General features: G+C 40.5%; 4 protein-coding genes and 1 long non-coding RNA gene across 5 annotated transcripts in view; 1 reads left to right on the top strand and 4 right to left on the bottom strand.

The window, feature by feature from the left end:
- The window catches only part of trmt13 (tRNA methyltransferase 13 homolog), a 6,747-nt gene extending 3,289 nt beyond the window's left edge, over nt 1–3,458 (bottom strand). The window contains exons 1-8 of the mRNA XM_079689913.1: nt 3,146–3,458; nt 2,353–2,399; nt 2,209–2,275; nt 1,653–1,712; nt 1,493–1,562; nt 1,308–1,414; nt 658–870; nt 1–17 (exon numbers count right to left, since the gene is read on the bottom strand). The exon at nt 1–17 is cut by the window's left edge and continues 56 nt beyond it. Coding sequence (XP_079546039.1) covers nt 1–17; nt 658–870; nt 1,308–1,414; nt 1,493–1,562; nt 1,653–1,712; nt 2,209–2,275; nt 2,353–2,399; nt 3,146–3,256 — 692 coding nt within the window. The 5' untranslated portion in view covers nt 3,257–3,458. The remainder of the gene's footprint in view (nt 18–657; nt 871–1,307; nt 1,415–1,492; nt 1,563–1,652; nt 1,713–2,208; nt 2,276–2,352; nt 2,400–3,145) is intronic.
- A 2,605-nt stretch (nt 3,459–6,063) lies between these two features.
- On the bottom strand, nt 6,064–10,635 carry LOC307020037 (uncharacterized protein; the record flags this gene model as incomplete). Its single annotated transcript, XM_079651125.1, has 4 exons — nt 6,064–6,630; nt 6,753–6,829; nt 7,177–7,821; nt 10,604–10,635. 3 exons carry the CDS (start codon nt 10,633–10,635, stop codon nt 6,766–6,768), a joined length of 741 nt encoding a protein of 246 aa, XP_079507251.1. The 3' UTR covers nt 6,064–6,630; nt 6,753–6,765.
- Nucleotides 10,636–39,994: 29,359 nt separating this feature from the next.
- On the bottom strand, nt 39,995–64,130 carry LOC307042814 (uncharacterized protein). Its single transcript, XM_079686957.1, has 6 exons — nt 62,739–64,130; nt 41,976–42,040; nt 41,649–41,821; nt 41,105–41,254; nt 40,681–40,757; nt 39,995–40,558 (listed from the first exon to the last, which is right to left on the bottom strand). The coding sequence occupies exons 1-6, from the start codon at nt 62,754–62,756 to the stop codon at nt 40,490–40,492; spliced, it is 552 nt and encodes a 183-aa protein (XP_079543083.1). The 5' UTR covers nt 62,757–64,130; the 3' UTR covers nt 39,995–40,489.
- Nucleotides 53,350–59,643, bottom strand: LOC307045078 (uncharacterized protein; the record flags this gene model as incomplete). Its single annotated transcript, XM_079690578.1, has 4 exons — nt 53,350–53,913; nt 54,036–54,112; nt 54,460–56,073; nt 59,624–59,643. The coding sequence occupies 3 exons, from the start codon at nt 59,641–59,643 to the stop codon at nt 54,061–54,063; spliced, it is 1,686 nt and encodes a 561-aa protein (XP_079546704.1). The 3' UTR covers nt 53,350–53,913; nt 54,036–54,060.
- Nucleotides 64,131–64,744: 614 nt separating the features above from the next.
- LOC307042901 lies at nt 64,745–67,972 on the top strand. Its single transcript, XR_013809249.1, has 3 exons — nt 64,745–64,837; nt 64,928–64,996; nt 65,156–67,972. It is a non-coding gene; the product is annotated as an uncharacterized lncRNA (long non-coding RNA).
- The last annotated feature ends 3,759 nt before the right edge of the window (nt 67,973–71,731 follow it).

Raw genomic sequence — 71,731 nt, 5'->3', positions numbered from 1 at the left:
TGATGTTTCCCGTCCACCTGATGAGACAAAAACCACTTAAGACATGGCCTCATCTCTCTGAAGGCTCTGTGAGCAGGGTTCGAGTTATAATCTGAGCTTCATGGGGGTCTCTCAAACTAACGCACACACAGCAGCAGCCCTCTACCTGCTACAAACTTAAATATGAAAAGGTTAAACTACGCACACCACATAGCACATCATCTCGGCACAGCACGCTCACAGGCAGAGGCCTTGGAGTTGAAGTGCTGGCATGATGTCATTCAAGAGAGAATACGATGCGTAGTTCTTTGAGCAGATTTACCTCGATAACATAAATACTCATCACATTGACACATGTAGGATTTGTGATTAAAATAATGGTTGTTGGTAATGTATTGGCGACCCCCACAGACGTAGGGTTTCACTGCTTTAGGAGCTCAGACCCTCCTTAGCTCCCATTGGCTCACACATAACTCCAACCCTGTCAGTTACAGCATGTATCTCTAGGGCTGCAGGAAGGAGTAATATTAAGTAACCTGTTCAACACTGACCCCCCCCCCCCTGTTTCTGTTCGTCTCTTTACGTATTCTCTTTGTTTTTGTGTTATTCTCAGTCAGAGCGTCTTTGCGTTTGAAGAAAAGCGCTATATAAGTGTCATGTATTAATAATGTGGTTCACCTTGAACCGCGTGCTGCTGCGCTCCACCAGCAGGAAGTGCAGATCCTTCAGATCCTCGCTGGTCTTCTGTTCCTCACCTGTCTTCAGGGGGTCTCGTCTCCTCAGGGCTTCGTGGATCCAGTGGGAAAGTTTCCCTCGACCAGCTCCGAACTCCACGAAGCTCCGCCCCCTACCCAGCAGCCCCAGTGCCTCCATGTGACCTAACAGAGAGGACTGCACACACCTGACAGGTGAGAGAGGAACAACAAACCCAATCTGAACACATTTCTGTTTTTAAAGAAAGTTGTTTCATTTAATCCCTGTGGCTTTCAGCTCAGGTGAGTCCAGTGTCTGTTTACCTGCTGCTTCAGGTGTTTGTGTTTACCTGCTGCTTCAGGTGTTTGTGTTTACCTGCTGCTTCAGGTGTTTGTGTTTACCTGCTGCTTCAGGTGTTGGTGTTTACCTGCTGCTTCAGGTGTTGGTGTTTACCTGCTGCTTCAGGTGTTGGTGTTTACCTGCTGCTTCAGGTGTTTGTGTTTACCTGCTGCTTCAGGTGTTTGTGTTTACCTGCTGCTTCAGGTGTTTGTGTTTACCTGCTGCTTCAGGTGTTTGTGTTTACCTGCTGCTTCAGGTGTTTGTGTTTACCTGCTGCTTCAGGTGTTTGTGTTTACCTGCTGCTTCAGGTGTTTGTTGGCGGAGTCTCCGTTCTTTGGGTCGTCCAGTTCCTCCTGAACGACCGGATGAGACAGAAAACCGTCCTCAATGTCGCACTGCAGTCCTACAACAACAACATCATCATCATCATCCTCCTCATCATCATCACCCTCATCTAACTCACAGGTGAATGTTGACTCACCTGTGGCGGCTGTCTTCAGTTTGTCCAACAGAGACTGTAGCTGAGTCCGGCTGAGATCACACAGACTCACCTGAGACACAGCAGCTGTTATTAGTAGGTCTAATATCTGTATTATTATGGTTTATAATATTATGATTATAATATTCAGGTGAGATGTTACCTGTTGGAGCGGCTCGTCTCCGTCAGCTGGTCCAGCGTTTATGTTCTCCACATAGTAAACCTGCAGGAAGTCAAAATCACATTTCATTGAGCTTCAAATAAATACAATAATATATATATTAATAATAATACAAATAAAATAATAATAACCTTTTTCAAAAAATCATGTACACGCAGTAAAAAGTTCAGAAGTTAAAAAAATCTAAATCATGTATTTTTTCAGAAAATATCAGAATTATGAGTTTTTTCTGAATATCAAAAAACTATGACTTATTTTGACTTTCTTCAAAAATCACAAAATTCTGATTTTTTCCCCCAAAAATTTCATAATGACTTTTTCCCCAAAAACTTAAAATTCAGACTTTTTCCCAAAAATCTCTAAATTCTGACTTTTTCCCAAAATTCCCCCCAAAATCTCTAAAATCTGTCTTTTTCAGAAATGTCCAAATTCAGATTTTCTTCTGAATAATAATTAAAAAAATAAATAAAAAGAATGATGATAACAATAATCATAATAGAAATGATAATAACAATGATATGTGTAATAGTGGCCTCACAGGCTTGGGCTTCTCTCTGGAGTTACATTTCTTCAGGTGTTTTTCCAGCTTGTCTTCACTCACGGTGCTGAAACAGGAAGTGATTCATCAAACCTCCTGATTATTAATAAAGCTGATTAATATAATTATTATTTAGTGACTCACTGTTTGGGGTCCAGAGGACAAACGATCCTCCTGCAGCTGCCCTCCTCCTGCTCACAGGGAACAGGGATTAAATCAATCATCTAACACTAATTATTCATTTTAGGTTCAGGTTATTGATTAGTTACTAAAGACCACATAGAGAGATCTCTAATGAAAGTACACCCTGCTCCTTCACCTCTAAAAACATTAAAAAGTACAAACATGAGCATTCAAAGTGAATAAATAAATAAATAGGCATCTGTGTGACTCTGCTACCACGTATTCCTCTGTTTTTCATAATATACTATATCATAATAACGCATTCATGTGTTTAGTCATTTATGGTTTCAGCTGGAAACTGGATAATAAAGTGCAAAATGTTCTAAAATATGAACATTTCCCTGGTATACAACAAAGCATGGCCTCATAGTACACGTACATATATCACTGACTCCTGCAGACATAAGCATTATATTTATAAGAACATTTCTGTAGATGGTGTTGACTAGAGACTATCTGAGAACACCATGACTTTAACATGAATCTGAGTTTGTGCATTATAAATCTAAATATATGGACCTCATTACATGTAATTATAAGCTATCAGACTGTTTGAATACACCATGTTGCACACAGTACACACAGTATACAGTATATAGTACACACAGTACACCACACAGTATACAGTACACACAGTACAGGAGTTTAGACTAATGAGGATCCCTCGCTCAGCTGTTATCATGGTCCCTGAACTCACCACTGGTTCCTGAACTCACCACTGGTCCCTGAACTCACCACGAGTCCTTGCACTCACCTGAGTCGCGTGTTCTCCGCAGAACACATTTCCTCGTGCCACGATCATTTTACAGAAGCGTTTCTTTTTCTCCACGAAGAATCCACACCTACCGGGCAGGGGCGCCGCCATGTTGAAAACAGTGACGTGGTGACGCTCCTGCTGCGTTCAAGTGCTCGGCACAACCGTAGGAAATACTGCGGAGATACGAGTTTGAGTTTGTTGGTTTTCTTGTACTTTTTGTACTTGTACTTTTTTTCTTACCTTACTGAACTGTCAAAAATGGTTATTCGGGCAACGGGTGGAGCTTTCGGAAGTAATTTCAAAATAAAAGCTCTTGCAAACTCCATCTGATATTTCTTTAAAAATTTGGGATTTTTTTCCCTCAAAATTCTGAATTTTGACACTCAAATTGATGATTTTTTTCAAAAATTCTCAAAATGATGACTATTTCTGGATATCTCAATACTCTCACTTTTTTCAGAAAACCCCCAAATTATGATTTTTTTTCATAAAATTCGAACATTATGACTTTTTGGAAAAATGCAAACATTTGGAATTTTTCTGAAAATGTCAGAATTCTGATTTTGTTCAAAACAAAAACTTTCAGGGTTGTTTGTTAGTCCAAAAATCAGCTAACGTCTATCCCTATGGTCTATCCCTTGACCTCTGTGTGAAACGTCACGGGGTTAAGGGATAGTGGATAGGGGAATTCAAAAGGAAGAGACTGCGGTACTTTATGGGAGCTGAGCTCCCATAAAGTAAGGTGATCAGACGTCCCCGTTTCCGGGGACAGTCCCCGTTTGTATTGGCCTGTCCCCGGTTGAAACTGTCCCCGGAAATGTCCCCGTTTTTTAATATACGTTAAAAACACATAGCAAGGTGAAATAAAACATTTCATGTCAGGAAACACTAAGTAAACAGACAGTGGTAGAGCCAGCCCCCACTTGAGAAAACACAGTCAAGCCAGCCCGCACATTGTATTGCAGTGCACGAATAAAATAGATAGAGGCCTGTAAAAACTGCCTTCAAAATAAAAGCGTTTACTCGGTCAATAACAAATTTACCTAAAAAACACACCAAACATATTCATATATACGGGAGCTTAAATTAAGAAATATGTACTATATAATGTGATCAATAATAATTTAAAACAAACTGCGTATAACTACCACATTATAACTGAGTGAATGTAAAATATAAGTATACAGTTATGAAGACATATCTGACATTTCCACTGGGTGACTAATTTCAATTGATGTTGACACCATCTCACAACACTCCTCAAATAACATTACTTTCTGAAGCAGAATTTAAAATGTATGCTGTTTAAAATCTCAAATTAGATCTATTGTCCATATATATTTTGATTATTATTTATTTAGTGGAAACCGTCCATAATCAAAGAGTCATTCGAAGTCAATCAAATACTTATTTCACTTCAGGGTGATAGCAGGAGACCCCATCTAGTCAATCAGAGAAAATCAGGACAATCTGATGAAGACTTTCAAAATAAAATACTTTTGAAATCTCATATATGAGCTAACTTCCTTCTGTTTGTATCCAACAGTTCAAATGTTCGAATTACATTAAACCAGAATTGTCCCCCTTTTTTCTTTAACAGTGAAGAAAATTGGATATGTTGATGATATATTGACCGCAAAACTCAATGTCCCCGGTTTTAATTTTGAAAATCTGGTCACCTTACCATAAGGAGGGGTCAGAGCTCCCACGGACGCAGTGAAATCATACCCTGCTCTAATGGGTCCGACTAGAATGACAAATTATTTTAACTTCCGCCTATTCCGTCAGCCAAGAAATCGTTTTAATCATAAACTTTTTTTTTTCATTTTTAGGGGGGCCACAGAGGTGTCCAAAGTCAGTGCTAGGGGGGCACTGGCCCCCCCTGGCCCCCCCTAGAACCGCCCCTGGGTCCAGGGAACCTTAATCATACATAAGGAACATGTAGGAAATCTGATATATTTATATTTCACCCCCGAATGACTCCTGTGAGGATTGCCCACAGTTTTGAGTGTAGAAAAGTCGCCTTAGGTCAAAGTTACTGGTGATGTAATGAACATACTTTCAGCTCTAACGTGTTTGTTACCTACGCTGAACTCTAACGTGTTTGTTACCTACGCTGAACTCTAACGTGTTTGTTACCTACACTGAACTCTAACGTGTTTGTTACCTACACTGAACTCTAACGTGTTTGTTACCTACGCTAAACTCTAACGTGTTTGTTACCTATACTGAACTCTAACGTGTTTGTTACCGATACTGAACTCTAACGTGTTTGCTACCTATACTGAACTCTAACGTGTTTGTTACCTATGCTGAACTCTAACGTGTTTGTTACCTACGCTGAACTCTAACGTGTTTGTTACCTATACTGAACTCTAACGTGTTTGTTACCTACGCTGAACTCTAACGTGTTTGTTACCTACACTGAACTCTAACGTGTTTGTTACCTACGCTGAACTCTAACGTGTTTGTTACCTACGCTGAACTCTAACGTGTTTGTTACCTACGCTGAACTCTAACGTGTTTGTTACCTACGCTGAACTCTTACGTGTTTGTTACCTACGCTGAACTCTAACGTGTTTGTTACCTACGCTGAACTCTTACGTGTTTGTTACCTATGATGAACTCTTACGTGTTTGTTACCTACGCTGAACTCTAACGTGTTTGTTACCTACGCTGAACTCTTACGTGTTTGTTACCTACGCTGAACTCTAACGTGTTTGTTACCTACGCTGAACTCTAACGTGTTTGTTACCTATGATGAACTCTAACGTGTTTGTTACCTACGCTGAACTCTAGCGTGTTTGTTACCTACGCTGAACTCTAACGTGTTTGTTACCTACGCTGAACTCTAACGTGTTTGTTACCTACGTTGAACATATTGTGGGTGCAATAACGAAGCATCCGAGACAGTGGGCTTTCATTTAACGGACACTCCCATTGGAGGCGTTGCTTTATTTATACCCATCATTGAACTTTAACCTGGTTCGCTATTGGCTTCCAGTCATGCACAACAAATCACAAACACAAATTAGTAACACATTTACCCGAATGTTAACAACAAGAATATGTTTTGGTTAAAAGGGAAAATGGTTCTTTTAAAAAAAGTTTTAGTTGGACAAAAAGCTGGGTTGTGAACCTAAAATTTAAGTTTTGCGTTGATTAAAAACACCTTCTCCTGCACCTTAAGAGCAATCCAGATACTTCTGTTGATTTTTAGTTATTGGTTGTAGACCACTTCAACATACTGGAGTATAATGACATACGATGTGTTGTGCCCAACCTGAAAGCAATATACAAATCAAAGACACTTTCCTGATATGATGAAATGGTTTAGAGGGACTGCCCCTTCACCACCAGCCCAACCTGGAATTGCATTTGTCAAAAATCTCCATGACGTTCTATGTGGACACTTGAACCCTTCGTATCTTTTTCACGGTAACTGTGTGAGCTGTTCCATTCGGGAGCCGGTCTCCAAAAAACTAAATGTAGAGAAAGCACAATGAACTCCAATGAATCAAAGTTATATCTCATTTCTATCATTGATTATGTTGTGTGAGGATCCTTCACATAAAAGCTATCTGACATGTTCTGGTTTCCATACCTGTTTAACAAGTTCATTGATGGTTCCATCGCTGACCTCCCCAAAGGTACTTATTCTCACTTGTAGTTGTGCCAGGCCTGTATGTGATTAAAAAACATAAGTAGGACATGTGAAGGCCAATTTTATAATCATACCCTTTCATGAAAATAACATTATTGCTAAATACTCATATATTTAATATACTATTGATCCCCGTAATCATACAAATACATTTGAACTCCATGAAACTGTGGCTTATAGCCATTATAATGTTCTAAAATAAAAAGTGGGAGAGCTACACTTGGGGTCAAAGTGGATTTTATTATGTTTCTTTCTTAGTGTGAGCTTCACTTAATGACTTTGGCCATATTTAAAACATTCTACCATTAATTCCTGCGTAACAGACATGAAATCAAAATGTAAAAATAATAGTTTGAGTCCAAACCTTGGGTTGGTGGTTCTCCAGTAGTTGGTGGGATACGGGGAGTTGGAGGAGCTGAAGTGTTTAGAGCCACTGTTGTAGGTGATGCAGTCGTAGGTGCAGCAGTTGTGGGTGCAGCAGTCGTAGGTGGAGCAGTTGTGGGTGCAGTAGTTGTGGGTGCAGCAGTTGTGGGTGCAGCAGTCGTAGGTGGAGCAGTTGTGGGTGCAGCAGTTGTGGGTGCAGCAGTTGTGGGTGCAGTAGTTGTGGGTGCAGCAGTTGTGGGGGCTGCAGTTGTGGGTGCAGCAGTTGTGGGTGCAGCAGTCGTGGGTGCAGCAGTTGTGGGTGCAGCAGTCGTGGGTGCAGCAGTCGTAGGTGCAGCAGTCGTGGGTGCTGCAGTTGTAGGTGCTGCAGTTGTAGTTGTGGGTGCAGCAGTCGTGGGTGCAGCAGTCGTGGGTGCTGCAGTTGTGGGTGCTGTAGTTGTAGTTGTGGGTGCTGCAGTTGTAGTTGCTGTAGTTGTAGTTGTGGGTGCAGCAGTTGTAGTTGTGGGTGCTGTAGTTGTAGGTGTTGTAGTTGTAGTTGTGGGTGCTGCAGTTGTAGTTGTGGGTGCTGCAGTTGTAGTTGTGGGTGCTGCAGTTGTAGTTGTGGGTGCTGCAGTTGTAGTTGTGGGTGCTGCAGTTGTAGTTGTGGGTGCACTAGTTGTAGTTGTGGGTGCTGCAGTTGTAGTTGTGGGTGCTGCAGTTGTAGTTGTGGGTGCTGCAGTTGTAGTTGTGGGTGCTGCAGTTGTAGTTGCTGTAGTTGTAGTTGTGGGTGCAGCAGTTGTAGTTGTGGGTGCAGCAGTTGTAGTTGTGGGTGCTGCAGTTGTAGTTGTGGGTGCAGCAGTTGTAGTTGTGGGTGCTGCAGTTGTAGTTGTGGGTGCTGCAGTTGTAGTTGTGGGTGCTGCAGTTGTAGTTGTGGGTGCAGCAGTTGTAGTTGTGGGTGCTGCAGTTGTAGTTGTGGGTGCAGCAGTTGTAGTTGTGGGTGCTGCAGTTGTAGTTGTGGGTGCAGCAGTTGTAGTTGTGGGTGCTGCAGTTGTAGTTGTGGGTGCTGCAGTTGTAGTTGTGGGTGCTGCAGTTGTAGTTGTGGGTGCTGCAGTTGTAGTTGTGGGTGCAGCAGTTGTAGTTGTGGGTGCTGCAGTTGTAGTTGTGGGTGCAGCAGTTGTAGTTGTGGGTGCTGCAGTTGTAGTTGTGGGTGCTGCAGTTGTAGTTGTGGGTGCTGCAGTTGTAGTTGTGGGTGCTGCAGTTGTAGTTGTGGGTGCTGCAGTTGTAGTTGTGGGTGCAGCAGTTGTAGTTGTGGGTGCTGCAGTTGTAGTTGTGGGTGCTGCAGTTGTAGTTGTGGGTGCTGCAGTTGTAGTTGTGGGTGCTGCAGTTGTAGTTGTGGGTGCTGCAGTTGTAGTTGTGGGTGCTGCAGTTGTAGTTGTGGGTGCTGCAGTTGTAGTTGTGGGTGCAGCAGTTGTAGTTGTGGGTGCTGCAGTTGTAGTTGTGGGTGCAGCAGTTGTAGTTGTGGGTGCAGCAGTTGTAGTTGTGGGTGCTGCAGTTGTAGTTGTGGGTGCTGCAGTTGTAGTTGCGGGTGCAGCAGTTGCGGGTGCAGCAGTTGTAGGTGTTGTAGTTGTAGTTGTGGGTGCTGCAGTTGTAGTTGTGGGTGCAGCAGTTGTAGGTGTTGTAGTTGTAGTTGTGGGTGCTGCAGTTGTAGTTGTGGGTGCTGCAGTTGTAGTTGCGGGTGCAGCAGTTGCGGGTGCAGCAGTTGTAGGTGTTGTAGTTGTAGTTGTGGGTGCTGCAGTTGTAGTTGCGGGTGCAGCAGTTGCGGGTGCAGCAGTTGTAGGTGCTGTAGTTGTAGTTGTGGGTGCTGCAGTTGTAGTTGTGGGTGCTGCAGTTGTAGTTGTGGGTGCTGCAGTTGTGGGTGCAGCAGTTGTGGGTGCAGCAGTTGTGGGTGCAGCAGTCGTGGGTGCTGCAGTTGTAGGTGCTGCAGTTGTAGTTGTGGGTGCTGCAGTTGTAGTTGTGGGTGCAGCAGTTGTAGTTGTGGGTGCTGCAGTTGTAGTTGTGGGTGCTGCAGTTGTAGGTGTTGTAGTTGTAGTTGTGGGTGCTGCAGTTGTAGTTGCGGGTGCAGCAGTTGCGGGTGCAGCAGTTGTAGGTGCTGTAGTTGTAGTTGTGGGTGCTGCAGTTGTGGGTGCTGCAGTTGTAGGTGCTGCAGTTGTAGTTGCGGGTGCAGCAGTTGTAGGTGCTGCAGTTGTAATTGCGGGTGCAGCAGTTGCGGGTGCAGCAGTTGTAGGTGCTGTAGTTGTAGTTGTGGGTGCTGCAGTTGTGGGTGCTGCAGTTGTAGTTGCGGGTGCAGCAGTTGTAGGTGCTGTAGTTGTAGTTGCGGGTGCAAAAGTTGTAGGTGCAGCAGTTGTGGGTGCAGCAGTTGTGGGTGCTGCAGTTGTGGGTGCAGTAGTTGTGGGTGCTGCAGTTGCGGGTGCTGAAGTTGTAGGTGCTGCAGTTGTGGGTGCTGCAGTTGTAGGTGCTGCAGTTGTAGTTGCGGGTGCAGCAGTTGTAGGTGCTGTAGTTGTAGTTGCGGGTGCAAAAGTTGTAGGTGCAGCAGTTGTGGGTGCAGCAGTTGTGGGTGCAGCAGTTGTGGGTGCTGCAGTTGTGGGTGCAGCAGTTGTGGGTGCTGCAGTTGTAGTTGCGGGTGCAGCAGTTGTAGGTGCTGTAGTTGTAGTTGCGGGTGCAGCAGTTGTGGGTGCAGCAGTTGTGGGTGCAGCAGTTGTGGGTGCTGCAGTTGTGGGTGCAGCAGTTGTGGGTGCTGCAGTCGCGGGTGCTGAAGTTGTAGGTGCTGCAGTTGCGGGTGCTGCAGTTGTAGGTACTGCAGTTGCGGGTGCTGCAGTTGTAGGTGCTGCAGTTGCTGGCGAAGCAGTAGTTGTAGGGGCTGCAGTTGTAGGACTTGTAGTAATGGGAACAGCTGTTGTAGGGGCTACAGTAATGGGGGCTGCAGTTGCGGGTGCTGCAGTTGTGGGTGCAGCAGTTGTGGGTGCTGCAGTTGTGGGTGCAGCAGTTGTGGGTGCTGCAGTTGTGGGTGCAGTTGTTGTGGGTGCTGCAGTTGCGGGTGCAGCAGTTGTAGGTGTTGTAGTTGTAGTTGTGGGTGCTGCAGTTGTGGGTGCTGCAGTTGTGGGTGCTGCAGTTGTAGGTGCTGCAGTTGTAGTTGCGGGTGCAAAAGTTGTAGGTGCAGCAGTTGTGGGTGCAGCAGTTGTGGGTGCTGCAGTTGCTGGCGAAGCAGCAGTTGTAGGGGCTGCAGTTGTAGGACTTGTAGTAATGGGAACAGCTGTTGTAGGGGCTACAGTAATGGGGGCTGCAGTTGCGGGTGCTGCAGCAGTTGTGTTTGCAGCAGTTGTGGGTGCAGCAGTTGTAGGTGCAGCAGTTGTAGGCGCATCAGTTGTAGGTGCAGCAGTTGTGGGTGCATCAGTTGTGGGTGCATCAGTTGTGGGTGCAGCAGTTGTAGGCGCATCAGTTGTAGGTGCAGCAGTTGTGGGTGTTGCAGTTGTGGGTGTAGCAGTTGTAGGTGCAGCAGTTGTGGGTGTAGCAGTTGTGGGTGTAGCAGTTGTGGGTGCAGCAGTTGTGGGTGCTGCAGTTGTGGGTGCTGCAGTTGTGGGTGCAGCAGTTGTGGGTGCAGCAGTTGTGGGTGCAGCAGTTGTGGGTGCAGCAGTTGTGGGTGCTGCAGTTGTGGGTGCAGCAGTTGTGGGTGCTGCAGTTGCGGGTGCTGCAGTTGTAGGTGCAGCAGTTGTGGGTGCAGCAGTTGTAGGTGCAGCAGTTGTGGGTGCAGCAGTTGTGGGTGTTGCAGTTATGGGAACAGCTGTTGTAGGGGCTACAGTAATGGGGGCTGCAGTTGTCGGAACTACAGTAGTTGCTTTTGGAAAACAGAACCAATGAGGAAGTGTTATAAACATCCAAAAAGTGTACATCGTTTGTTCAACTTAGATAAAACACCTCAGGAGCTATTTTCCATGTTTGATTTCTCATGGTCCTCAAAAATTACTAAATGTTTTATTTAGTCCAATTAAGTCAATGTTTTATTTTCCACTTAATTCCTTATGTGTGACCTTTTTATTCTATACCCGTAAACTTAAGACTTGACAACCAGGGTGCCAAAATCAGCAGAGAGCACAAATACAATTTATCTGAGTTATTGTGACATCTGTGCCCAAATCATATCACAGGTGTCCGTGTGATGAACATGTGTCCTAACCAGATTGTACTCCAATAGCAGCACTAGTGCGTCCAGAGGTACTTTGGAGCACTGCACGTGGTAGGTAAGATCATTTAAAAATGTTCATTAAAAAACAGTACCTAATAATAGTACCTAAAAACGATACGATCGTGAACTGCCATTAACTGTCAAGGACAATCAGGAAATGTATAAATAAACAAAGGATTAATAACGCTGTAAACATTGAGGCCCAAAGTTAAACAGAAGCCCATGTTTTTCATTAAATTGATCGATAACCTCATCTAAAACTTACATGCTAACTTAGTTTCCCTACTTGAAATAATAATGTACTGACATTTTTTAAAACATTTAGTTTTTCCAAGGATAGTAACTTGTCCAGTGGTCATATCGCGAACGATATGCATAACAACACAGTTAAATTACAGTAAGTAGAGCGAAGGTACAGTTGAACTGACACAATGTTTTGGGAGGAGATCATTACAAACATATGGTTTAGTTTCCATACACACTGCAGTCCTTTATCTGAGATGTTGTTCCCAGGGATTTCGAGGATTGAGGTGGCTTTGTGCACATTTCAAACCCTGAGCACCTGCATATAGGCGACACCATCAGGAGCTGGAGTTAGTTTAAGGATCAAATACTATGCTGGACTTTTTTTATATGCAATTTTTTGTTTTCTGCGCTTTTGATTTAGAAAATAAAAACTGTTTGGGATTTTAATATTGATCAGAAACACATAAAGCTCTAATGTTTGAAATATGATAGGTTCAATATTTAGCAATTCTATTAAACGCTTTTTATGCTCTTGTTTGACGGGCCTAATGTAAAAAATAACCACAGCAAATGAACCAGCCTTTATTTAACCACATTTTAAATGACAAAATAGCTTTTTATTTTTATATTTTAAGACAAGGCTCATCGTTTTTTATTTATAATGTATATATACATTTACATTTATTGTAATTGACTATTGTCTTTAAAGGTAGGGTAGGTAATTCACTTCAGAAACACTTGTTGTTATATTCCATGGAATGCTCTTAACATCCCGATAGCAATGAATATCTGAAGAGCTTTGACAACAAATACCAACAAAAAGTCATCTGTGGAAGAAGCCGTGGCGCTGTAAAAAGCACGACCAATCATCTGAGCCGGCTAAAGTAACTGGATGGCCTACCTGCCTGTCTGCCTTCCATCTGTGCACAAACTTATCTCGTGCCCTCATTGGTCATGTGCGCGTTCGTGTGTGTTGGAGGAGGGGCTCTGTAAGGAAGTCTGAAGGAAGGGGCAGATTTTTTTCGGCTGCGTACTTTCAGATTCTAGCGCTGGTTTCTCCATTCTTACCCACCCCACCTTTAATGTATAACAATAGGTGGTTATAACAGAAAACAATATATTTGTATTTTGTGAAACACAAAATTAATTACTGAAGACTAACATGTACTCTGCTCTGGTACATTAAGACATATTTCAAAGTAAAATACCAGCAATCATAGCCAAAAAAAACAAACTTGAATAGTTAGGTTGTCCAGAAGCTGCGTTTAAATATCCAAACAAAATTAACCAGCATGGAATTTTTATTTCCATCATGACCTATGTTACTCTTCAAAACTCCTGGTAGGCCTACAGTGAAAAAGTATTGCTTTTAATTTGCGGATTACTCCTCCCTCAGCTATGGAGGGAGTGACAGAGCATTACTGACAGACACTACTTCCATTATTTTACAAGCAAAAGTTATTTACTGAACATTTTTACAGTATTCCTCACAGAAAGTTTAAAAATAATTGAAACATCTTAAACTGTCAAACTAATGTTGTCAACATCCATAGGATTCTGATACACCACTGAGGATGTTCTTGATTTCGGGAAATGAGATGACGATCATCACTGGTGTTTAAATAGTTTAAATAGTTATGTGTCATTTCCAGTTACCCATAACAGGAAACTTGTCAAGGTTGTCAAACTAGGTACAACAAAGGCAAGAATGGAGAAACCAGCTCGAGTGTGCTAGAATTTGAAAGTACACAGCCGAAAAAAATCTGCCTCTTCCTCACAGAGCCCCTCCTCCAACACACACGAACACGCACATGACCAATGAGGGCACGAGATCAGTTTGTTTACAGATGGAAGGCTGACAGGCAGGTAGGCCATCCAGTTAATTTAGCCGGGCCGGCTCAGAGGATTGGTCGTGCTTTTTACAGAACTACGGCTTCCACAGATGATATTTTTTAATGTATTTTTTGTCAAAGCATTTAATTTATTCATTGCTATCGGGATGTTAAGAGCATTCCATGGAATATAAAGTGTTTCTGAAGTGAACTACATACCCCATCTTTAATGGCACAAACCTGATTCAATAGTCTTCCTCCAAATGTAGAGCATGGGGATTGGTTGACGGATGCCTCCTAAGAATGTCTTTAAGGGTTCAGATTGTGGGTTTGAGCTCCCTAATGCACTATGCAATTAAAAAAAGTATTTAAGGAAGAAACATACAAAACATTATAGCCATAAAAAATATAAATTGAATAGTTACTTTGTCCGGAAGCTGCATAAAAATGTCCTAGCAAAAAGATCCAGCAAAGTATTTTAATTTCCATCGTTGCAGATGTTACTTCCAACAACTCTCTGCTAAGAGAAATATTGCAATGATTGCAAGTTGTTTGTGATTCAGTCCTCACTAAGCATTGGAGGGAGGGACTACGTTTTGGCAGAGTTATTTCCATATTTCCATATAACCTGAAAAACCAGGTGACACACGCACACGTTGACAGAATATAGGACACTACAAACGAAACAATAAAACACATCATACAATTGAATAAATCCACATGATGTATTTTTAATAGAGTGATATTTGGTTCAACCCAAAACAATAAACCTGCTAGCTAACTAGCCAAAACTCAGTAACAGAATGTGGGCAACACGTTCTTCTCCACAGCCGCGCGCAACCCTGTCTCCTAAAATTTACGTTCCCACAGAACTAAACTGCATTCTCAATTACATTTAGCAAGAAACGTATTTTCTCCCACGTTACGTTCGTTTTGAACGTATCTCAAATACGTTTATTTTCTACATATCTTCTAGAAACATATTTTCTCCCACGTTACGTTTCTTATGAACGTATCTTAAATACGTTTATTTTCTACATATCTTTGCCATTTAGTGTCTTGTTTATAATAATGATAATAGTCATTTATAAATATTATTTCGGAGCACACATTTGAAATCTACGGAGCCCCTAAAGGGACATGGAAAAAAAATAAATGGAGAGAGAAAAAAAATTAAGTCAGGAAAACGGATTCGTTTCTCGTGCGCACGAGAAACGAATCCGTTTTCCTGACTTAATTTTTTTTGAGAAAGTTACCGATGCACCAAGGAGGAAGTGGAACACACATTAGACAACCATTTCATTGCAGACTGTTATGTTTACGTGGGGAAATGACAGAGCATACATTATTTGAGATAGACTATATTTTGAAGTCAGACTTAATTTTATTGACATTTCGGCCAGGGGTGTAGAGCTATTGGTTTAAGCACAGGATTGACAAAACAGGAGAGTTTGTAAACCAGTCTGCTTTGATCTATGAATTAATGTCCGTGACTTGCAGAGTACCTGCTTCCCCCGCAGCTTTTTTATAGGGAAACAAACACTCAGAACACACACACAGAGCCAGTGGCGGACTTTTTTTTTCATGTCCCTTTGTTTAGGGGCTCCGTAGAAATCAGTAGGCGAGGCTGTAATTTCGCCAGCTGTTACTCTCATGAGCGAGGTAGAAAATAATAGTTTTAACATGCCAAAAAGCTGCTGTGTCGTTTATTGCACCTCAAACATTAAAACAAATCCAGAGTTACGTGTTTCTGTACTTCCTCTAAGAAGAAAGGACAGTAACAGAAGATCTCTGTGGCTTCAGGCTTGATCGCCGTTCAAATAACAGCGTTGGTTTTCCCAAAAGTGGGCGGGGCTGTAAAGTGACGTAGATTTTACTCTCATCTATTATTCAAAACCATTCTATTTATTCTAACGTAAATTACATGCCAGTGTTTTATCTTTTTATTTATTTGTTTTTATTTTAAATCGTTTAATTTCTGACTTTTTTCCCATCTGTGAGGAAAATAAATGGGGCTTAGAGCCTCAAAATACTGAAATCTGTATTTTTTAAAATCTTTTTTTCCTTCTAATTTGTTATTATTTTCTAAATAACACACTGATATTTACTCAAAAATAACACACAATTATCCTTGTTTTTTCGTTTAATTCTATAATCTTGGGCTTTTTAGCATACCTTTTAGCCGTAAGTACGTTTATTTTCAACATATCTTTGCCATTTAGTGTCTTGCTTATAATAATGATAGTAGTCATTTATAAATATCATTTTAGAGCACACATTTCAATCAATCAATCAATGTTTATTTATATAGCCCAATATCACAAATGTTACATTTGTCTCAGTGGACTTCACAGTTTGTACAGAATATCAGTATGACAATACGACACCCTCTGTCCTTAGACCCTCACATCGTACAAGGAAAAACTTCCAGAGAAAACCCAGTTTAAAGGGGAACATGGGAGAAACCTCAGGGAGAGCAACAGAGGAGGGATCCCTCTCCCAGGACGGACAGACGTGCAATAGATGCCGTGTGTAAATTGAAAAGATAATACATTTGCAACATAGGTAGTCCAAATGTTTTGAAATGCATGTGTGTATAATAAGAAGATGAATCCACGAGGATATCCATCCAGGACTTATGATCCAGGACCACAGCCACGACTCAAGATCCAGGACTCGCAATCCATGACACAGGACCGCAGGATCATCCATGACTCCGGATCCCGGCGTATATAGACACCAAAAAGAAAGAAATTTGGGGAAGCTGGGTTAATCGGAACATGAGAGTACACAGGTATAGACAGAGAGAAGGAAGAAGTAAGATGTCCCCCGACAAACTAAGCCTATATCAGCAAAACTAGGGGCTGAATCTAATCAGCCCTAACTATAAGCTTTATCAAAAAGGAAGGTCTTAAGCGCACTCTTAAAAACAGATAGGGTGTCTGCCGTCCGAACACAAACTGGAAGCTGATTCCACAAAAGTGGAGCTTGATAAGAAAAGGCTCTGGCTCCCATTGTACTTTTAGAGACTCTAGGAACAACCAACAACCCTGCATTCTTGGAACGCAATGCCCTAGTAGGACAATAGGGTATAATGAGTTCTTTAAGGTAAGATGGCGCCTGCCCATTAAGGGCTTTGTAGGCGAGAAGAAGAATTTTAAATTCTATCCTGTGTTCTATAGGGAGCCAGTGTAAGGCAGCCAGAACAGGAGTAATGTGGTCCCTTTTCCTAACTCTGGTTAGTACACGAGCTGCAGCATTTTGAATCAGCTGAAGCGACTTGACTGACTTCTTGGTACACCCTGATAATAAGGAGTTACAATAATCCAGCCTTGAAGTAACAAATGCATGGACTAGTTTCTCTGCATCGTTTTGAGGCAAGATATGCCTGATTTTTGCAATGTTACGTAGATGGAAGTAGGCGGTCCTTGAAATTGATTTTATGTGGGTGTTAAAGGATAAATCCTGATCAAATATAACACCAAGATTCCTTACAGTCTCACTGGAGGCCAAATTAATGCCATCCATAGTTAGTATATCTTTAGATAATTTGTTTCGTAGATTCTTCGGGCCAAGTACAATAACTTCAGTTTTGGTCGTGTTTAACATCAAAAAATTTAAGGTCATCCACGTTTTTAAGTCCTTGAGGCAGTCTTGAATTTTATTTAGATGATTAATTTCATCAGGCTTGATTGATAAATATAGTTGAGTATCATCTGCATAACAATGAAAGTTTACAGAATGATTCCTTATAATATTGCCTAACGGAAGCATATATAGGGTGAACAAAATAGGTCCAAGCACTGAGCCCTGTGGCACTCCATGGCTAACTTTGGTTTGCATGGAAGATTCATTGTTGACACGTACAAACTGAGAGCGTTCAGATAGATAAGACCTAAACCAGCCTAAAGCAGTTCCCTGTATGCCAACTAAGTGCTCTAGTCTTTGCAATAGGATATCATGGTCGATAGTATCAAATGCAGCACTAAGATCGAGCAAGACAAGAATAGAGACAAGTCCCTTGTCTGAGGCTATTAGAATGTCATTTGTGACTTTAACCAGAGCTGTCTCTGTGCTATGTTGTGTTCTAAAGCCAGACTGAAAATCTTCAAATAAATCATAGTTTTTTAAGTAATCACACAGCTGTTTTGCGACTGCTTTCTCAAGAATTTTTGAGAGGAACGGAAGATTAGAAATAGGTCTATAGTTGGCTAAAACCTCTGGATCGAGGTTGTGCTTTTTAAGAAGCGGTTTTATCACTGCTACTTTGAATGATTTTGGAACATAGCCTGATAATAAAGACATATTCATAATATTTAATAAAGAAGTGCTAATTAATGGAAAAACTTCTTTTAACAGCTTAGTTGGAATCGGGTCTAAGATACACGTTGATGGTTTAGAAGAGAGAATCATTGAATTTAATTGTTCAAGGTTTATGGCTGAAAAGCATTCTAGTTTACTATCTAGTGTAATATTATTAGAATTTACGTTTCCGGGAGCTGTTGATAACACTATACTGGTCAAAGGCAAGAGGTCATTGATTTTGTTTCTAAGAGTAACAATTTTATCGTTAAAAAAGCACATAAAATCATTCCTACTGAGTGCTATGGGAATAGAAGGCTCAGTCGAGCTGTGGCTCTCTGTCAGCCTGGCTACAGTGCTGAAAAGAAATCTTGCATTATTCTTATTCCCTTCTATTAATGAAGAGTAGTATGATGCTCTCGCTTTACGCAGTGCTTTCTTATATTCATTGAGAGTAATATGCCAAATTAAACAAGATTCTTCAAGTTTAGTGGAACGCCATATCCTTTCAAGTTGTCTCGACTTTTGCTTTATTTTGCGGGTTTGGGCATTATGCCATGGAGCTAATCTATGTTGTTTTATTTTCTTCTTTTTCAAAGGAGCAACAGAGTCTAATTTTATTCGCAGCGCATCTGTAGCACTATCAACAACATGATCAATTTGGGGTGGTGTACATTTTGTATAAGTTTCCTCCCCTACATGCAGACATGCTATCGAGTTAAGTATTGGTGGAATCTCTTCCTTAAATTTGGCTATAGCACTAACAGATAGGTTTCTGCTGCAGGAGCTTTTGGCTAATGCTTTGTTGTCTAGTAACAGTACTTCAAAAGTTACTAAGAAATGGTCGGATAAAGCAGGATTATACGGTTCGACTAATAGTTGCTCAATTTCAATACCATAAGTCAGAACAAGGTCAAGAGTGTGATTATAGCAGTGGGTTGGTTTATTTACACTCTGACAGAAACCAACATAATCTAATATAGAGTTAAATGCAACAGTAAGGCTATTTTTATCATCGTCAACATGAATATTAAAGTCACCTACGATAATAACTTTATCTGTTTTAAGAATCAAAGCTGATAAAAACTCAGAGAATTCTGATAAGAATTCTGAATAAGGACCTGGTGCACGGTACACTGTAACAAATAAGATTGGCTGCAAAGTTTTCCAGGTCGGATGCGTAAGACTGAAAATGAGGCTTTCAAAGGAGGTATAATTTAATTTTTGTTTAGTATTGATAAGTAAACTTGAGTCAAAGATTGCTGCAACTCCACCTCCTCGGCCCGTGCCTCGGGCAATATGAGTATTGATATGGCTGGGTGGAGTGGCCTCATTTATGCTGACATATTCTTCATGTCTCAACCAAGTTTCAGTGAGACAGCATATATCAATATTATAATCTGATATTAAATCATTTACCAGTATTGCTTTAGATGCTAGAGATCTTATGTTTAAGAGACCACATTTAATCTTCCTGTTTTTTTGCACTGTAGTAGTTGTTACATTTACTTTGATTAGGTTATTATGTATGACACCTCTATTAGGTTTTACCTTAAATTGTCCTTGGGCAGACACACACACCGTTAATATTGGGTATTTTATTGGGTTCGGGATTCCTATGGATGACTGCCTAGGAGAGAGCGCAGAGAAGCGTGTAAGACTGCGACTCTGCCTCCTGGTCTCAACTCCAGTTTGTCATGGATTAAGTCACAGAGCCCTGAAATGTTTGCCGAAATGAGATTTGCACCTTCCAAAGTAGGATGAATGCCGTCTCTCTTTATCAGACCAGGTTTTCCCCAGAAGGCTGTCCAATTATTCACGAAGCCCACATTGTTTGCTGGGCACCACCAAGACAACCAGTGCTGAAATGATGACATGCGGCTATACATGTCATCATTGATCAGATTGGGGAGGGGACCAGAGAAGATTACGGTGTCCGACATTGTTTTAGCATAACTACACACCGACGCCACATTAAGTTTGGTGCATTCTGATTGGCGTAAACGAACATCATTACCACCGACGTGAAGAACAATCCTACTGTATTTACGTTTATTTTTAGCCAGCAGTCTAAGATGCGCCTCAACGTCGCCCGCTCTGGCCCCCGGAATGCATGCGACTGTGGACGCTTCGGTCTCTAAATTCACGTGTCTCATAATAGAGCTACCAATAACCAGAGTTGGCTTCTCAGCGGGTGTCTCGCTGAGTGGGGAATATCTGTTAGATACGTGAACGGGTTGGTGGGGACCTGCGGGTTTCGCGTTATGCCCCTTCTGAACAGTCACCCATTCTCCCTGCTGCTCGGGAGTTGCCGGGGGACGGCTAAGAGGAGCTACCTTTTGCCAGTCCGCACCGGCTAACATGGGCTTTACTGTAGCTGAGTTATTTTCTAAGATGCGGAGCCGGGCTTCTATGGCTATGATTCCCGCCTCTAACCTAACAACTATACTACATTTAACACATGTATCGGTACCAGTAAAGGAGGTAGGGGAGTAACCAAACATGAGACAGTTAGAGCAGGAAATAGCACCCGAGGGTGGGGAAAGAGCCATGGCTAGCTATCAAGCTAAAGTAGCTACCGTTAGCAAACCCGAAAAGAGTGTAGGCAACTGTGGAGTTACAGTCGCTAAGAGAAGGAGAGTTTGTGAGTGCTTAAGCTTTAGTAACGTGTGATTACAACGTCAGGCAGTTGCCGTGATCAAGAGTTTTAAAACGATCGATTAAGTTAAGATAACAAGCTATCAGCAACAGAACAGGCACACGGGATACCCGGAGATGACAACAACAACCGGAAGTTACAACATGCTTACCGCAATAGTGGTCCGTGTAGAAACGACAAAAATTTGAAATCAGTAGGCGAGGCTGTAATTTCTCCAGCTGTTATTCTCATGAGCGAGGCAGAAAATAATAGTTTTAACATGCCAAAAAGCTGCTGTGTCGTTTATTGCACCTCAAACATTAAAACAAATCCAGAGTTACATGTTTCTGTACTTCCTCTAAGAAGAAAGGACAGTAACAGAAGATCTCTGTGACGCCAGATGTGGTGTTGTTAATGCGATATGATATCCGGAAAAAAAATCAGGTTAGGATGGCCGAAGACACTACACTACCCATAATCCCCAGCTATCGTTTGGGACTACAGTCCCGTTGACAAACCCCGTGTTTAATCTTCAAGCTCTGGGATTGGATGTTGGAGTGGCAGTGCGCCAAGGTTACGCCGAGCCTCAAGCTCTTTGAAATGGAACGAAACCACGGCAGACTATTCAAAACTGGACTCGAACGCCCCCCCAGAACTACACATGCTGGCTGTCGTGTTTCGCAACATGTTCTCTATGGCACGTCTCTACTGGGAATTGTAGTTTTAAAGACGTTTTATTTTTTCCCAAAATTAGAAGTTGACAGTATTAAACTGTGTACAGCCCTGGATGTTTAGGCGATAGGAAACACATTGGTGTGTACAAATTTAAAACATGTAATTACTAAAAGGGTAAAAATCGCTTGTGTCCATAATGCGCAGCATTAATATATACCCACATAGCAGCTCATTGTTACTTTGTAATTCTACTCCACTACAATTCAGAGGTTAACCTGGTATTTTTACTCCACTACATTTATTTTAGTTACTTTGCAGATTCTGATTAATGATGTGAAATATAAACAACCCTTAAAGCAGACTTTAGTTACACCAGAGTAAAATTCAGAGATAAGTGATTGTCAAGTGCCAACAATCAGGAGAGATATTTGATAGTTGGTGCTTGAGAAGACTGAACATTTATCTGCAGATCTCTATAAAGTATATTAATTACTCGTTATTCTCTACTAATAGTTCATTAAAGACTGTATAATTGCTATTTTGCACATCCCTTTCAAGATTTCAAGATGTTATAGACGAACTACAAGCCAGTACAGCAGCAGGGTCGCACGACTTCAACGTCACGCCAACTTAAGATCGTTTCAACTGACTTGCACTGAAACTGCACTTTGAACACTTTCAATATATTAACATTTTAAACTGTATACCCCGGTTATCTAGGCCCGTTTTGTTTTGTTTCATGTATACCACGTTTGTCTAGGCCCTTTTTGTTTTGTTTCATGTATACATGTCACACTGTGGGAAACGATATTTCTGGATGTATAACACATGTAGAATTTTTGACAATAAAGCTGAATTTGACTTTCGCGTGCTTGCATATTTTAACAAAGCTTTTCATTTTAGCCACACTGAATTGAACTAGAAGTCATGGCTGTGTCAATTACCAGTCTGATATCGTTTTACAAAGATGACAAGAAGAGTGTAGATAGGAGAGAACCACTACAAGTCAGGACACGTAAATCATTGCAGCCTAGATGAAGGTGTGCTCACCGGTGTTGTCAGGGCTAGCATGAGGGACAAGGTTTATAGTGTCGGTGAGTAGTGATAGCAAGAGTACCGTTAACCTAGAGTTAATTTGTTCACATTAATTCCCACCAACAAATCAATTGTATGTGTCACATGAAATCTTTATTAGGCAAGGCAAGGCAAGTTTATTTATATAGCACTTTTCAACACAAGGCAATTAAAATCAGTCATTAAAAAGAAATGCTAATAAAATAAACATTAAAAGAAAAAACACATGGATAAAAGTTACAGAGCAGTCTACGATATGAATAGTTCAATTAAAACCAGCGACAAAAAGCCTTCAGCCTGGATTTAAAAGTAGTCTTCGTTGCAGCGGACCTGCAGGTTTCTGGGAGTTTGTTCCAGATGTTTGGAGCATGATAACTGAACGCTGCTTCTCCATGTTTAGTTCTGACTCTGGGGACAGAAAGCTGACCAGTCCCTGAAGACCTGAGAGATCTGGATGGTTCATCATTTAGCAGGAGGTCACAAATGCATTTTGGGCCTAATCCATTAAGAGCTTTATAAACAGCAGCAGTATTTAGAAATCTATTCTTTGACACACAGGAAGCCAGAATAAAGACTTCAGAACAGGAGTGATGTGATCCACTTTCTTAGTGTCAGTGAGGAACCAGAGTAAAGACTTCAGAGCAGGAGTGATGTGATCCACTTTCTTAGTGTTAGTGTGCACTGCACCTCCAAGGTGTGCAATACATTATTGCGCGATCTATGCCTGTGAGCGTGCTGTGCGAGCCGAGATGATGTGTGTGTGCGAAGTTGAACCTTTTCATATTTAAGTTTGTAGCAAGTAGAGGGCTGCTGCTGTGTGTATGTGTGTGCGTGCCTGCGCGTGCGTGTTAGTTTTAAAGACCCCCATAGAGCTCAGTTTATAACTCGAACCCTGTTCCTAAGCTAAATGGACTATTCGACTGCAGCCCAGACCTTTTCAAAAAAGCCTTTCAGGAAGCCTGCCTCTCACGTCCAGTGGCGGTTCTAGACCAATTTGACTGGGGGGGCCAGGCTGGGGCTAGTTATTTTCTGAGGGGGGCACAATAAATGCAGGACGAAAAAGACAAAGACAGTATGAAGTAATTGCGCATTCACCTAAGAAAACAATGCAATACAGTTCTTGGTATTTGTTTCATTACACATTATTATATGCTTACCTTTAACCTTTGTGTGCTGTTTGGGTCTGTGGGACCCGTTTTCAGTGTTTACTCAAATAAAATGTATGCAATTTAATTATTTTAACCTGCTTTATTTGGGGGTGGACCTAACCTTCTTTATGGGGGTCCGGGGGCATGCAGCCCCGGGAAGATTTATTTTGAAATGTTGAAGTGAAATGCATCAATCTGGTGCACTTTGAGCACAAAATGAATTTATGGATACAGCTCTCAACACTCAGATGAAAGGGAGCTGTATCCATTTCAATAATCCAAAAATCTTTAGAATATGATCACAACCAATAAAAAATCATTTAAACTTGTTTATTCTTATCTTATGTTACCTAGTTAGCATTCTTTCTTTTTATTTATGCATATTTGATTAATCACTCCCCTTTCAAAAAATTGGAATGATTTCTTTATTTTTTATAACACATTAAATAGATAAAGGTGTGCTCTCTATAGCTCTCTCTCTCTCTGTCTCGCTCGCTCACAGAGGCTGTGTGCTCCTCCGTGGCGATGACGGCTTGCGTTAAAAAAAACAAAAACATATTTGTAAAGTGGGGGCTATTGAGGGCTCGGAGATCCCTGCTCTAATGGGTCCGACTAGAATGACAAATTATTTTAACTTCCGCCTATTCCGTCAGCCAAGAAATCCTTTTAATCGTAAACTTTTTTTTTTCATTTTTAGGGGGGCCACAGAGGGGTCCAAAGTCAGTGCTATGGGGGCACTGGCCCCCCCTGGCCCCCCCTAGAACCGCCCCTGCGTCCAGGGAACCTTAATCATACATAAAGAACATGTAGGAAATCTGATATATTTATATTTCACCCCCGAATGACTCCTGTGAGGATTGCCCACAGTTTTGAGTGTAGATAAGTCGCCTTAGGTCAAAGTTACTGGTGATTTAATGAACATACTTTCAGCTCTAACGTGTTTGTTACCTACGCTGAACTCTAACGTGTTTGTTACCTACGCTGAACTCTAACGTGTTTGTTACCTACGCTGAACTCTAATGTGTTTGTTACCTACGCTAAACTCTAACGTGTTTGTTACCTATACTGAACTCTAACGTGTTTGTTACCTACGCTGAACTCTAACGTCTTTGTTACCTACGCTGAACTCTAACGTGTTTGTTACCTACACTGAACTCTAACGTGTTTGTTACCTACACTGAACTCTAACGTGTTTGTTACCTACGCTAAACTCTAACGTGTTTGTTACCTATACTGAACTCTAACGTGTTTGTTACCGATACTGAACTCTAACGTGTTTGCTACCTATACTGAACTCTAACGTGTTTGTTACCTATGCTGAACTCTAACGTGTTTGTTACCTACGCTGAACTCTAACGTGTTTGTTACCTATACTGAACTCTAACGTGTTTGTTACCTACGCTGAACTCTAACGTGTTTGTTACCTACGCTGAACTCTAACGTGTTTGTTACCTACGCTGAACTCTAACGTGTTTGTTACCTACGCTGAACTCTAACGTGTTTGTTACCTACGCTGAACTCTAACGTGTTTGTTACCTACGCTGAACTCTAACGTATTTGTTACCTACGCTGAACTCTAACGTATTTGTTACCTACGATGAACTCTAACGTGTTTGTTACCTACGCTGAACTCTAACGTGTTTGTTACCTACGTTGAACTCTAACGTGTTTGTTACCTATACTGAACTCTAACGTGTTTGTTACCTACGTTGAACTCTAACGTGTTTGTTACCTACGCTGAACTCTAACGTGTTTGTTACCAATACTGAATTCTAGCGTGTTTGTTACCTACGCTGAACTCTAACGTGTTTGTTACCTACGCTGAACTCTAACGTGTTTGTTACCTACGGTGAACTCTAACGTGTATGTTACCTACGATGAACTCTAACGTGTTTGTTACCTATACTGAATTCTAGCGTGTTTGTTACCTATACTGAACTCTAACGTGTTTGTTACCTACGCTGAACTCTAACGTGTTTGTTACCTACGGTGAACTCTAACGTGTTTGTTACCTACGGTGAACTCTAACGTGTATGTTACCTACGATGAACTCTAACGTGTTTGTTACCTACGCTGAACTCTAACGTGTTTTTCCTATACTGAACTCTAACGTGTTTGTTACCTACGATGAACTCTAACGTGTATGTTACCTACGATGAACTCTAACGGGTTTGTTACCTACGCTGAACTCTAACGTGTTTGTTACCTACGATGAACTCTAACGTGTTTGTTACCTACGCTGAACTCTAGCGTGTTTGTTACCTACGCTGAACTCTAACGTGTTTGTTACCTACGCTGAACTCTAACGTGTTTGTTACCTACGATGAACTCTAACGTGTTTGTTACCTACACTGAACTCTAACGTGTTTGTTACCTACGCTGAACTCTAACGTGTTTGTTACCTACGCTGAACTCTTACGTGTTTGTTACCTACGCTGAACTCTAACGTGTATGTTACCTACGTTGAACATATTGTGGGTGCAATAACGAAGCATCCGAGACAGTGGGCTTTCATTTAACGGACACTCCCATTGGAGGCGTGGCTTTATTTATACACACCATTGAACTTTAACCTGGTTCGCTATTGGCTTCCAGTCATGCACAACAAATCACAAACACAAATTACTAACACATTTACCCGAATGTTAACAACAAGAATATGTTTTGGTTAAAAGGGAAAATGGTTCTTTTAAAAAAAGTTGTAGTTGGACAAAAAGCTGGGTTGTGAACCTAAAATTTAAGTTTTGCGTTGATTAAAAACACCTTCTCCTGCACCTTAAGAGCAATCCAGATACTTCTGTTGATTTTTAGTTATTGGTTGTAGACCACTTCAACATACTGGAGTATAATGACATACGATGTGTTGTGCCCAACCTGAAAGCAATATACAAATCAAAGACACTTTCCTGATATGATGACATGGTTTAGAGGGACTGCCCCTTCACCACCAGCCCAACCTGGAATTGCATTTGTCAAAAATCTCCATGACGTTCTATGTGGACACTTAAACCCTTCGTATGTTTTTCACAGTAACTGTGTGGGCTGTTCCATTCGGGAGCCGGTCTCCAAAAAACTAAATGTAGAGAAAGCACAATGAACTCCAATGAATCAAAGTTATATCTCATTTCTATCATTGATTATGTTGTGTGAGGATCCTTCACATAAAAGCTATCTGACATGTTCTGGTTTCCATACCTGTTTAACAAGTTCATTGATGGTTCCATCGCTGACCTCCCCAAAGGTACTCATTCTCACTTGTAGTTGTGCCAGGCCTGTATGTGATTAAAAAACATAAGTAGGACATGTGAAGGCCAATTTTATAATCATACCCTTTCATGAAAATAACATTATTGCTAAATACTCATATATTTAATATACTATTGATCCCCGTAATCATACAAATACATTTGAACTCCATGAAACTGTGGCTTATAGCCATTATAATGTTCTAAAATAAAAAGTGGGAGAGCTACACTTGGGGTCAAAGTGGATTTTATTATGTTTCTTTCTTAATGTGAGCTTCACTTAATGCCTTTGGCCATATTTAAAACATTCTACCATTAATTCCTGCGTAACAGACATGAAATCAAAATGTAAAAATAATAGTTTGAGTCCAAACCTTGGGTTGGTGGTTCTCCAGTAGTTGGTGGGATACGGGGAGTTGGAGGAGCTGAAGTGTTTAGAACCACTGCTGTGGTTACTGCAGTTGTAGGGGCTACAGTAGTGGTGGCTGAAGTTGTAGGTGCAGTTGTAGCTGAGAATGGACTTGCTGTAAAAACAGACATATCAATATTATGTTAATATGTATCAGTGCCGAAACCAAAAGCATAACGTTTCCATTTTTTATGAAAAACACTTGTGCCAGTTTTACAATAAGATCAATAATGAAGGGCTTACAACAACATGTTTGTTCTGAAGTTTCTTAGGAAAACGTATTCTTACATCTAATAACGATTTATTTACAAAAAATGACATTAAACAATACACAACTGGAAACAGAAAATCGTTAAAGTAGTGTTCATTCATTTTATCTTTACCTACATTTTTTCCGTAGCTACATACTTTTGTTAGTAAATTATCTAAATACCAAGCATGCACAGCAAATGTTATTCAAAATGGATTAAAAACGTATTGGAGAGAAACATTGTGTTGTGTTTACTTACATATAAGTTGGACTGAATTTGGATTTATGCTCACGTAGAAGGTATTGTTGGAATTAGTCAAAGCTTCTACTAAGGTTTGAACAACTTCATTGTTCTGTGGGAGATCTGCAAGAGGAGTAGTGCTGTTGAACACAACTCCTATTTCTGCTTCAATTCCGCTAAATGCTAAAGAGCTGTTTCATAACATCAAACGAAAAAAGAAAACAATTATGATCTGAAAGACTCTGTCTGTTGCCTTGTGTCGCCTGATGTACATGTATCACTATCAACACTAAAAAATTTGTCATTTTGAGACTCAAATCCGGAAACAAAAATATTTTTTTTTACCTGAACCTTTTCACCTTGCAGTGGGAAAATGTGTTTACAAACTTTGCTTTGTAAATCTTAGAACACTGAAAAAAAAGCAACATTGAAAGACTTTTAGTCACTTTTGTCACAATATTCTTAAAATAAAAATTCAGAGATACTAAAATCTAGGGGATATAACAAAAAAAACATTCACCGTTGATAAAAGTCGAATTTCTAATTCTTTGTATTCAAGGGCTGTGTTGTTATTATAAGCATTAATAAATGGATCTCCGGATATCTCTGCTGTGATGACGTACGTTGGAGCAGCAGCAGTTGTGGGTGCAGCAGTTGTAGGTGCAGCAGTTGTGGGTGCAGCAGTTGTAGGTGCAGCAGTTGTAGGTGTTGCAGTTGTGGGTGCAGCAGTTGTGGGTGTAGCAGTTGTAGGTGTTGCAGTTGTGGGTGCAGCAGTTGTAGGTGTTGCAGTCGTGGGTGTAGCAGTTGTAGGTGCTGCAGTTGTAGGTGCAGCAGTTGTGGGTGCAGCAGTTGTAGGTGCAGCAGTTGTAGGTGTTGCAGTTGTGGGTGCAGCAGTTGTGGGTGCAGCAGTTGTAGGTGCAGCAGTTGTGGGTGCAGCAGTTGTAGATGCAGCAGTTGTAGGTGCTGCAGTTGTAGGTGTTGCAGTCGTGGGTGTAGCAGTTGTGGGTGCAGCAGTTGTAGGTGTTGCAGTCGTGGGTGTAGCAGTTGTGGGTGCAGCAGTTGTGGGTGTTGCAGTTGTGGGTGCAGCAGTTGTGGGTGCAGCAGTTGTAGGTGTTGCAGTTGTGGGTGTTGCAGTTGTGGGTGCAGCAGTTGTAGGTGCAGCAGTTGTGGGTGCAGCAGTTGTGGGTGCAGCAGTTGTAGGTGTTGCAGTTGTGGGTGTTGCAGTTGTGGGTGCAGCAGTTGTAGGTGCAGCAGTTGTGGGTGCAGCAGTTGTAGGTGCAGCAGTTGTGGGTGCAGCAGTTGTAGGTGCAGCAGTTGTGGGTGCAGCAGTTGTGGGTGCAGCAGTTGTAGGTGCAGCAGTTGTAGGTGTTGCAGTTGTGGGTGCAGCAGTTGTGGGTGCAGCAGTTGTAGGTGCAGCAGTTGTAGGTGTTGCAGTTGTAGGTGCAGCAGTTGTGGGTGCAGCAGTTGTAGATGCAGCAGTTGTAGGTGCTGCAGTTGTAGGTGTTGCAGTCGTGGGTGTAGCAGTTGTGGGTGCAGCAGTTGTAGGTGTTGCAGTCGTGGGTGTAGCAGTTGTGGGTGCAGCAGTTGTGGGTGTTGCAGTTGTGGGTGCAGCAGTTGTGGGTGCAGCAGTTGTAGGTGTTGCAGTTGTGGGTGTTGCAGTTGTGGGTGCAGCAGTTGTGGGTGCAGCAGTTGTGGGTGCAGCAGTTGTGGGTGCAGCAGTTGTAGGTGCAGCAGTTGTGGGTGTAGCAGTTGTGGGTGCAGCAGTTGTAGGTGCAGCAGTTGTAGGTGCAGCAGTTGTGGGTGCAGCAGTTGTAGGTGCAGCAGTTGTGGGTGCAGCAGTTGTAGGTGCAGCAGTTGTGGGTGCAGCAGTTGTAGGTGCAGCAGTTGTGGGTGCAGCAGTTGTGGGTGTTGCAGTTGTGGGTGCAGCAGTTGTGGGTGTTGCAGTTGTGGGTGCAGCAGTTGTGGGTGCAGCAGTTGTGGGTGTAGCAGTTGTGGGTGTTGCAGTTGTTGGTGCAGCAGTTGTAGGTGTTGCAGTTGTGGGTGCAGCAGTTGTGGGTGCAGCAGTTGTGGGTGTTGCAGTTGTTGGTGCAGCAGTTGTAGGTGTTGCAGTTGTGGGTGCAGCAGTTGTGGGTGCAGCAGTTGTAGGTGCAGCAGTTGTGGGTGCAGCAGTTGTGGGTGCTGCAGTTGTGGGTACAGCAGTTGTAGGTGCAGCAGTTGTGGGTGCAGCAGTTGTGGGTGTTGCAGTTGTAGGACTTGTAGTTATGGGAACAGCTGTTGTAGGGGCTACAGTAATGGGGGCTGCAGTTGTCGGAACTGCAGTAGTTGCTTTTGGAAAACAGAACCAATGAGGAAGTGTTAGAAACATCCAAAAAGTGTACATCGTTTGTTCAACTTAGATAAAACACCTCAGGAGCTATTTTCCATGTTTGATTTCTCATGGTCCTCAAAAATTACTAAATGTTTTATTTAGTCCAATTAAGTCAATGTTTTATTGTCCACTTAATTCCTTATGTGTGACCTTTTTATTCTATACCCGTAAACTTAAGACTTGACAACCAGGGTGCCAAAAGCAGCAGAGAGCAGAAATACAATTTATCTGAGTTATTGTGACATCTGTGCCCAAATCATATCACAGGTGTCCGTGTGATGAACATGTGTCCTAACCAGATTGTACTCCAATAGCAGCACTAGTGCGTCCAGAGGTACTTTGGAGCACTGCACGTGGTAGGTAAGATCATTTAAAAATGTTCATTAAAAAACAGTACCTAATAATAGTACCTAAAAACGATACGATCGTGAACTGCCATTAACGTTCAAGGACAATCAGGAAATGTATAAATAAACAAAGGATTAATAACGCTGTAAACATTGAGGCCCAAAGTTAAACAGAAGCCCATGTTTTTCATTAAATTGATCGATAACCTCATCTAAAACTTACATGCTAACTTAGTTTCCCTACTTGAAATAATAATGTAGTGACATTTTTTAAAACATTTAGTTTTTCCAAGGATAGTAACTTGTCCTGTGGTCATATCGCGAACGATATGCATAACAACACAGTCAAATTACAGTAAGTAGAGCGAAGGTACAGTTGAACTGACACAATGTTTTGGGAGATCATTACAAACATATGGTTTAGTTTCCATACACACTGCAGTCCTTTATCTGAGATGTTCTTCCCAGGGATTTCGAGGATTGAGGTGGCTTTGTGCACATTTCAAACCCTGAGCACCTGCATATAGACGACACCATCAGGAGCTGGAGTTACTTTAAGGATCAAATACTATGCTGGACTTTTTTATATGCAATTTTTTGTTTTCTGCGCTTTTGATTTAGAAAATAAAAACTGTTTGGGATTTGACTATTGATCACAAACACATAAAGCTCTAATGTTTGAAATATGATAGGTTCAATATTTAGCAATTCTATTAAACGCTTTTTATGCTCTTGTTTGACGGGCCTAATGTAAAAAATAACCACAGCAAATGAACCAGCCTTTATTTAACCACATTTTAAATGACAAAATAGCTTTTTATTTTTATATTTTAAGACAAGGCTCATCGTTTTTTATTTATAATGTAAATATACATTTACATTTATTGTAATTGACTATTGTCTTTAAAGGTAGGGTAGGTAATTCACTTCAGAAACACGTTTTGTTATATTCCATGGAATGCTCAAAACATCTCAAACAAAAAGTCATCTGTGGAAGCCGTACTGTAAAAAGCACGACCAATCATCTGAGCCGGCTAAAGTAACTGGATGGCCTACCTGCCTGTCTGCCTTCCATTTGTGTACAAACTTATCTCGTGCCCTCATTGGTCATGTGCGCGTTCGTGTGTGTTGGAGGAGGGGCTCTGTAAGGAAGTCTGAAGGAACGGGCAGATTTTTTTCGGCTGCGTACTTTCAGATTCTAGCGCACTCAAGCTGGTTTCTCCATTCTTACCCACCCCACCTTTAATGTATAACAATAGGTGGTTATAACAGAAAACAATATATTTGTATTTTGTGAAACACAAAATTAATTACTGAAGACTAACATGTACTCTGCTCTGGTACATTAAGACATATTTCAAAGTAAAATACCAGCAATCATAGCCAAAAAAACCAAACTTGAATAGTTAGGTTGTCCAGAAGCTGCGTTTCAATATCCAAACAAAATTAACCAGCATGGAATTTTTATTTCCATCATGACCTATGTTACTCTTCAAAACTCCAGGTACAGTGAAAAAGTATTGCTTTTAATTTGCGGATTACTCCTCTATGGAGGGAGACACAGAGGATTACTGACAGACACTACTTCCATTATTTTACAAGCAAAAGTTATTTACTGAACATGTTTACAGTATTCCTCACAGAAAGTTTAAAAATAATTGAAACATCTTAAACTGTCAAACTAATGTTGTCAACATCCATAGGATTCTGATACACCACTGAGGATGTTCTTGATTTCGGGAAATGAGATGAAGATCATCACTGTGAGGTGTTTAAATAGTTTAAATAGTTATGTGTCATTTCCAGTTAACCCATAACAGGAAACTTGTCAAGGTTGTCAAACTAGGTACAACAAAGGCAAGAATGGAGAAACCAGCTCGAGTGCGCTAGAATTTGAAAGTACGCAGCTGAAAAAAATCTGCCTCTTCCTCACAGAGCCCCTCCTCCAACACACACGAACACGCACATGACCAATGAGGGCACGAGATAAGTTTGTGCACAGATGGAAGGCTGACAGGCAGGTAGGTCATCCAGTTACTTTAGCCGGGCCTGGTCGTGCTTTTTACAGAACTACGGCTTCCACAGACTATATTTTTTAATGTATTTTTTGTCAAAGCATTTAATTTATTCATTGCTATCGGGATGTTAAGAGCATTCCATGGAATATAAAGTGTTTCTGAAGTGAACTACATACCCCATCTTTAATGGCACAAACCTGATTCAATAGTCTTCCTCCAAATGTAGAGCATGGGGATTGGTTGACGGATGCCTCCTAAGAATGTCTTTGAGGGTTCAGATTGTGGGTTTGAGCTCCCTAATGCACTATGCAATTAAAAAAAGTATTTAAGGAAGAAACATACAAAACATTATAGCCATAAAAAATATAAATTGAATAGTTACTTTGTCCGGAAGCTGCATAAAAATGTCCGAGCAAAAAGATCCAACAAAGTATTTTAATTTCCATTGTTGTAGATGTTACTTCCCACAACTCCCTGCCAAGAGAAATATTGCAATGATTGCAAGTTGTTTGTGATTCAGTCCTCACTCAGCATTGGAGGGAGTGACTACGTTTTGGCAGAGTTATTTCCATATTTCCATATAACCTGAAAAACCAGGTGACACACGCACACGTTGACAGAATATAGGACACTACAAACGAAACAATAAAACACAACATACAATTGAATAAATCCACATGATGTATTTTTAATAGAGTGATATTTGGTTCTACCCAAAACAATAAACCTGCTAGCTAACTAGCCAAAACTCAGTAACAGAATGTGGGCAACACGTTCTTCTCCACAGCCGCGCGCAACCCTGTCTCCTAAAATTTACTTTCTGACAGAACTAAACTGCATTCTCAATTACATTTAGCAAGAAACTTATTTTCTCCCACGTTACGTTCGTTATGAACGTATCTTAAATACGTTTATTTTCTACATATCTTTGCCATTTAGTGTCTTGTTTATAATAATGATAATAGTCATTTATAAATATTATTTTGGAGCACACATTTGAAATCAGTAGGCGAGGCTGTAATTTCGCCAGCTGTTACTCTCATGAGCGAGGCAGAAAATAATAGTTTTAACATGCCAAAAAGCTGCTGTGTCGTTTATTGCACCTCAAACATTAAAACAAATCCAGAGTTACGTGTTTCTGTACTTCCTCTAAGAAGAAAGGACAGTAACAGAAGATCTCTGTGGTCAAATGACAGCGTTGGTTTTCCCAAAAGTGGGCGGGGCTGTAAAGTGACGTAGATTTTACTCTCATCTATTCAAAACCATTCTATTTATTCTAACGTAAATTACATGCCAGTGTTTTATCTTTTTATTTATTTGTTTTTATTTTAAATCGTTTAATTTCTGACTTTTTTCCCATCTGTGAGGAAAATAAATGGGGCTTAGAGCCTCAAAATACTGAAATCTGTATTTTTGAAAATCTTTTTTTCCTTCTAATTTGTTATTATTTTCTAAATAACACACTGATATTTACTCAAAAATAACACACAATTATCTTTGTTTTTTCGTTTAATTCTATAATCTTGGGCTTTTTAGCATACCTTTTAGCCGTAAGTACGTTTATTTTCAACATATCTTTGCCATTTAGTGTCTTGCTTATAATAATGGTAGTAGTCATTTATAAATATCATTTTAAAGCACACATTTGAAATCAGTAGGCGAGGCTGTAATTTCGCCAGCTGTTATTCTCATGAGCGAGGCAGAAAATAATAGTTTAATGCGATATGATATCCGGAAAAAAAATCAGGTTAGGATGGCCGAAGACACTACACTACCCATAATCCCCAGCTATCGTTTGGGACTACAGTCCCGTTGACAAACCCCGTGTTTAATCTTCAAGCTCTGTGATTGGATGTTGGAGTGGCAGTGCGCCAAGGTTACGCCGAGCCTCAAGCTCTTTGAAATGGAACGAAACCACGGCAGACCATACCCGTGGGAACATGTTTCAAATGGGGGGTGCGGTGGGGATGACACCAGGGCCGGTTTTGACTAATGTGCTTCCCTATAGGCAAGATTTTAGCTGGCAATGAAAAACATCTCCAAAAGCTACAAACAGAGAAACATATTGACATGGTGGACAGCTTATATAAAAAGGCTTCAAATGTATACTATTTAGTATTGCATGAACATTGAACATGTTTTAACTGGGGGGTGGACTTCACATCCTCTAGGGGGGTCCGGGGTGCCCCCCCGGGAAGATTGTTTTTAACATTTTAAAGTATAATGCTTCAATCTGGTGCACTTTGAGCGCCCAATTACTAGAGACTGATCGAGGGGATACAACTCTAAACACCCATGTGAAAAAGATCGGTTTGTATGTGAACATAACCGATAACCTACCATAGCCAATAACAAATAAATGTAGGCTAACTTGTTTTATTTTTGTGGTTCATTTATATCTCATCAGTTAACATTTATTTATTTATGCATATTTTTAAATCTCTCCAGTTTTAAACGATATTTTTGGTTTACTGTCCTATAGTATACATTGGAATGATTTCAAACCTGTTTTTATTTATCCTAATAATTATAAAGGAGTGCCTTGGAAATATGTTTTTACATAAATTGTGATCAAAACGTTTGAGACCCACTGAGATAACTTAGACTAAAGTGAACTATCCAAACCCTCAGAGTCCTTTACCTCACTGAGCCTCTCAGTCTGACAGGACAGAACTCTCCCTCCACATTATTGTAGAAAGAGCTTCTTATATCCGTTAGCGCAGCAGAAGCTAACAACATTCCCCGCCGGTACAGGTGCACCCCCTCTCTCTCTCTCTCTCTCTCTCTCTCTCACGCTGGCTGTGAGCTGCGGGCACCTGATAAGCCAACATCCCCCACTTTCATCACTTAAAGCGCTCATCGTACGGGGCAAATGGAAAATGTAACCGGGGTGAAAAGGGTGTTATCTTTACTTAATTATGAATGTTGTTACGTCAAGGCTGAAAATTCATTTTTTTTGTATTTATTATATTTGTATTTAATCTTGTGGAAGTGCAGATCCCCTGTCCTCCACCAGGGGGTGCTGCAGCACACTCAGCACCCCTACTTCCCACGGCCCTGCGGCAGACTATTCAAAACTGGACTCGAACGCCCCCCCAGAACTACACATGCTGGCTGTTGTGTTTCGCAACATGTTCTCTACGGCACGTCTCTACTGGGAATTGTAGTTTTAAAGACGTTTTATTTTTTCCCAAAATTAGAAGTTGACAGTATTAAACTGTGTACAGCCCTGGATGTTTAGGCGATAGGAAACACATTGGTGTGTACAAATTTAAAACATGTAATTACTAAAAGGGTAAAAATCGCTTGTGTCCATAATGCGCAGCATTAATATATACCCACATAACAGCTCATTGTTACTTTGTGATTCTACTCCACTACAATTCAGAGGTTAACCTGGTATTTTTACTCCACTACATTTATTTTAGTTACTTTGCAGATTCTGATTAATGATGTGAAATATAAACAACCCTTAAAGCAGACTTTAGTTACACCAGAGTAAAATTCAGAGATAAGTGATTGTCAAGTGCCAACAATCAGGAGAGATATTTGATAGTTGGTGCTTGAGAAGACTGAACATTTATCTGCAGATCTCTATAAAGTATATTAATTACTCGTTATTCTCTACTAATAGTTAATTAAAGACTGTATAATTGCTATTTTGCACATCCCTTTCAAGATTTCAAGATGTTATAGACAAACTACAAGCCAGTACAGCAGCAGGGTCGCACGACTTCAACGTCACGCCAACTTAAGATCGTTTCAACTGACTTGCACTGAAACTGCACTTTGAACACTTTCAACATATTAACATTTTAAACTGTATACCCCGGTTATCTAGGCCCGTTTTGTTTTGTTTCATGTATACCACGTTTGTCTAGGCCCTTTTTGTTTTGTTTTATGTATACATGTTAAACTGTGGGAAACGATATTTCTGAATGTATAACACATGTAGAATTTTTGACAATAAAGCTGAATTTGACTTTCGCGTGCTTGCATATTTTAACAAAGCTTTTCATTTTAGCCACACTGAATTTAACTAGAAGTCATGGCTGTGTCAATTACCAGTCTGATATCGTTTTACAAAGATGACAAGAAGAATGTAGATAGGAGAGAACCACTACAAGTCAGGACACGTAAATCATTGCAGCCTAGATGAAGGTGTGCTCACCGGTGTTGTCAGGGCTAGCATGAGGGACAAGGTTTATAGTTTCGGTGAGTAGTGATAGCAAGAGTACCGTTAACCTAGAGTTAATTTATTCACATTAATTCCCATCAACAAATCAATTGTATGTGTCACATGAAATCTTTATTAGGCAAGGCAAGGCAAGTTTATTTATATAGCACTTTTCAACACAAGGCAATTCAAAGTGCTTTACAAAAAATGAAAGACATTCAGAAAATGGCATTTAAAATCAGTCATTAAAAAGAAATGCTAATAAAATAAACATTAAAAGAAAAAACACATGGATAAAAGTTACAGTGCAGTCTAAGATATGAATAGTTCAATTAAAAGCAGCGACAAAAAGAAAAGTCTTCAGCCTGGATTTCAAAGTAATCAGAGTTGCAGCGGACCTGCAGGTTTCTGGGAGCTTGTTCCAGATGTTTGGAGCATGATAACTGAACACTGCTTCTCCATGTTTAGTTCTGACTCTGGGGACAGAAAGCTGACCAGTCCCTGAAGACCTGAGAGATCTGGATGGTTCATCATTTAGCAGGAGGTCACAAATGCATTTTGGGCCTAAACCATTAAGAGCTTTATAAACAGCAGCAGTATTTAGAAATCTATTCTTTGACACACAGGAAGCCAGAATAAAGACTTCAGAACAGGAGTGATGTGATCCACTTTCTTAGTGTCAGTGAGGAACCAGAGTAAAGACTTCAGAACAGGAGTGATGTGATCCACTTTCTTAGTGTTAGTGTGCACTGCACCTCCAAGGTGTGCAATACATGATTGCGCAATCTATGCCTGTGAGCGTGCTGTGCGAGCCGAGATGAAGTGTGTGTGCGAAGTTGAACCTTTTCATATTTAAGTTTGTAGCAAGTAGAGGGCTGCTGCTGTGTGTATGTGTGTGCGTGCCGGCGCGTGCGTGTTAGTTTTAAAGACCCCCATAGAGCTCAGTTTATAACTCGAACCCTGTTCCTAAGCTAAATGGACTATTCGACTGCAGCCCAGACCTTTTCAAAAAAGCCTTTCAGGAAGCCTGCCTCTCACGTCCAGTGGCGGTTCTAGACCAATTTGACTGGGGGGGCCAGGCTGGGGCTAGTTATTTTCTGAGGGGGGCACAATAAATGCAGGACGAAAAAGACAAAGACAGTATGAAGTAATTGCGCATTCACCTAAGAAAACAATGCAATACAGTTCTTGGTATTTGTTTCATTACACATTATTATATGCTTACCTTTAACCTTTGTGTGCTGTTTGGGTCTGTGGGATCCGTTTTCAGTGTTTACTCAAATAAAATGTATGCAATTTAATTATTTTAACCTGCTTTATTTGGGGGTGGACCTAACCTTCTTTATGGGGGTCCGGGGGCATGCAGCCCCAGGAAGATTTATTTTGAAATGTTGAAGTGAAATGCATCAATCTGGTGCACTTTGAGCACAAAATGAATTTATGGATACAGCTCTCAACACTCAGATGAAAGGGAGCTGTATACTTTTCAATAATCCAAAAATCTTTAGAATATGATCACAACCAATAACAAATCATTTAAACTTGTTTATTCTTATCTTATGTTACCTAGTTAGCATTCTTTCTTTTTATTTATGCATATTTGATTAATCACTCCCCTTTCAAAAAATTGGAATGATTTGTGTGTGCTCTCTATAGCTCTCTCTCTCTCTGTCTCGCTCGCTCACAGAGGCTGTGTGCTCCTCCGTGGCGATGACGGCTTGCGTTAAAAAAACCAAAAACATATTTGTAAAGTGGGGGCTATTGAGGGCTCGGAGATCCCTGCTCTAATGGGTCCGACTAGAATGACAAATTATTTTAACTTCCGCCTATTCCGTCAGCCAAGAAATCGTTTTAATCGTAAACTTTTTTTTTTCATTTTTAGGGGGGCCACAGAGGTGTCCAAAGTCAGTGCTAGGGGGGCACTGGCCCCCCCTGGCCCCCCCTAGAACCGCCCCTGCGTCCAGGGAACCTTAATCATACATAAAGAACATGTAGGAAATCTGATATATTTATATTTCACCCCCGAATGACTCCTGTGAGGATTGCCCACAGTTTTGAGTGTAGATAAGTTGCCTTAGGTCAAAGTTACTGGTGATGTAATGAACATACTTTCAGCTCTAACGTGTTTGTTACCTACGCTGAACTCTAACGTGTTTGTTACCTACGCTGAACTCTAACGTGTTTGTTACCTACGCTGAACTCTAATGTGTTTGTTACCTACGCTAAACTCTAACGTGTTTGTTACCTATACTGAACTCTAACGTGTTTGTTACCTACGCTGAACTCTAACGTGTTTGTTACCTATGCTGAACTCTAACGTGTTTGTTACCTATGCTGAACTCTAACGTGTTTGTTACCTATACTGAACTCTAACGTGTTTGTTACCGATACTGAACTCTAACGTGTTTGCTACCTATACTGAACTCTAACGTGTTTGTTACCTATGCTGAACTCTAACGTGTTTGTTACCTATGCTGAACTCTAACGTGTTTGTTACCTATACTGAACTCTAACGTGTTTGTTACCTACGCTGAACTCTAACGTGTTTGTTACCTACGCTGAACTCTAACGTATTTGTTACCTACGCTGAACTCTAACGTATTTGTTACCTACGATGAACTCTAACGTGTTTGTTACCTACGCTGAACTCTAACGTGTTTGTTACCTACGTTGAACTCTAACGTGTTTGTTACCTATACTGAACTCTAACGTGTTTGTTACCTACGTTGAACTCTAACGTGTTTGTTACCTACGCTGAACTCTAACGTGTTTGTTACCTATACTGAATTCTAGCGTGTTTGTTACCTACGCTGAACTCTAACGTGTTTGTTACCTACGCTGAACTCTAACGTGTTTGTTACCTACGGTGAACTCTAACGTGTATGTTACCTACGATGAACTCTAACGTGTTTGTTACCTATACTGAATTCTAGCGTGTTTGTTACCTATACTGAACTCTAACGTGTTTGTTACCTACGATGAACTCTAACGTGTATGTTACCTACGATGAACTCTAACGTGTTTGTTACCTACGCTGAACTCTAACGTGTTTGTTACCTACGATGAACTCTAACGTGTTTGTTACCTACGCTGAACTCTAGCGTGTTTGTTACCTACGATGAACTCTAACGTGTATGTTACCTACGATGAACTCTAACGTGTTTGTCACCTACGCTGAACTCTAACGTGTTTGTTACCTACGCTGAACTCTAACGTGTTTGTTACCTATACTGAAATCTAACGTGTTTGTTACCTACGCTGAACTCTAACGTGTTTGTTACCTACGCTGAACTCTAACGTGTTTGTTACCTACGCTGAACTCTAACGTGTTTGTTACCTACGCTGAACTCTAACGTGTTTGTTACCTACGCTGAACTCTAGCGTGTTTGTTACCTACACTGAACTCTAACGTGTTTGTTACCTACGCTGAACTCTTACCTGTTTGTTACCTATACTGAACTCTAACGTGTTTGTTACCTACGCTGATCTCTAACGTGTTTGTTACCTACGCTGAACTCTAACGTGTTTGTTACCTACGCTGAACTCTAACGTGTTTGTTACCTACGTTGAACATATTGTGGGTGCAATAACGAAGCATCCGAGACAGTGGGCTTTCATTTAACGGACACTCCCATTGGAGGCGTGGCTTTATTTATACACACCATTGAACTTTAACCTGGTTCGCTATTGGCTTCCAGTCATGCACAACAAATCACAAACACAAATTAGTAACACATTTACCCGAATGTTAACAACAAGAATATGTTTTGGTTAAAAGGGAAAATGGTTCTTTTAAAAAAAGTTTTAGTTGGACAAAAAGCTGGGTTGTGAACCTAAAGTGTAAGTTTTGCGTTGATTAAAAACACCTTCTCCTGCACCTTAAGAGCAATCCAGATACTTCTGTTGATTTTTAGTTATTGGTTTTAGACCACTTCAACATACTGGAGTATAATGACATACGATGTGTTGTGCCCAACCTGAAAGCAATATACAAATCAAAGACACTTTCCTGATATGATGAAATGGTTTAGAGGGACTGCCCCTTCACCACCAGCCCAACCTGGAATTGCATTTGTCAAAAATCTCCATGACGTTCTATGTGGACACTTAAACCCTTCGTATGTTTTTCACAGTAACTGTGTGGGCTGTTCCATTCGGGAGCCGGTCTCCAAAAAACTAAATGTAGAGAAAGCACAATGAACTCCAATGAATCAAAGTTATATCTCATTTCTATCATTGATTATGTTGTGTGAGGATCCTTCACATAAAAGCTATCTGACATGTTCTGGTTTCCATACCTGTTTAACAAGTTCATTGATGGTTCCATCGCTGACCTCCCCAAAGGTACTCATTCTCACTTGTAGTTGTGCCAGGCCTGTATGTGATTAAAAAACATAAGTAGGACATGTGAAGGCCAATTTTATAATCATACCCTTTCATGAAAATAACATTATTGCGAAATACTCATATATTTAATATACTATTGATCCCCGTAATCATACAAATACATTTGAACTCCATGAAACTGTGGCTTATAGCCATTATAATGTTCTAAAATAAAAAGTGGGAGAGCTACACCTGGGGTCAAAGTGGATTTTATTATGTTTCTTTCTTAATGTGAGCTTCACTTAATGCCTTTGGCCATATTTAAAACATTCTACCATTAATTCCTGCGTAACAGACATGAAATCAAAATGTAAAAATAATAGTTTGAGTCCAAACCTTGGGTTGGTGGTTCTCCAGTAGTTGGTGGGATACGGGGAGTTGGAGGAGCTGAAGTGTTTAGAGCCACTGCTGTGGTTACTGCAGTTGTAGGGGCTACAGTAGTGGTGGCTGAAGTTGTAGGTGCAGTTGTAGCTGAGAATGGACTTGCTGTAAAAACAGACATATCAATATTATGTTAATATGTATCAGTGCCGAAACCAAAAGCATAACGTTTCCATTTTTTATGAAAAACACTTGTGCCAGTTTTACAATAAGATCAATAATGAAGGGCTTACAACAATATGTTTGTTCTGAAGTTTCTTAGGAAAAAGTATTCTTACATCTAATAACGATTTATTTACAAAAAATGACATTAAACAATACACAACTGGAAACAGAAAATCGTTAAAGTAGTGTTCATTCATTTTATCTTTACCTACATTTTTTCCGTAGCTACATACTTTTGTTAGTAAATTATCTAAATACCAAGCATGCACAGCAAATGTTATTCAAAATGGATTAAAAACGTATTGGAGAGAAACATTGTGTTGTGTTTACTTACATATAAGTTGGACTGAATTTGGATTTATGCTCACGTCGAAGGTATTGTTGGAATTATTCAAAGCTTCTACTAAGGTTTGAACAACTTCATTGTTCTGTGGGAGATCTGCAAGAGGAGTAGTGCTGTTGAACACAACTCCTATTTCTGCTTCAGTTCCGCTAAATGCTAAAGAGCTGTTTCATAACATCAAACGAAAAAAGAAAACAATTATGATCTGAAAGACTCTGTCTGTTGCCTTGTGTCGCCTGATGTACATGTATCACTATCAACACTAAAAAATTTGTCATTTTGAGACTCAAATCCGGAAACAAAAATATTTTTTTTTACCTGAACCTTTTCACCTTGCAGTGGGAAAATGTGTTTACAAACTTTGCTTTGTAAATCTTAGAACACTGAAAAAAAAGCAACATTGAAAGACTTTTAGTCACTTTTGTCACAATATTCTTAAAATAAAAATTCAGAGATACTAAAATCTAGGGGATATAACAAAAAAAACATTCACCGTTGATAAAAGTCGAATTTCTAATTCTTTGTATTCAAGGGCTGTGTTGTTATTATAAGCATTAATAAATGGATCTCCGGATATCTCTGCTGTGATGACGTACGTTGGAGCAGCAGCAGTTGTAGGTGCAGCAGTTGTAGGTGCAGCAGTTGTAGGTGCAGCAGTTGTGAGTGCAGCAGTTGTAGGTGCAGCAGTTGTGGGTGCAGCAGTTGTAGGTGCAGCAGTTGTAGGTGTTGCAGTTGTAGGTGCAGCAGTTGTGGGTGCAGCAGTTGTAGATGCAGCAGTTGTAGGTGTTGCAGTCGTGGGTGTAGCAGTTGTGGGTGTAGCAGTTGTGGGTGCAGCAGTTGTAGGTGTTGCAGTCGTGGGTGTAGCAGTTGTGGGTGTAGCAGTTGTGGGTGCAGCAGTTGTAGGTGTTGCAGTCGTGGGTGTAGCAGTTGTGGGTGCAGCAGTTGTGGGTGCAGCAGTTGTAGGTGTTGCAGTCGTGGGTGTAGCAGTTGTGGGTGCAGCAGTTGTGGGTGTTGCAGTTGTGGGTGCAGCAGTTGTGGGTGTAGCAGTTGTGGGTGCAGCAGTTGTAGGTGCAGCAGTTGTAGGTGCAGCAGTTGTGGGTGTAGCAGTTGTGGGTGCAGCAGTTGTAGGTGCAGCAGTTGTGGGTGTAGCAGTTGTGGGTGCAGCAGTTGTAGGTGCAGCAGTTGTGGGTGCAGCAGTTGTAGGTGTTGCAGTTGTGGGTGTTGCAGTTGTAGGTGCAGCAGTTGTGGGTGTAGCAGTTGTGGGTGCAGCAGTTGTAGGTGCAGCAGTTGTGGGTGCAGCAGTTGTAGGTGCAGCAGTTGTGGGTGCAGCAGTTGTAGGTGCAGCAGTTGTGGGTGTTGCAGTTGTGGGTGTAGCAGTTGTAGGTGCAGCAGTTGTGGGTGTTGCAGTTGTTGGTGCAGCAGTTGTGGGTGTTGCAGTTGTTGGTGCAGCAGTTGTAGGTGCAGCAGTTGTGGGTGCAGCAGTTGTAGGTGCAGCAGTTGTGGGTGTTGCAGTTGTGGGTGTAGCAGTTGTAGGTGCAGCAGTTGTGGGTGTTGCAGTTGTTGGTACAGCAGTTGTGGGTGTTGCAGTTGTTGGTGCAGCAGTTGTGGGTGTAGCAGTTGTGGGTGTAGAAGTTGTGGGTGCAGCAGTTGTGGGTGCAGCAGTTGTAGGTGCAGCAGTTGTGGGTGCAGCAGTTGTGGGTGCTGCAGTTGTGGGTGTTGCAGTTGTAGGACTTGTAGTTATGGGAACAGCTGTTGTAGGGGCTACAGTAATGGGGGCTGCACTTGTCGGAACTACAGTAGTTGCTTTTGGAAAACAGAACCAATGAGGAAGTGTTAGAAACATCCAAAAAGTGTACATCGTTTGTTCAACTTAGATAAAACATCTCAGGAGCTATTTTCCGTGTTTGATTTCTCATGGTCCTCAAAAATTACTAAATGTTTTATTTAGTCCAATTAAGTCAATGTTTTATTTTCCACTTAATTCCTTATTTGTGACCTTTTTATTCTATACCCGTAAACTTAAGACTTGACAACCAGGGTGCCAAAAGCAGCAGAGAGCACAAATACAATTTATCTGAGTTATTGTGACATCTGTGCCCAAATCATATCACAGGTGTCCGTGTGATGAACATGTGTCCTAACCAGATTGTACTCCAATAGCAGCACTAGTGCGTCCAGGGGTACTTTGGAGCACTGCACGTGGTACGTAAGATCATTTAAAAATGTTCATTAAAAAACAGTACCTAATAATAGTACCTAAAAACGATACGATCGTGAACTGCCATAAACTGTCAAGGACAATCAGGAAATGTATAAATAAACAAAGGATCAATAACGCTGTAAACATTGAGGCCCAAAGTTAAACAGAAGCCCATGTTTTTCATTAAATTGATCGATAACCTCATCTAAAACTTACATGCTAACTTAATTTCCCTACTTTAAATAATAATGTACTGACATTTTTTAAAACATTTAGTTTTTCCAAGGATAGTAACTTGTCCTGTGGTCATATCGCGAACGATATGCATAACAACACAGTTAAATTACAGTAAGTAGAGCGAAGGTACAGTTGAACTGACACAATGTTTTGGGAGGTAATCATTACAAACATATGGTTTAGTTTCCATACACACTGCAGTCCTTTATCTGAGATGCTCTTCCCAGGGATTTCGAGGATTGAGGTGGCTTTGTGCACATTTCAAACCCTGAGCACCTGCATATAGACGACACCATCAGGAGCTGGAGTTAGTTTAAGGATCAAATACTATGCTGGACTTTTTTATATGCAATTTTTTGTTTTCTGCGCTTTTGATTTAGAAAATAAAAACTGTTTGGGATTTTAATATTGATCACAAACACATAAAGCTCTAATGTTTGAAATATGATAGGTTCAATATTTAGCATTTCTATTAAATGCTTTTTATGCTCTTGTTTGACGGGCCTAATGTAAAAAATAACCACAGCAAATGAACCAGCCTTTATTTAACCACATTTTAAATGACAAAATAGCTTTTTATTTTTATATTTTAAGACAAGGCTCATCGTTTTTTATTTATAATGTATATATACATTTACATTTATTGTAATTGACTATTGTCTTTAAAGGTAGGGTAGGTAATTCACTTCAGATACACTTGTTGTTATATTCCATGGAATGCTCTTAACATCCCGATAGCAATGAATATCTGAAGTGCTTTGACAAAAAACTCAAACAAAAAGTCATCTGTGGAAGAAGCCGTGGCGCTGTAAAAAGCACGACCAATCATCTGAGCCGGCTAAAGTAACTGGATGGCCTACCTGCCTGTCTGCCTTCCATCTGTGCACAAACTAATCTCGTGCCCTCATTGGTCATGTGCGCGTTCGTGTGTGTTGGAGGAGGGGCTCTGTAAGGAAGTCTGAAGGAAGGGGCAGATTTTTTTCGGCTGCGTACTTTCAGATTCTAGCGCACTCGAGCTGGTTTCTCCATTCTTACCTACCCCACCTTTAATGTATAACAATAGGTGGTTATAACAGAAAACAATATATTTGTATTTTGTGAAACACAAAATTAATTACTGAAGACTGCTCTGGTACATTAAGACATATTTCAAAGTAAAATACCAGCAATCATAGCCAAAAAAAACAAACTTGAATAGTTAGTTTGTCCAGAAGCTGCGTTTAAATATCCAAACAAAATTAACCAGCATGGAATTTTTATTTCCATCATGACCTATGTTACTCTTCAAAACTCCTGGTAGGCCTACAGTGAAAAAGTATTGCTTTTAATTTGCGGATTACTCCTCCCTCAGCTATGGAGGGAGTGACAGAGCATTACTGACAGACACTACTTCCATTATTTTACAAGCAAAAGTTATTTACTGAACATGTTTACAGTATTCCTCACAGAAAGTTTAAAAATAATTGAAACATCTTAAACTGTCAAACTAATGTTGTCAACATCCATAGGATTCTGATACACCACTGAGGATGTTCTTGATTTCGGGAAATGAGATGACGATCATCACTGGTGTTTAAATAGTTTAAATAGTTATGTGTCATTTCCAGTTACCCATAACAGGAAACTTGTCAAGGTTGTCAAACTAGGTACAACAAAGGCAAGAGTGGAGAAACCAGCTCGAGTGTGCTAGAATTTGAAAGTACACAGCCGAAAAAAATCTGCCTCTTCCTCACAGAGCCCCTCCTCCAACACACACGAACACGCACATGACCAATGAGGGCACGAGATCAGTTTGTTTACAGATGGAAGGCTGACAGGCAGGTAGGCCATCCAGTTACTTTAGCCGGGCCGGCTCAGACGATTGGTCGTGCTTTTTACAGAACTACGGCTTCCACAGATGATATTTTTTAATGTATTTTTTGTCAAAGCATTTAATTTATTCATTGCTATCGGGATGTTAAGAGCATTCCATGGAATATAAAGTGTTTCTGAAGTGAACTACATACCCCATCTTTAATGGCACAAACCTGATTCAATAGTCTTCCTCCAAATGTAGAGCATGGGGATTGGTTGACGGATGCCTCCTAAGAATGTCTTTAAGGGTTCAGATTGTGGGTTTGAGCTCCCTAATGCACTATGCAATTAAAAAAGGTATTTAAGGAAGAAACATACAAAACATTATAGCCATAAAAAATATAAATTGAATAGTTACTTTGTCCGGAAGCTGCATAAAAATGTCCTAGCAAAAAGATCCAGCAAAGTATTTTAATTTCCATCGTTGCAGATGTTACTTCCAACAACTCCCTGCTAAGAGAAATATTGCAATGATTGCAAGTTGTTTGTGATTCAGTCCTCACTCAGCATTAGAGGGAGGGACTACGTTTTGGCAGAGTTATTTCCATATTCCATATAACCTGAAAAACCAGGTGACACACGCACACGTTGACAGAATATAGGACACTACAAACGAAACCATAAAACACATCATACAATTGAATAAATCCACATGATGTATTTTTAATAGAGTGATATTTGGTTCTACCCAAAACAATAAACCTGCTAGCTAACTAGCCAAAACTCAGTAACAGAATGTGGGCAACACGTTCTTCTCCACAGCCGCGCGCAACCCTGTCTCCTAAAATTTACGTTCCCACAGAACTAAACTGCATTCTCAATTACATTTAGCAAGAAACGTATTTTCTCCCACGTTACGTTCGTTTTGAACGTATCTCAAATACGTTTATTTTCTACATATCTTCTAGAAACATATTTTCTCCCACGTTACGTTTCTTATGAACGTATCTTAAATACGTTTATTTTCTACACATCTTTGCCATTTAGTGTCTTGTTTATAATAATGATAATAGTCATTTATAAATATTATTTTGGAGCACACATTTGAAATCTACGGAGCCCCTAAAGGGACATGGAAAAAAAAAAATGGAGAGAGAAAAAAAATAAAGTCAGGAAAACGGATTCGTTTCTCGTGCGCACGAGAAACAAATCCGTTTTCCTGACTTAATTTTTTTTGAGAAAGTTACATATGGACCAAGGAGGAAGTGGAACACACATTAGACAACCATTTCATTGCAGACTGTTATGTTTACGTGGGGAAATGACAGAGCATACATTATTTGAGATAGACTATATTTTGAAGTCAGACTTAATTTTATTGACATTTCGGCCAGGGGTGTAGAGCTATTGGTTTAAGCACAGGATTGACAAAACAGGAGAGTTTGTAAACCAGTCTGCTTTGATCTATGAATTAATGTCCGTGACTTGCAGAGTACCTGCTTCCCCCGCAGCTTTTTTATAGGGAAACAAACACTCAGAACACACACACAGAGCCAGTGGCGGACTTTTTTTTTCATGTCCCTTTGTTTAGGGGCTCCGTAGAAATCAGTAGGCGAGGCTGTCATTTCGCCAGCTGTTACTCTCATGAGCGAGGTAGAAAATAATAGTTTTAACATGCCAAAAAGCTGCTGTGTCGTTTATTGCACCTCAAACATTAAAACAAATCCAGAGTTACGTGTTTCTGTACTTCCTCTAAGAAGAAAGGACAGTAACAGAAGAGCTCTGTGGCTTCAGGCTTGATCGCCGTTCAAATAACAGCGTTGGTTTTCCCAAAAGTGGGCGGGGCTGGAAAGTGACGTAGATTTTACTCTCATCTATTATTCAAAACCATTCTATTTATTCTAACGTAAATTACATGCCAGTGTTTTATCTTTTTATTTATTTGTTTTTATTTTAAATCGTTTAATTTCTGACTTTTTTCCCATCTGTGAGGAAAATAAATGGGGCTTAGAGCCTCAAAATACTGAAATCTGTATTTTTTAAAATCTTTTTTTCCTTCTAATTTGTTATTATTTTCTAAATAACACACTGATATTTACTCAAAAATAACACACAATTATCCTTGTTTTTTCGTTTAATTCTATAATCTTGGGCTTTTTAGCATACCTTTTAGCCGTAAGTACGTTTATTTTCAACATATCTTTGCCATTTAGTGTCTTGCTTATAATAATGATAGTAGTCATTTATAAATATCATTTTAGAGCACACATTTGAAATCAGTAGGCGAGGCTGTAATTTCTCCAGCTGTTATTCTCATGAGCGAGGCAGAAAATAATAGTTTTAACATGCCAAAAAGCTGCTGTGTCGTTTATTGCACCTCAAACATTAAAACAAATCCAGAGTTACATGTTTCTGTATTTCCTCTAAGAAGAAAGGACAGTAACAGAAGATCTCTGTGACGCCAGATGTGGTGTTGTTAATGCGATATGATATCCGGAAAAAAAATCAGGTTAGGATGGCCGAAGACACTACACTACCCATATTCCCCAGCTATCGTTTGGGACTACAGTCCCGTTGACAAACCCCGTGTTTAATCTTCAAGCTCTGTGATTGGATGTTGGAGTGGCAGTACACCAAGGTTACGCCGAGCCTCAAGCTCTTTGAAATGGAACCAAACCACGGCAGACTATTCAAAACTGGACTCGAACGCCCCCCCAGAACTACACATGCTGGCTGTCGTGTTTCGCAACATGTTCTCTATGGCACGTCTCTACTGGGAATTGTAGTTTTAAAGACGTTTTATTTTTTCCCAAAATTAGAAGTTGACAGTATTAAACTGTGTACAGCCCTGGATGTTTAGGCGATAGGAAACACATTGGTGTGTACAAATTTAAAACATGTAATTACTAAAAGGGTAAAAATCGCTTGTGTCCATAATGCGCAGCATTAATATATACCCACATAGCAGCTCATTGTTACTTTGTAATTCTACTCCACTACAATTCAGAGGTTAACCTGGTATTTTTACTCCACTACATTTATTTTAGTTACTTTGCAGATTCTGATTAATGATGTGAAATATAAACAACCCTTAAAGCAGACTTTAGTTACACCAGAGTACAATTCAGAGATAAGTGATTGTCAAGTGCCAACAATCAGGAGAGATATTTGATAGTTGGTGCTTGAGAAGACTGAACATTTATCTGCAGATCTCTATAAAGTATATTAATTACTCGTTATTCTCTACTAATAGTTAATTAAAGACTGTATAATTGCTATTTTGCACATCCCTTTCAAGATTTCAAGATGTTATAGACGAACTACAAGCCAGTACAGCAGCAGGGTCGCACGACTTCAACGTCACGCCAACTTAAGATCGTTTCAACTGACTTGCACTGAAACTGCACTTTGAACACTTTCAATATATTAACATTTTAAACTGTATACCCCGGTTATCTAGGCCCTTTTTGTTTTGTTTCATGTATACCACGTTTGTCTAGGCCCTTTTTGTTTTGTTTTATGTATACATGTTAAACTGTGGGAAACGATATTTCTGGATGTATAACACATGTAGAATTTTTGACAATAAAGCTGAATTTGACTTTCGCGTGCTTGCATATTTTAACAAAGCTTTTCATTTTAGCCACACTGAATTTAACTAGAAGTCATGGCTGTGTCAATTACCAGTCTGATATCGTTTTACAAAGATGACAAGAAGAATGTAGATAGAGGAGAGAACCACTACAAGTCAGGACACGTAAATCATTGCAGCCTAGATGAAGGTGTGCTCACCGGTGTTGTCAGGGCTAGCATGAGGGACAAGGTTTATAGTTTCGGTGAGTAGTGATAGCAAGAGTACCGTTAACCTAGAGTTAATTTATTCACATTAATTCCCATCAACAAATCAATTGTATGTGTCACATGAAATCTTTATTAGGCAAGGCAAGGCAAGTTTATTTATATAGCACTTTTCAACACAAGGCAATTCAAAGTGCTTTACAAAAAATGAAAGACATTCAGAAAATGGCATTTAAAATCAGTCATTAAAAAGAAATGCTAATAAAATAAACATTAAAAGAAAAAACACATGGATAAAAGTTACAGTGCAGTCTAAGATATGAATAGTTCAATTAAAAGCAGCGACAAAAAGAAAAGTCTTCAGCCTGGATTTAAAAGTAGTCTTCGTTGCAGCGGACCTGCAGGTTTCTGGGAGTTTGTTCCAGATGTTTGGAGCATGATAACTGAACACTGCTTCTCCATGTTTAGTTCTGACTCTGGGGACAGAAAGCTGACCAGTCCCTGAAGACCTGAGAGATCTGGATGGTTCATCATTTAGCAGGAGGTCAGAAATGCATTTTGGGCCTAATCCATTCAGTGCTTTATAAACAGCAGCAGTATTTAGAAATCTATTCTTTGACACACAGGAAGCCAGTGTAAAGACTTCAGAACAGGAGTGATCCACTTTCTCAGTGTTAGTGAGGAACCAGAGTAAAGACTTCAGAGCAGGAGTGATGTGATCCACTTTCTTAGTGTTAGTGTGCACTGCACCTCCAAGGTGTGCAATACATTATTGCGCAATCTATGCCTGTGAGCGTGCTGTGCGAGCCGAGATGATGTGTGTGTGCGAAGTTGAACCTTTTCATATTTAAGTTTGTAGCAAGTAGAGGGCTGCTGCTGTGTGTATGTGTGTGCGTGCCGGCGCGTGCGTGTTAGTTTTAAAGACCCCCATAGAGCTCAGTTTATAACTCGAACCCTGTTCCTAAGCTAAATGGACTATTCGACTGCAGCCCAGACCTTTTCAAAAAAGCCTTTCAGGAAGCCTGCCTCTCACGTCCAGTGGCGGTTCTAGACCAATTTGACTGGGGGGGCCAGGCTGGGGCTAGTTATTTTCTGAGGGGGGCACAATAAATGCAGGACGAAAAAGACAAAGACAGTATGAAGTAATTGCGCATTCACTTAAGAAAACAATGCAATACAGTTCTTGGTATTTGTTTCATTACACATTATTATATGCTTACCTTTAACCTTTGTGTGCTGTTTGGGTCTGTTGGACCCGTTTTCAGTGTTTACTCAAATAAAATGTATGCAATTTAATTATTTTAACCTGCTTTATTTGGGGGTGGACCTAACCTTCTTTATGGGGGTCCGGGGGCATGCAGCCCCGGGAAGATTTATTTTGAAATGTTGAAGTGAAATGCATCAATCTGGTGCACTTTGAGCACAAAATGAATTTATGGATACAGCTCTCAACACTCAGATGAAAGGGAGCTGTATACTTTTCAATAATCCCAAAATCTTTAGAATATGATCACAACCAATAAAAAATCATTTAAACTTGTTTATTCTTATCTTATGTTACCTAGTTAGCATTCTTTCTTTTTATTTATGCATATTTGATTAATCACTCCCCTTTCAAAAAATTGGAATGATTTGTGTGTGCTCTCTATAGCTCTCTCTCTCTCTGTCTCGCTCGCTCACAGAGGCTGTGTGCTCCTCCGTGGCGATGACGGCTTGCGTTAAAAAAAACAAAAACATATTTGTAAAGTGGGGGCTATTGAGGGCTTGGAGATCCCTGCTCTAATGGGTCCGACTAGAATGACAAATTATTTTAACTTCCGCCTATTCCGTCAGCCAAGAAATCGTTTTAATCGTAAACTTTTTTTTTTCATTTTTAGGGGGGCCACAGAGGTGTCCAAAGTCAGTGCTAGGGGGGCACTGGCCCCCCCTGGCCCCCCCTAGAACCGCCCCTGCGTCCAGGGAACCTTAATCATACATAAGGAACATGTAGGAAATCTGATATATTTATATTTCACCCCCGAATGACTCCTGTGAGGATTGCCCACAGTTTTGAGTGTAGATAAGTCGCCTTAGGTCAAAGTTACTGGTGATTTAATGAACATACTTTCAGCTCTAACGTGTTTGTTACCTACGCTGAACTCTAACGTGTTTGTTACCTACGCTGAACTCTAACGTGTTTGTTACCGATACTGAACTCTAACGTGTTTGCTACCTACACTGAACTCTAACGTGTTTGTTACCTACGCTAAACTCTAACGTGTTTGTTACCTATACTGAACTCTAACGTGTTTGTTACCGATACTGAACTCTAACGTGTTTGCTACCTACACTGAACTCTAACGTGTTTGTTACCTACGCTAAACTCTAACGTGTTTGTTACCTATACTGAACTCTAACGTGTTTGTTACCGATACTGAACTCTAACGTGTTTGCTACCTACGCTAAACTCTAACGTGTTTGTTACCTACGCTGAACTCTAACGTGTTTGTTACCTATACTGAACTCTAACGTGTTTGTTACCTATACTGAACTCTAACGTGTTTGTTACCTATACTGAACTCTAACGTGTTTGCTACCTACGCTAAACTCTAACGTGTTTGTTACCTATACTGAACTCTAACGTGTTTGCTACCTACGCTAAACTCTAACGTGTTTGTTACCTACACTGAACTCTAACGTGTTTGTTACCTACGCTGAACTCTAACGTGTTTGTTACCTATGCTGAACTCTAACGTGTTTGTTACCTACGCTGAACTCTAACGTGTTTGTTACCTACACTGAACTCTAACGTGTTTGTTACCTACGCTGAACTCTAACGTGTTTGTTACCTACGCTGAACTCTAACGTGTTTGTTACCTACGTTGAACTCTAACGTGTTTGTTACCTACGCTGAACTCTATTGTGTTTGTTACCTATACTGAACTCTAACGTGTTTGTTACCTACGCTGAACTCTAACGTGTTTGTTACCTATACTGAACTCTAACGTGTTTGTTACCTACGCTGAACTCTAACGTGTTTGTTACCTACACTGAACTCTAACGTATTTGTTACCTATGCTGAACTCTAACGTATTTGTTACCTACGCTGAACTCTAACGTGTTTGTTACCTACGCTGAACTCTAACGTGTTTGTTACCTACGCTGAACTCTAACGTATTTGTTACCTACGCTGAACTCTAACGTATTTGTTACCTACGCTGAACTCTAACGTGTTTGTTACCTACGCTGAACTCTAACGTGTTTGTTACCTACGCTGAACTCTAACGTGTTTGTTACCTACGATGAACTCTAACGTGTATGTTACCTACGATGAACTCTAACGTGTTTGTTACCTACGCTGAACTCTAACGTGTTTGTTACCTACGATGAACTCTAACGTGTATGTTACCTACGATGAACTCTAACGTGTTTGTCACCTACGCTTAACTCTAACGTGTTTGTTACCTACGCTAAACTCTAACGTGTTTGTTACCTATACTGAACTCTAACGTGTTTGTTACCGATACTGAACTCTAACGTGTTTGCTACCTATACTGTACTCTAACGTGTTTGTTACCTATGCTGAACTCTAACGTGTTTGTTACCTACACTGAACTCTAACGTGTTTGTTACCTACGTTGAACATATTGTGGGTGCAATAACGAAGCATCCGAGACAGTGGGCTTTCATTTAACGGACACTCCCATTGGAGGCGTGGCTTTATTTATACACACCATTGAACTTTAACCTGGTTCGCTATTGGCTTCCAGTCATGCACAACAAATCACAAACACAAATTAGTAACACATTTACCCGAATGTTAACAACAAGAATATGTTTTGGTTAAAAGGGAAAATGGTTCTTTTAAAAAAAGTTTTAGTTGGACAAAAAGCTGGGTTGTGAACCTAAAGTGTAAGTTTTGCGTTGATTAAAAACACCTTCTCCTGCACCTTAAGAGCAATCCAGATACTTCTGTTGATTTTTAGTTATTGGTTTTAGACCACTTCAACATACTGGAGTATAATGACATACGATGTGTTGTGCCCAACCTGAAAGCAATATACAAATCAAAGACACTTTCCTGATATGATGACATGGTTTAGAGGGACTGCCCCTTCACCACCAGCCCAACCTGGAATTGCATTTGTCAAAAATCTCCATGACGTTCTATGTGGACACTTAAACCCTTCGTATGTTTTTCACAGTAACTGTGTGGGCTGTTCCATTCGGGAGCCGGTCTCCAAAAAACTAAATGTAGAGAAAGCACAATGAACTCCAATGAATCAAAGTTATATCTCATTTCCATCATTGATTATGTTGTGTGAGGATCCTTCACATAAAAGCTATCTGACATGTTCTGGGCTCCATACCTGTTTAACAAGTTCATTGATGGTTTCATCGCTGACCTCCCCAAAGGTACTCATTCTCAGTTGTAGTTGTGCCAGGCCTGTATGTGATTAAAAAACATAAGTAGGACATGTGAAGGCCAATTTTATAATCATACCCTTTCATGAAAATAACATTATTGCTAAATACTCATATATTTAATATACTATTGATCCCCGTAATCATACAAATACATTTGAACTCCATGAAACTGTGGCTTATAGCCATTATAATGTTCTAAAATAAAAAGTGGGAGAGCTACACTTGGGGTCAAAGTGGATTTTATTATGTTTCTTTCTTAGTGTGAGCTTCACTTAATGACTTTGGCCATATTTAAAACATTCTACCATTAATTCCTGCGTAACAGACATGAAATCAAAATGTAAAAATAATAGTTTGAGTAAAAACCTTGGGTTGGTGGTTCTCCAGTAGTTGGTGGGATACGGGGAGTTGAAGTGTTTATAACCACTGTTGTAGGTGCAGCAGTTGTAGGTGATGCAGTCGTAGGTGCAGCAGTTGTGGGTGCAGTAGTTGTGGGTGCAGCAGTTGTGGGTGCAGCAGTTGTGGGTGCAGCAGTTGTGGGTGCAGCAGTTGTGGGTGCTGCAGTTGTGGGTGCAGCAGTTGTGGGTGCAGCAGTCGTAGGTGCAGCAGTCGTGGGTGCTGTAGTTGTGGGGGCAGCAGTCGTAGGTGCAGCAGTCGTGGGTGCTGCAGTTGTGGGTGCTGCAGTTGTAGGTGCTGCAGTTGTAGTTGCGGGTGCAGCAGTTGTAGGTGCTGTAGTTGTAGTTGTGGGTGCTGCAGTTGTAGTTGCGGGTGCTGTAGTTGTAGTTGTGGGTGCAGCAGTTGTAGGTGCTGTAGTTGTAGTTGTGGGTGCTGCAGTTGCGGGTGCAGCAGTTGTAGGTGTTGTAGTTGTAGTTGTGGGTGCTGCAGTTGTAGTTGCGGGTGCAGCAGTTGCGGGTGCAGCAGTTGTAGGTGCTGTAGTTGTAGTTGCGGGTGCAGCAGTTGTGGGTGCTGCAGTTGTAGGTGCTGCAGTTGTAGTTCCGGGTGCAAAAGTTGTAGGTGCTGCAGTTGTGGGTGCAGCAGTTGTGGGTGCAGCAGTTGTGGGTGCTGCAGTTGTGGGTGCAGTAGTTGTGGGTGCTGCAGGTGCGGGTGCTGCAGTTGTGGGTGAGGCAGTTGTAGGTGCTGCAGTTGTGGGTGAGGCAGTTGTAGGTGCTGCAGTTGTAGGTGCTGCAGTTGTAGTTGCGGGTGCAAAAGTTGTAGGTGCTGCAGTTGTGGGTGCAGCAGTTGTGGGTGCAGCAGTTGTGGGTGCTGCAGTTGTGGGTGCTGCAGTTGTAGGTGCTGCAGTTGTAGTTGCGGGTGCAGCAGTTGTAGGTGCTGCAGTTGTAGGTACTGTAGTTGTAGTTGCGGGTGCAAAAGTTGTAGGTGCTGCAGTTGTGGGTGCAGTAGTTGCGGGTGCAAAAGTTGTAGGTGCTGCAGTTGTGGGTGCAGCAGTTGTGGGTGCAGCAGTTGTGGGTGCAGCAGTTGTGGGTGCTGCAGTTGTGGGTGCTGCAGTTGTAGGTGCTGCAGTTGTAGTTGCGGGTGCAGCAGTTGTAGGTGATGCAGTTGTAGGTACTGTAGTTGTAGTTGCGGGTGCAAAAGTTGTAGGTGCTGCAGTTGTGGGTGCAGCAGTTGTGGGTGCAGCAGTTGTGGGTGCTGCAGTTGTGGGTGCAGTAGTTGTGGGTGCTGCAGGTGCGGGTGCTGCAGTTGTGGGTGAGGCAGTTGTAGGTGCTGCAGTTGTGGGTGAGGCAGTTGTAGGTGCTGCAGTTGTGGGTGCTGCAGTTGTGGGTGCTGCAGTTGCGGGTGCTCCAGTTGCGGGTGCTGCAGTTGCTGGCGAAGCAGTAGTTGTAGGGGCTGCAGTTGTGGGTGCTGCAGTTGTGGGTGCTGCAGTTGCGGGTGCTGCAGTTGTAGGTGCTGCAGTTGCTGGCGAAGCAGTAGTTGTAGGGGCTGCAGTAATGGGGGCTGCACTTGTCGGAACTACAGTAGTTGCTTTTGGAAAACAGAACCAATGAGGAAGTGTTAGAAACATCCAAAAAGTGTACATCGTTCGTTCAACTTAGATAAAACATCTCAGGAGCTATTTTCCATGTTTGATTTCTCATGGTCCTCAAAAATTACTAAATGTTTTATTTAGTCCAATTAAGTCAATGTTTTATTTTCCACTTAATTCCTTATGTGTGACCTTTTTATTCTATACCCGTAAACTTAAGACTTGACAACCAGGGGGTCAAAAGCAGCAGAGAGCACAAATACAATTTATCTGAGTTATTGTGACATCTGTGCCCAAATCATATCACAGGTGTCCGTGTGATGAACATGTGTCCTAACCAGATTGTACTCCAATAGCAGCACTAGTGCGTCCAGAGGTACTTTGGAGCACTGCACGTGGTACGTAAGATCATTTAAAAATGTTCATTAAAAAACAGTACCTAATAAAAACGATACGATCGTGAACTGCCATAAACTGTCAAGGACAATCAGGAAATGTATAAATAAACAAAGGATTAATAACGCTGTAAACATTGAGGCCCAAAGTTAAACAGAAGCCCATGTTTTTCATTAAATTGATCGATAACCTCATCTAAAACTTACATGCTAACTTAATTTCCCTACTTTAAATAATAATGTACTGAATTTTTTTTAAACATTTAGTTTTTCCAAGGATAGTAACTTGTCCTGTGGTCATATCGCGAACGATATGCATAACAACACAGTCAAATTACAGTAAGTAGAGCGAAGGTACAGTTGAACTGACACAATGTTTTGGGAGGTAATCATTACAAACATATGGTTTAGTTTCCATACACACTGCAGTCCTTTATCTGAGATGCTCTTCCCAGGGATTTCGAGGATTGAGGTGGCTTTGTGCACATTTCAAACCCTGAGCACCTGCATATAGGCGACACCATCAGGAGCTGGAGTTAGTTTAAGGATCAAATACTATGCTGGACTTTTTTATATACCATTTTTAGTTTTCTGCGCTTTTGATTTAGAAAATAAAAACTGTTTGGGATTTTAATATTGATCACAAACACATAAAGCTCTAATGTTTGAAATATTGTTTGAATGGGCCTAATGTAAAAAAATAACCACAGCAAATGAACCAGCCTTTATTTAACCACATTTTAAATGACAAAATAGCTTTCTATTTTTAGATTTTAAGACAAGGCTCATCGTTTTTTATTTATAATGTATATATACATTTACATTTATTGTAATTGACTATTGTCTTTAAAGGTAGGGTAGGTAATTCACTGCAGAAACACTTGTTGTTATATTCCATGGAATGCTCTCAACATCCCGATAGCAATGAATATCTGAAGTGCTTTGACAAAAAACTCTAACAAAAAGTCATCTGTGGAAGCCGCTCTGTAAAAAGCACGACCAATCATCTGAGCCGGCTAAAGTAACTGGATGGCCTACCTGCCTGTCTGCCTTCCATCTGTGCACAAACTTATCTCGTGCCCTCATTGGTCATGTGCGCGTTCGTGTGTGTTGGAGGAGGGGCTCTGTAAGGAAGTCTGAAGGAAGGGGCAGATTTTTTTCGGCTGCGTACTTTCAGATTCTAGCGCTGGTTTCTCCATTCTTACCTACCCTACCTTTAATATAGATAACAATATGTGGTTATAACAGAAAACAATATATTTGTATTTTGTCAAACACAAACTTAATTACTGAAAACTAACATGTCTACAGTCTGCTCTGGTACATTAAGGCATATTTGAAAGTAGAATACCAGCAATCAAGCCAAACAAAACAACTTGAATAGTTACGTTGTCCAGAAGCTGCGTTTAAATATCCAAACACAATCAACCAGCATGGAATTTTTATTTCCATGATGACCTATGTTACTCTTCAAAACTCCTGGTACAGTGAAAAAGTATTGCTTTTAATTCTAGGATTACTCCTCTATGGAGGGAGACACAGAGGATTACTGACAGACACTACTTCCATTATAGTGAATTCATTGCAATGTATACAAGCAAAAGTTATTTACTGAACATGTTTACAATATTCTTCACAGAAAGTTTAAAAATAATTAAAACATCTTAAACTGTCAAACTCCACTGAGGATGTTCTTGGGTCCGTGTACTTTTTGTCAGTTTGATTTTTAGCCAAAAAACGAAAATACCAGCCTTTTTCCCGTTTTTCCGTTTTGTATTTAAAACGAAAAAACGGGAAACCAAAGCCGTTTTCCGGTTTTTGTTGTCTGAATCCAAAGACGGATAACGAGAAAACCTAATAAAAAAAAGTCTGTACGTTTTGTTAGTTTGATTTTTCGTTTGAACCAAAAAACCGAAAAATACCAGCCTTTTTTCGTTTTAAATCAAAAACGAAAAAAGGGAGAAAAACTGAGAATAATGTCATTGTAATTCAAATACTAAAACTACACACTCATCATGTCTCATACACACATCATCTCATCATTTCTATATCTTGCTTAAACCCACAGTGTGTAAAACCAGGCCCGGTAGAGAGCATGGCTGGGATGTCCGCAATCCAAAGCAGAGAACAATGTCAGAGAAAGTAAAGTGAGAGATTAGTAGTTACGTGAAAGTAAGCTATGCACACAGAATAGTGTATGTGTTGATGTCTCTGGTTGATGAGAGCTGAGAGCTGCTGGATCTGTCTGCCCTCAAAGTGGATCTACAAGGACTTCACTGCTGCTTCTGCACCATAGGTATCCCTGTGAGGTGCCACTGGTGGACTCTGCTCTCGGTAAAGTTCAAGCCGGCAGTCCTTTGTCATATGAACATCACCATGACAACTAGAAGTCACCACCATGCTCCACCACGACCAGATCTACCACTGTCTGGCTACAGACTACAACCTGCATGCGTTTTTTGTTGTTGTTGTGAAGACCAACAGCTGCCCTTAAGGGGGTAGTTCTGGTCTTTTGAAGTGGGGTAGTATGTGGTATATATCCATAACAGTAGTCGTGTGGAGAAACATACAGGAGCCCCGGCACAGCAGAGCCATGTACTGCTGAGGACGTGGGCAAAAGCATCATTTATTTTATCCACCCAAAAAAGCTATATCAGTTTAAGTGTACGTTATTTAATGCTAAAAAATAGCGAGGTGGTCCTTCATTTTTGGGGGGATAAAATAGGTTTTGCTGCTGTGTTTTTTAGAAAAATGTGATTATTTGTGGCCTATTACAGCTTTGTGCAATTACCAAGACACAAACTGGTACTTTTGGCACAATTATTAAACTCAAGTTGCCTTACATCTATTGAACAGATATGCTAAATCATAAGCACATCGTCTGCTTTACACTAAGTTTGATATTCCAAAATACACTTTTTGCAAATAACTACTCACTCTTATTTAGCCTACATTAGATACGTTATTTAAAACCAACACAGACTGAAATACCACACTCAATTATCAAGCCCCTGCACCCAGAATGCTATGTTAAAATTAGATCACTTAGAAACCTGAGCTTGAACACTTTGTTGTGCACAACAATGGAGGCCACTTTTGGAGAGAGAGTTAGAGGAAGAGGTAAATGCAATATACTGTATTATGTCTTCAGTACCATACAGCAACTATGTTCATGTCATCTTCACTCTCAGTAAAGTCATTGTGTCTGATACATGTTATGAGTATTGAGAATAAACCTATTTGTGTGTTTCCACATTGCATGTGTTCATTCATAGTCCATATTTATAGCGTGCTACAAAGGAAAATGCCTAAAACTTTGACTTGAATGTCTTGTTTATTAATCAACTAATGTAGGCTACAGTGTTTGAATTCAGTTCATGTAAGCCTTACTATTTTGAGCGTCTAGTGATTATGGCCTGCATGTCTTTCTGTTCTAACTCAGCTGTCAGCTTTTTAGCAGTTTAGACAAACATCACATTCATAATGTAGACTAGTTGGACAAAATAATGCTTAACAACTGTTCCATTACTGAGTGAACTGTTTTAGGGGTCGACTGTACGATATATTGTTCTCCCGCTTGCTGCTGGGTGCAGGTGAAAGTGGGGTGACAGTTCTGTTCACATCGCTGACATTTGTCACAGGTAAATCTGGCAGGTTTGCAACAAACATGACGTTGTTCAATGGTTGTCACACAGCGACAAGCTGGACACTGGATTTGCCGACACAGTACAAACCGGAAGTCAGCGAAATAAAGTTATGCACAGAGCTTGCATACTTGTATTAATCTCTATAAACGCATATCTGCATGTGAATGCAGAAATAAACATATCCTCGTCAGCATGGGTGCCGGAAGCAGGGGGGCCAAGGGTCGTCAGACTTCTGGGTCTTTTACAGCATTGCCATTACATCCTCGTGTCTTTTATTTTGAAATATGTTCTTTAACTTCCGGTCCACCGGACTGCTTTTCTTCATTCTTCAATACAAAACGGAAAATTGAATGAAGTTGTTATCAAAAACCAAAATCAGACCGTTTTTTTAATTAGGTCTTCTTGTTATCCGTTTTTTGATTCACACAACAACAACAACAACAACAACAACAACAACAACAACAACAACAACAACAACAACAACGGGGAAACGGCTTTGGTTTCCCGTTTTTTCGTTTTTGATTTAAAACGAAAAAAGGCTGGTATTTTCATTTTTTGGTTAAAACGAAAAATCAAACTAACAAAACGTACACTTACCTTTTTTTAATTATGTTTTGTCGTTATCCGTCTTTGGGTTCAGACAACAACAACGGGAAAACGGCTTTGGTTTTCCGTTTTTTCGTTTTAAATAAAAAACGAAAAAAGGCTGGTATTTCCGTTTTTTGACTTTTGGTTTAAACGAAAAATCAAACTGACAAAACGTACACGGACTTTCTTGGTTCCTCATCATTGTGAGGTGTTTACATAGTTTAAATAGTTATGTGTCATTACTATTGTCAAAGTTAACCCATAACAGGAAACTTTTCAAGGTTGTCAAACTAGGTACAACAAAGGTAAGAATGTAGAAACCAGCTGGAGTGCGCTAGAATTTGCACAAGATAAGTTTGTGCACAGATGGAAGGCTGACAGGCAGGTAGGCCATGCAGTTATTTTAGCCGGGCCGGCTCAGATTATTGGTCGTGCTTTTTACAGCGCTACGGCTTCCACTGATAACATTTTTTAAAGTATTTGTTGTCAAAGCATTTAATTTATTCATTGCTATCGGGATGTTAAGAGCATTCCATGGAATATAAAGTGTTTCTGAAGTGAACTTCATACCCCACCTTTAATGGCACAAACCTGATTCAATAGTCTTCCTCCAAATGTAGAGCATGGGGATTGGTTGACGGATGCCTCCTAAGAATGTCTTTGAGGGTTCAGATTGTGTGTTTGAGCTTCCTAATGCACTATGCAATTAAAAAAAGTATTTAAGGAAGAAACATACAAAACGTTATAGCCATAAAACAGGGCTTGACATTATAAATGGCACGCTGGCCCGGAAGCACTATTTAGACACCCTGGGCCAGCATAACGTACTTTCACACTTGCCCGCTCGGGCCACTAAAAATATTGCTTTAAAAAAAAGAATTGTCCTGTGGTATTGGTATTTTGACTAGCAATTTAGTTAAATTGTTTCGTTTATCAACGCTACAACATAGCGTTTTGTGATTCGGTTGCCGTTGTTGGGTGAAAAGCAAACAGCTGTTTGCTGCGGAGCGCAGCGCGCGCAGGCTCCCGCGAGCGGGAGCGCGCTCGTTCACTACAGACTATCGCGCCACCTAACCATTCGCCATTAATGTTTTTAATACCAGCGGTAACCGGCCAAGCGCCGGGCAAAAAACAATCTTCAAATAAAAGAAAGTCACCGGAGGAGTTAAAGGAGAGTGACAGGGAGTATGAGAAGAAGAGGGAGAGAACGTTTCAGCCAGCTTGATCGATGGAGTTGGCTTCTAGTGGTGCAGTGACGCGTCCTAAAACCCTTTTATAATCTATCGATTAGATTTATGATTCGAAAATTATAAAAGTAGGGTAGACATGTGGAGATTATCCGGCTAAACAAAACGTGCATTTATCAAACAGGTTCGTTTTCCACAGACCTTATTTCCAGCTATTTTCCAAAACCCTTTGGAGAAATCCCATTGCTTTTTGTCGAGGGAACCAGCAGCTTACTGTACTTCCTGGTTTTAGGACGCGTCACTGCACCTCCCAATATGATGCCAATATAAACAAGGTCTTCTGTCGGCTCTGTACATCAATGCCGACCTATGCTGACAAGTAAGTGAAGAGTATAACATATAAAGGTATTGGCTTTAGGGAAATGTCCCAGCAGTTTAGGATAATGAAGGTTCTAATCTAATCTACTACACAGCCATTACATTTCTAACTCCTAATGACAGGAAGGCAGAAAGTGAATTATACAAATAATAATACTCATAATAATAGCAGACATTTTTTAACAATGACCAAAATATCATTATTTTAATAAACCAAATATGAACAATTGAGGAAAAGGAGGAAGAACTGATGATTCAAATGTTGTAGTACAAGTAGTAATGTAGTGAGTGCATAAATTACTATTGCAACACATGTGTTAATTTTCTTCTATATAAGTCGATTTTTTTTTTGGTTACAATGGGGGGGGGGGGGGGGGGGGGGGCAGTGATAATACAATTCCAACGGCCTGGAGGGCCAGTGGCATTTTACCCTTAATGTCTAACCCAAAAATATAAATTGAATAGTTACTTTGTCCGGAAGCTGCATAAAAATGTCCGAGCAAAAAGATCCAGCAAAGTATTTTAATTTCCATTGTTGTAGATGTTACTTCCCAAAACTCCCTGCCAAGAGAAATATTGCAATGATTGCAAGTTGTTTGTGATTCAGTCCTCACTCAGCATTGGAGGGAGTGACTACGTTTTGGCAGAGTTATTTCCATATTTCCATATAACCTGAAAAACCAGGTGACACACGCACACGTTGACAGAATATAGGACACTACAAACGAAACCATAAAACACATCATACAATTGAATAAATCCACATGATGTATTTTTAATAGAGTGATATTTGTTTTTAATACATTTTCCAATTGCAAGACACTGTTACTATGATTTAAACACATTGCAAAACATTTGCCAACCCATATATTAATAGACATTATTTTCAACAAATATAAATACAGAAGAACCTGTAGGGTGTAATTTATACTTGTATTCATTTGAATGCATGGAAGCAAAACATATTTACTAAAAACATACAATATTCCTCACAGAAACAGAACATTTCTAAACTTCACTGCACATCTTGGTTTCATGCTGTAAACACTCTGGCTGGCATCAGGTTACAATTCATTAGAGCACATGTGTCCAACTCAAGGCCCGGGGGCCAAACCAGGCCCTTGGTGGATTTCATTTCGGCCCTCAGGATAATTTCTAATTCCTATTAGATCTGGCCCTCCGGTATATTGGACGCACACCTTCTCTCCATCCTGAGGGTCTCCTCCGCTCAGAGCCTGAGCCCAAACATTGATGACCTTGCACCCAAGATGAGATGCCAAGTATCTGAGCTAGCATCACAGAGCAGCACACTAAGTTTAATGGATGTAGCTTTGTTAGTTCCAGGTTTAACAAAGTACCCAGCAGCCCCAGCGCCTCCATGTGACCTAACAGAGAGGACTGCACACACCTGACAGGTGAGAGAGGAACAACAAACCCAACTCTGAACACATTTGAGTTTTTAAAGAAAGTTGTTTAATTGAATCCCTGTGGTTTTCAGCTCAGAGGCCTGTACGACGAATCTAGTTCAACCTGTCCTGGATATGTTTTGAGTTATCCGGTTGACTTAATCCAAAACAAAGCCGCTCTCGCTAAACTGTCATACAACGCAGGCTATCAACTCGTTCGCTCAAGCCAGCCGTGTCCTATCTAGTTAGGAGCGCGTTCACATGAAAGGGGTGGTATCTGGAGCATTCGACCAATCACAAACATGGAGAAGCGTACTGACAGCGCAGCGTCATACTTCCTGAATGAAAAGTCAACTATAATATTAGACATATGAAGAAGTTAAACTTTAAACATCCATGACTTAAACACTTGATCCAGGATCAAAGCCACATAGCTGCACCTGCAAGGGGAATACAGCTGGTAACAGAACAAGTGTTTGAATGCGTACATGAACAGGTTTATGATATCACTGCCCCGTCTAAGACACCATCTGACTTTCATTACATTTGACTCGAGTGTTTCCTCAACTTAATGTGTTGCTTCAAATAATCCTTCTGCATACAGGATGTGACACTGTGAGTGTTGCACGGCCAGATACGGCTCAGCTGACTCAGATAAGGAGATGATACATTATGATGTGATATGCCGCGGACTGTACTTAATGTTACTCTGATCCGGTTACTTATGTTGTGGCAGATATTTAAGTAAGCTTTCTTAACGCTAATGTTCTAATAGTCAGATTGCTCTGAAGATGGGAGGTGATATTCTATTAATGTTCACGTTCACACAGTCGGTGATTTCTGCCGGCCGTCTTTCCTGCAACGGCAGCTTTTCTGTATTTCCTTTCTCCTGTAATATGACCTGATCGCTTTAAACTCCGCACACTGAGCTCTGATTGGTCAGCAGGCAGTGCTTTCACTGAGTTGAGCTCTTAGCCTGCAACCTAACCTGCTCCGGGGCAGGTTAGCCGCTCAGCATCAGTTACCATGGAGATCTAGCCCGCTAAAAAGAGAACCAGCGTCGTAGGACCGGAAACCCAGAGTTAACCTGAAGTTAGCCGCTAAGAGAACATCCTGCTTCGTAGTATACCCCCCTGCTGACGGAGACGAGCCGCTCCAACAGGTAACATCTCACCTGAATATTATAATCATAATATTATAAACCATAATAATACAGATATTAAACCTACTAATAACAGCTGCTGTGTCTCAGGTGAGTCTGTGTGATCTCAGCCGGATCAGCTACAGTCTCTGTTGGACAAACTGAAGACAGCCGGCACAGGTGAGTCAACATTCACCTGTGAGTTAGATGAGGGTGATGATGATGATGATGAGGAGGAGGAGGAGGAGGAGGAGGAGGAGGAGGAGGAGGAGGAGGAGGAGGAGGAGGAGGAGGAGAATGATGATGATGAGGAGGAGGAGGATGATGTTGTTGTTGTAGGACTGCAGTGCGACATTGAGGACGGTTTTCTGTCTCATCCGGTCGTTCAGGAGGAACTGGACGACCCAAAGAACGGAGACTCCGCCAACAAATACCTGAAGCAGCAGGTAAACACAAACACCTGAAGCAGCAGGTAAACACAAACACCTGAAGCAGCAGGTAAACACAAACACCTGAAGCAGCAGGTAAACACAAACACCTGAAGCAGCAGGTAAACACAAACACCTGAAGCAGCAGGTAAACACCAACACCTGAAGCAGCAGGTAAACACAAACACCTGAAGCAGCAGGTAAACACAAACACCTGAAGCAGCAGGTAAACAAACACTGAGCTCACCAGAGGCCAGAGGCCTGTACTACGAAGCTGGTTCAACCTAACCAGGATATGTTTGAGTTAGCCGGTTGGCCTAATCCAAAACATACGCGCTCTCGCTAAACGGTCCTACGACGCGGGTTATCAAGTGGATCGCTCAAGCCAGCCGTGTCCTATCTAGTTAGGAGCGCGTTCACATGAAAGGGGTGGTATCTGGAGCATTCGACCAATCACAAACATGGAGAAGCGTACTGACAGCGCAGCGTCATACTTCCTGAATGAAAAGTAAACTTTTTATTTGACAAATATGAAGAAGTTAAACTTTAAACATCCATGACTCAAACACTTGATCCAGGATCAAAGCCACATAGCTGCACCTGCAAGGTGAATACAGCTGGTAACTGTATACTGTATACAAAAACTATACAAAAACGCCTTTATGCTTTGGAGCTTGTTTATCCATCTGTAAGTAACTGCCAGCTAGGTCTCTCAGTCACTCACTCCTGATCGTTCTCTGCGCAGTGACAGCTGCTACGGGCCTGATGTGTGAAATTGAAACTGATAGATAGAACAAAGGTAGCCTATCAAAACAGCCCAGCCCACACCCCACTGGGTTGGGCCGGAACACTTACAAATGTGGGCCGGTAGGATTTAGGCAAAAACAAATTCCAATGGCCTGCCTGTGGGAAAATGTAATCATATGACTGACTCCGGAAAAGCTGCAGATAGAGCCATAAGAAATGAATCAACTGATTATTTAATGTTTAATGTTGTTTTTATAGGCAATCATTGAAGCTTTGTTAGTTCCAGGTTTAATATGTGCAATAAGTTCATTTCAATAAGTTCTGCAATAAACATTGAACCAGTCCGGCCCTCGACTACTACCCATTTTTTATTTTGGCCCACTGTGTATTTGAGTTTGACCCCCCTGCATTCAATCAAGTTGTGAGTTTTTAATAAGTAAATGTCATTGCACTTAATAGGTTCTTGCCAAAGCCAAACCATTGAAGGGAGAGCTGTCGAACTGGAGTCTTAGCAATGTTTTGCAGTTTCTCCCTTCATCTTCTCTTCCTATTTGTTGGTCTCCTCCTACTTGAAAGACTACGGGGAGATAGGGACCAGTATTAATTCTCTCAGCTCCAGGTATAGTGAAGTCCTTCGTCGGTGATTCCCCTCTGCACTTAATTTGTGAATTAGCCCTCCCTCAGCTTTGGAGGGAGTGACTAAGCGTTAGTGACAGAGGTTACTTTCAAATAACCTGAAAAACCAGGTAACACAGATATGTTTACAAAATAAAAGACTCTACAAACGAAATCATTAAAACATACAAATGAATAAAGTATCTCAGTTATCTTTCAGCATGCAGCAATAATCCTGTTTTTAATCTGATGTATTGGTCTACTGAATGAATCAGCCCTTAGTTGGAAAGTCGGTCTTTTATTCATCACTGAAATGACCCTTTTTTAAAGCTTGATATTTATCCTATATTTATTATGAATGATATTTGTTTGTAGTAACTATAATAATTGCTTGACACTGTTACTATTATGTAAACCTAACTGAACTTGAGTCACATTGTTTTCTCTTGTAAACTGTGTTCGTTATTCTCCCGTCCAGGAGAGAAGCTTTAAAAGGAGACTAAATGGAGTCTCTGTGAAAGTTCAATTGGGTACTTTAATTAAAAAAGGCGCGGGTTGGTCACAAGCATGATATTGTTCAGTCAGACAAACAGCTGTGATCCGCTCCTCGTTAGGGAAGAGAAGAGACTCATCACTGTACATTGTATACCAAGGCAGGTTTACCATCACTCACTGTACGGAGGCTCAGTCACTGGTACACTTTTATCTATAAAGCTATGTTGGGCAAACTCCCGTATTATATCTGTTCATTCATGACACCGGATATAGTCACGTTAGATGTGCCAAGAGTAAGGGCTGTCTTAGGGAAGACAGCTTTTATGTGCGCAGCTCCACTTGCTTGGAACAGTCTACAGGCAAAATTGAAATTGAGCATTTTTATTTCTCTGAATGTATTTAAGGCACGTCTAAATGAAATGCTTTCTGACACTCTGGGTATTTGTAAATGTTGAATATGTAAATATGATATCCTCTGTTGTTTGTATGTTGTTTTTATGTTTCATGTGGAACTAAAGGATGCAGGTCTCCCTTGTAAATGAGATTGATGATCTCAAGGGACCAATCTGTCTAAATAAAGGTTTGAAATTGAAATTGAAATTGAAGACTGGATCTCTCCTCCGGTGCTGTTATATCTCCTCTGCTGGCTCCTCCCCGCCTGCCGGCTCGCCTCGTCTCCAATGTCCGTTGTTGTATTTAAACAGAGGATAGGTTCTTTTCACATTCAATATATGCTTAACACGCCTTTTCTCCTCATATTCTCTTTCATCACTTTTCATTTAACACATTCTAAACACTGTAATCAATACTCTAAAAAATACTTCTCGGCTCGTTTGGTTTCCGGTCATTCCGGATGTTGTCACATGCTACTCTCGTCTGTAAACAATAATGTAATCAAATAAACTGTACCTTCATTTAATATTCAGCATGGTAGTATCTCGACATCTATAGTTGTAGTGTTAAATCAGTAGGTTTCGGTTTGCACCACTCCATATCATTTCGCTACTAAATTCACCTCTTTAGTAAATCGTATATTAGCCACATGCTAAATGCTAACCGTAGATTAAGGATTTTCAGAATAAAAGCTTAACTGCTTGTGCACAAGAATTTCTGGTTTTTCAGTATAAAAGAGCATTAAAACTGACGGCATGTTTAAACTACATTTCCCCATTAAAACATTGGTTTTAATTTCTAACACTCTGTGAGAAACAAATCAGTAATACATAAGAAACACAAGGGGAATTATTTTGGGTTGCACTAATTTAATAAATGCATAAAAGCAAAACATATTTACCAAACAGTGTCAAACTAATATTTTGTGAACATAACGATGCATACGAGTTTGATATTTCTTGGTTTTAGAACTGCTTTAGGTTTCAGGAAACTGAAGAGTGGGAAAAACGTGAGACTGTCCAAGACCAAAACTAGATCAGTGTCATCAAGGTGGTCTAACAGGTTTCTTATCCTTGTAACGCTATTCCTCTCTTTATCAACACATCTGCTCATACTCTTCTGCATCATGGTGCCCCGTGCTGAGGCCCTTATGTTATACTCGCTTATAGAAGGTTCAAGGTTTAAGGCTCAAGGTCCTTTATTGTCAAACTAACAGAGCTACAGAGTGATTATGTCGTTGAGAATCTTAGGTCACAGGAAAACAGTAAGGATCTGTTGTTGCTGTGAAATAGTCAAAAAGAACAATATTGCAATACGGTCCTTAAGTACTTTTTGGCGGGTATTTTCTTTTTTCTAATCCTACCTTCATTTATTTATAATATTTCTGGCTGTGGTGCAGTTTCACTTTAATCCACTAGGTGGCAGTGCTGCTAGCTTATCACTTAAATTGCATTAAAGCATTTCTTAATGTAAGCACATACTTGTATTTAATAAAATGATAATATATAATAATAATAATAATATTTTCAGTTCTGCAATGAAACGTTCAAACTACTATTTAAGTAGTATCAACATTTTCCTTTTAACCCTTGTGTTGTGTTCGAAAGCTGTTATCGTTCATGGTGTTCGCGGGTCAGTGTTGACCCATGATTTATCTCAGTCATGAAACACAAAAAAATAATGACTATCATCCAATATTTTTTTAACTACATCATAACTAACTTATAATGCATTCATAAACGTACAATCCTGTTGTAATGTAATGTTATGGCCCAAAACACATCACACCACACATTGCACACGTGGATGTGTGAGTTCAGGTTCAAGTGTTAGTGTACATATTCTTTGAGAAAGGTGGAGTTCCCGTGGGGGGGTGGGGGGGCGGGGTCTAAAGTCAAAGATGAATCTTGATTGGGCCAAATTTGACATCGAGTCACCCACAACAATTCTGCTGGGTCTCCCCCGACCCCAACACCAAATGATACCATTTTTTTTGAAGAGACCTTCAGACTTGGCTAAAATGGTCAGAATCAGTTATAGTGTTTATATAGCTGTTGTGGAGGATATCATGAAGCCTCGTTCCGATACAAAAAACTAGAGCGTAGTTATTATATAATTTTAACTTGAAATGGGTCACGGGAGACCCGAGCACAACATAACGGTTCAATTGTAAAACATATATACTTCGGTGTCAAATGTTAGGATTTAATGTTAAAATTGCATAGAAAGAAATCTAACTTTGTTTTTGCACAGAAATCTTCGAAAGTTGAATTAAATACCTTTATATTTAAACTCTGGTGTTATTCAGTAATATTAACCCTTTATCAGATCCTACTGATCGTTAACAGTTAGAGTAGATGTTAGATGGTAGAACAATAAAGCCGGGTCTCTGGCGGTCACAACATGTTTCTGCCCTTTAAAATAATCCATCACTCTGTGGCTTGTTTTGAAAAACCATAAAATCAATTTTGCGACCCGCACAGAGAGAGACAGTAACCTTCATGTGAGTGTGTGTGTGTGTGTGTGTGTGTGTGTGTGTGTGTGTGTGTGTGTGTGTGTGTGTGTGTGTGTGTGTGTGTGTGTGTGTGTGTGTGTGTGTGTGTGTGTGTGTGTGTGTGTGTGTGTGTGTGTGTGTGTGTGTGTGTGTGTGTGTGTGTGTGTGTGTGTTCTGCAGGGTTACTGACAGAGGTTAGTGTAAGGAGGTCTGATCCTGCAGCTGTTCCCCACTCTCTCTGTTGTTCCAGTAATTAGCCAGGTCCCTTTTTGAATAAAGACTGATAATGAGCTGCTCTTGTTAGCTCAGCCGGCTCAGGGTATGTTTGTTTGTTCTCAGACCAGTCTGTGCTCCTGTCATGTGAAATAAAATATACATTTAATGCATTTCTTTGTGTCATTGTCTTAGAAATCCTGTTAGGGACTGATGTTTGAAATACTGTAAAAATAAACCTATCTCATGTTCCCTTTTTTATATTTGGATTCTTTATTATTAATAATAAATCCTGAGGATTTTTGTACGTGTATATTTCACATTTAGTTTTACATATCTGAGCCTTTTAAGGTATCAGTACACCCTCATACTTTATATTTTTAAAGCACTAAATGCACTAGAAATCAGATACTTTGATTTAGAAAATAAACTTTTAAACAAAAGTAAAAAAACAAACAAGCAGAAACCTATGAACACATGAAACCGTTTTACAGCTGAGTCGATGCAATCAATCACTTTTGGGAAATCGAGGTCAGGTTTTTGTTGTTTTTATTCTGGGAGGGATTTGCATCCTTCAAAAATAAACAGACAGATTTATTGATGTACTCAATATGTTCACGGCCAGTCAGCAGCTGCTGCTGTCGCTGACTCTTATTGCAGAAAACCTAAAGTAGTTTTGATGTCGATGTGTCCTCGTGTTCACACATTGCATATTCACTATATTATGATATACATATTATATATTTAAGTAAATAGTGCACGTTTATGGTTCTTATTCTATAAAAACAATTAAATAGCATTTTAATTTAGCCTTTATTTTTGTATATCTATTTTATAAATGTTTTATTGCAAGGCAAGTGTATTTATAAAGCACATTTCAACACAAGGTGATTCAAAGTGCTTTACAAACCTGAAAGACATTAAGAAACATATTAATTTATGACATGACATTTAAAAACACTCATTTAAAACAAATGAACATGAATGAACATGAACACATCTGAAGTTTTGAGCTCTGACTCAATCATTGTTCACTTTTTAGCAGAAATAGTTTTCTATGACTTCACTTTCTTTCTACTTTATTTTTTACCTTATCCGTCAAACCCAAGGCCCGGGGGCCAAATCAGGCCCGTGGTGGATTTAATTTCGGCCCGCAGGATAATTTCTAATTCCTATTAGATCTGGCCCTCCGGTATATTGCACGCACACCTTCTCTCCATCCTGAGGGTCTCCTCAGAGCCTGAGCCCAAACATTGATGACCTTGCACCCAAGATGAGATGCCAAGTATCTGAGCTAGCATCACAGAGCAGCACACTGACTTTAATGGATGTTTCCTTCAGCACTTTCTCTCTCACGACAACAGGGCATGTTTGGTTTCTCTTTGAGGGAAATATGTGCAATAAGTTCATTTCAATAAGTTCTGCAGTAAACATTGAACCAGTCCGGCCCTCCACTAGTACACATTTTCTATTTTGGCCCACTGTGTATTATAGTTTGACCCCCCGTGGTTTAGTTATTTCAAGTGTTTC

This window comes from Notothenia rossii (assembly GCF_949606895.1).
Source record: "Notothenia rossii genome assembly, chromosome: 1".
Classification (NCBI taxonomy): domain Eukaryota; kingdom Metazoa; phylum Chordata; class Actinopteri; order Perciformes; family Nototheniidae; genus Notothenia; species Notothenia rossii.
Note: the sequence above shows the minus strand (reverse complement) of the source record. Positions and strands in the feature narration are given on the sequence as shown.

Bases quoted from the DNA above. Each gene is read 5' to 3' on its own strand.
- LOC307042814 (XM_079686957.1), bottom strand. The intron at 41,255-41,648 runs GTAAGTAAACAC...CTGTTTTTACAG, and splicing joins AAATTCAGTCCAACTTATAT to CAAGTCCATTCTCAGCTACA. The intron at 40,758-41,104 runs GTTTGGACTCAA...AATCACATACAG, and splicing joins TGGAGAACCACCAACCCAAG to GCCTGGCACAACTACAAGTG.